At 33.8% G+C, this 72,089-nt stretch overlaps 1 protein-coding gene and 1 long non-coding RNA gene across 2 annotated transcripts; both read right to left on the reverse strand.

Moving 5' to 3' along the window:
* Nucleotides 1-32,693: 32,693 nt before the first annotated feature.
* Nucleotides 32,694-35,579, reverse strand: LOC139858753 (uncharacterized). Its single transcript, XM_071847590.1, has 10 exons — nucleotides 35,504-35,579; nucleotides 35,312-35,402; nucleotides 35,154-35,215; nucleotides 34,837-34,922; nucleotides 34,492-34,571; nucleotides 34,235-34,383; nucleotides 33,764-34,054; nucleotides 33,364-33,463; nucleotides 33,103-33,159; nucleotides 32,694-32,951 (listed from the first exon to the last, which is right to left on the reverse strand). The coding sequence occupies exons 1-10, from the start codon at nucleotides 35,518-35,520 to the stop codon at nucleotides 32,901-32,903; spliced, it is 984 nt and encodes a 327-aa protein (XP_071703691.1). The 5' UTR covers nucleotides 35,521-35,579; the 3' UTR covers nucleotides 32,694-32,900.
* A 785-nt stretch (nucleotides 35,580-36,364) lies between these two features.
* LOC139856991 (uncharacterized) lies at nucleotides 36,365-37,611 on the reverse strand. Its single transcript, XR_011762285.1, has 3 exons — nucleotides 37,353-37,611; nucleotides 36,638-36,780; nucleotides 36,365-36,494 (listed from the first exon to the last, which is right to left on the reverse strand). It is a non-coding gene; the product is annotated as an uncharacterized lncRNA (long non-coding RNA).
* Nucleotides 37,612-72,089: the final 34,478 nt, after the last annotated feature.

Raw genomic sequence — 72,089 nt, forward strand, 5'->3', positions numbered from 1 at the left:
TTGGAATTTCTAAGATCGAAGGTTGATGAAGAAAATCCTTCCACATGGATTTAGAATAAGTAGGAGCAAGATATTCGTTTAAAGGTTTCAGCAGATACTGAATCATCTGGATTCGTTAAGTGCAGGCTTAGTCTTTGTGATTTGTTCATAATCTCCTTCATGGTTTTCTTAATCCGTTTTTCAGTACCAATTTTCTATTGAGTGTTTCCAACACTCCATTCTTTATCATCAAACTTTTGGCCATTAAGACCATCTACAACTTTTGCTGCTTCATCGGCATTTTCAGAACTCAAAGATATGATTCGTAAGCTAGAGTGCTTTTCAGGAATTCAGATATTCCGAGTTGAAATTCATCGGTCCAGAAGATATACGTTATATATAGATATATAACTGTTGACGTAGGAACGCTGCGAAATTCGAGAATTAATGATTAATGTTTCTCGGTATTTGGTATGGCAATTATCGTTACAAGATGTTGATGAGTACATGATAAGACTTCAATAGATAAATATAGTGATTTGTCGGAGAGATTTAAGCCAACGAGCAACGAGGTTGCCGCTACGTCTACTGGTAATATGATGGAATATAAAAGGTTTCTCGGTAACAATAACAATGGAAAACGTATATATCAAAGTTATAATAAGGTTGATTCGAACGAAAAGTCGAAGTTGTCTTGCAGAAGCTATGATAAAACTGGCTATTTTGAGAGAAATCACTAAGTTATTTTGGGTAATAATAACTAAAATAATTTGAACAGATACGTGTTAAACGTTTACTCAGTTTCCGAGGGTTTTTCAGGTGCATAACTATATGAATCAATCTTTTCTTCTGTAGATGAAGTGCGGCTGGTTCATCCTCTCAATTGAGGTTTTTTTTCAAGAATCATGAAAGATTTGAACATGGATTGGAATCGTCAAGATTCAAATGAGGTTTAAGATGAAATCAAGTGGCAAACTTGAAGAGATGTTTAGTTTAATATGTTATAATCAATATTTTAATTCATTTTTAATTGTCCAATGTTTGTAGTCCGCAGTTGATAGTCCACAGTTAGCAGTTCAATAATTCATATATAGTTTATAATATTTGAATTAATTAATACGTATCGTAACCCGTGTACCGGTCTCAGACTCGATCACAACTCAAACTATATATATATATATATATATTTTGGAATCAACCTCAACCCTGTATAGCTAACTCCATCATTTGCATATAGAGTGCCTATGGTTGTTCCGAAATATATATATAGATGGGTCGATATGATATGTCAAAACCTTGTATACATGTCCCGATATTTGAAGTGCGTAAAATAAATAACAGAAATTAAATGACGATAAATAAAATTGCGAGAATGTAAATTGCGAGAATGTAAATTGCGATAATTAAATTGCGATAAATAAAATGTAACCAGTTAGCTAGGAACAGTTAGCTAGGAACAGTTAGCGTGGATTCTTAACAAAATTTGTCATAGTTAATTTGTCTGTTTCTAACAAATTTTATTTTGTCCAATATTTTCTTCATTATGCCACTTGTTGGATTCTGTTAGATCAAAATCCAAATATGAAATTGAATGAAAAGGGTTATTCTGCAGTGAACGGATACGTATATCGGTGGTTGTAAATAGGATAGTAAATGACTGTTGAATTAGGTTTGAAAGAATGTACAGTGTACTTATTAATGTAAAATCTAAATATTTCTCGGGTATTACCTACCCGTTAAAATATTTTCACCATTAACAGTTTGTACAAAAGAGTTTTTAATTACAATCTTTATGAAAACATATATACATATATATTTTCATCAAATGTAATCATGAATTTAGTGAGTCAATAGGATATTAAACTCATTTGATTTATCGTCAGAACAAGAATATATAATCTCTAAAACATTAGAGATTACATAATCATCATGAAGAACGAAGATAATTGATGTAAAACGATACGTAGAACGAAGATAAAGTAAATAGAACGATACGTAGAACGAAGATTATACTCGGGGTACAGAATGAGATGTTGAAGCATGTGATGTTGAAACTTGGGTTGTTGGTGGTACTGTTGATGCCGGTGATGTTGCTGAAGCTGGTAAATTTTTCACCATATTCTCCAAATTGATTACTCAAGCGCGAAGTTCGTTGACTTCTTCTATTACTCCAGGAGTGATTGTCGGTTCGGAACGAGTGGATGAATGAGGGTTAGAATTCTGAGATAGTGTATGATCGTGACGAGATACTCTGGAAATGAGAGAGAAAATGGTGTCTCGAACAGGTTCGCCGGTAAGCGCCTCCGGTTCATTGTCAAGAGGTGAATTCGGTTGGTAGAAGGGATCGCCTTCTTCGCGTCTCCATTGATTAAGTCGACTACGAATCTATCAGATGAATTGATGACGGCTGATTGATTGATTCATTCTGGTAACACCGCTTTCGGAGCTTAGGTGAATATCCATGTCGGAATAGCTGTCGGGATAACTATCGGAATAGCTATCGAAATATGAGGGAATCAAACTGGTTGAGGGATTCATCTCGTACGATCAGATGAAATAATTTCGATAAGAAATAGATTATAGGATGTAGATTAGTACCCTGCAATACATAATTTACATATGCATATATAATACTAAAATCTCATAAGTTACGGAGGAATCTACGGAAGCTGCCAGGTAAAGGTAATAATAACAGATACGCTAAGATACGAATTTATCTATACACTGTCTATGCAATAGAGGCAGCAAGACGTGTCTAGACTTTAAGGATGATAAGCAAATAATTTTTCGACACTAAATGATAAGCAAAACTTTTGACATGCAGACACGGTCGAAATCCAGACTCACTAATGCATCTAAACAACTATCAGTTAGACACTCCTATGCAAGACCTGGTTCGCTAAGACCACCGCTCTGATACCACCTGTGACATCCCAGGTAAACGTTCCCCGTAGCATGATATTGTCCGCTTTGCCCGTAGGCGCACGGATTTTTCTTGGCAACCACACACGACGAGCACTTTCCCAGGAGGTCACCCATCCTGGTAGTGCTCTCGCCCGAGCACGCTTAACTGCAGAATTCTCATGAGATCTGCTGCGTTTGTGGTCCCAAAACGCGTCATGCTAGGAAAGGTCTCCACACCCTTATAAGGCATGCTTCGTTCCCCTCTCCAACCGATGTGGGACGGATGTTACAATAGTTGTCGTTGCTGTGTTTGAATCTGTTCTCTTTTTTGTTGTAATTGGTGTTGAATCTGCTTGATGACTGCTTCCATTGTTGAAATACCTGCAGAAATATTTTGTATGCTTTTGGTGCTTTTTACTTTAAAAAGCTATTTCATGTACTCGTAAGAGTTGTTGGCTTTTCATATACTCAAAAGAGTTGTTTTCATGAATATGATCTTGCCTTCATCGAGCTTATAATTCATAATGAATATTACTTGAAGATAGATTTTGCATAGAATGTTTGCCCAAAGCAATGTGTGCTTAACAGATTACTAGCTTTGCTGAAATTTCTTTAATATTTTTTAAAGAGCTGTTAACTAATAATAGATGATAAAAGTTCTATGCCTTCAGTGTCTTTTTCTTCTTCAAGATATTTTTCATATTCTTCAATATTTTTAGTTGATTGCGAAATTCTTTCCCAGCTTTCATTTATAAGATTCTTCCAAAGTTTATTTGAAAAATTATTCATTTGAATTTTAGAATCCATGGTAAAACTTTTTTATTATGTTATGCGAAGAGGTGGTACTATTTTATGCCTTTTTCTTGAACTCGATTCTTCTTGATCTGCATAAAATTCTTCTGTATCTTCATATTTTATAGCACTTGTGCTGGCATGTTCATGATTATTGTCTTGTTTTACTATTTTTATTTTGTTTATATTTTCTAAAATTGTTTCTTTTATTTCTGGAAGTTGTCTTAACGCTAGAAAACTTAGAATTTCTATAATATTATTTAATGTGGAGTTTAATATTTCTACTTTTTCTCCTATAGGTTTTTCTGAAATATTTTCTACATCAATCTTGTAAATTGATTCATCGGGTAAATTTTTTGGTATTTCGAAAAGTGTTTGATTAAATGGTATAAATGGTTTGTTGGATGTGATTCCTTCTTTTCCAATTTTAATATTTGATAAATCCATGAGTTTTTTAACAAATCGTAAGATTTTTAGAATGATATTTTATAGTTTTAAAATTATTTTTAATACTCAAATAATTTTTATGAATCAAGTACTTTTTTCTCTTAATTTCTTTATTAAAAATTACTATCCAATTAATATGCTTACATGCTTCCTTAGGATATAGCTTTTCTTTTTCTAATCCGGCTTCTAATTCGTTTAATTCTTTCTTAAGTTGTTCTATAGTTTCATAATGCCTTTTAATAGCTTCCCATCTTCTATCCAAATATTCTTTCCAAAAAGTATTTAATTTAGAACACTTAATTTGTACTCTAGAACTCATAACTTTAATTCTAATTCTATTTGTTTTTTCCATATTCTTTTCTGAAATCTTTTTCTTGCTTCGTTGTTATAGTAATCAACTATGGATAATTCTTCATCTTTTTTAATTTTTTCAGATATTTTGGAGTATAATATTTCGAGTTTATTTTTATCGTAATTTTCAGCCTTTATATATTCTAGTTGGTAGGTTTTATGTTCGTGGTTAATTACTTCTAATTCTAATTCTAGTGTTTCACTATATATTATTTTAGGAGTTATGTTTCTGAATTTACTAAAAACTATACTACCAAGTTTATTCATTAAATTCGTTGACTTAGAGTTCGTATCATCTGTTTTAAATCTTTTATTTCATTACTTTCACTAGATGTTTCACCTGTTGTAATGGAAATTGGTTTTTCTATACGTGGTATCCAAACAGATGGTAATTCTAAAGTTGATTTCCCTTTTTCGATATATCTTTGGCTAGTAAATACTTTTGGTGTTTCTAGGCTTAATAGAGGTTCAAAAAGTTTATCTATATATATTCTATCATCAGTTTTAAAAGTAATACTGTGATGAGAATTTGTTAATGCATAATTAATTTGATATGTAACCGTAAAAGGGTGATTTCCTTTATACATAAAATTTCTTCTTAATAATTCATATCTTATTGTAATGCTTTTATTTAGATCTTTATCTTTCAGACTTAAACCTAATTGAATGTTTACATCGAACTTAATTTTTCCTTCAGCTAAATTTCCTTTTCCTTTTGCTATTATACTTTCATGTTTATCAATTATTCTATCGTCTCTTAATTCTAATTCAATAGGTGTATTACATCCCATGAAGGTACTTTTGAATATAATTTGTATGGTTGATATGTGTGCATAAGCTATTTTAGTTCTATCTTTTTCATTCATTTGTTTAATTCTATCGCTTATTTGTTTTCTGTTGATTATAGGAATTAATATATCTCCTTTTGTTTGCTCAATAGGTACATGTTCTTCTCCAATCATTTTTCCAAAATAAGTAATATTTTTTCTTGAGAAAATATCTTTAATTTTTCTATTATTATCAAAGTTATGTTTTTCAGATAATGTAAAATTTGTTCTTCTTATTGCTTTTCTGTTTATCATGATATCAGCCATGAAACCAGATTCATCTTCGATATCATTAATAGTGGTAATACCTTCTATTATTTCATTAGATACTTCCTCTTGAGTTTTAGTCATTTTGTTATTTAAGAATAAGTTTTTAAGTATACCTGAGTGTTTTTTCTTGATTGTCTTTGATGCAGAATTCTGAAGGTGCAACTGCTTCTCTAGAATCGTGCTGCTAGCTCTGATACCAGGATCTTTTACTACGTTCTTTTGTGCAGAATTATATTATGTTTATATTAATTTAGATCGTGAGGATTTGACTATAGTTTGCTTGAATGTTGAATAAGATTGTTACGTATGAATTCATGAAAGAGTAAATTGATGTGCCTAACTTTGATTGAGACATATGCCTAACTATATCCTTTTGGATAAGTAAATGGACGATTGATATGATGAAGGATTTATGTGCTTAAACGTATACTGAGGTTATGAATATATATAATGCTTGGATAGGTGTCGCTATTCAGAATCGGTTAGGACTCAACGACGGTGTCACTATTCAGAATCGGTTAGGACTCAACGACGGGGGCTCTGCTATTCAGAATCTAAAAGACTCAACAGAAAGAAACCAGTGAGGTTTATTATCAAACTTAACCTGATTACAAATGACAACAAGGCTTCCTTTTATAGGCGAGCCATAATACTATTTACAGATGGTCTAAGACCCACGCACTACGATCGATTACATTATTGATCGTTTACATTATCGATATGGCCCGCGCACTTATTTAACTTTAAACATAAACCATACACATTATCTTACATTATTGGTTCCTATGGCCCACATGGCCAGTACATTAAACACACGTATTTACATACAATAATTACAAGGACACGTCACATAATGTTACATTATTGATGAGGTACACTGGGGTCCACTTATATATCCATAATATAAATAAATATAAAATATATATACACTAACTACTGTTGGAACCACAAGTCATAAACTAGCTCCCAAATATAGATTGATTTAAGGAAATAAACAAGAACATAAAATATACCAAAACACGATTCTAGCATTCTTATTATCATTAACCGTCTATTCAGTTCTTGAAAACGAAAATCAGGATGTATTACCAACCACAACCAACTCTACTAACTGCAAGAAAACAAATAAACACGAAAACAATATTAGAATTTTAAATAAACCATTATAAACAATAAATAAGACATTAATTAAATTATAATTATTAAAACAGTAACTCATACCACAAGCTTACTGTTTTGCCCATGACCCAACCCACCCATTTGGCCACGTCTAGGCATCCAGCAATATTCAAGACAAGTACAACCAGAAGGCAAACATCTATATGAACATCGGATGATGCTGTCCGTAACTTTAATAGCATACAGTTTATATTATGCTGCAACATAATATAAACTTTGACCTATTTGACATTTTGACCCATATGACCATAAATAGCATGCAATTTTTCTTATCAAGTGTGATCTGCACATAACAAAAAAAAAACAAAAGGAATTTTTGAACACCTACTGATCTATGCATAATATAAACGAAAAAGTTTTGTGAACTTTTATTATATCAGTTTACCTGAGGAAAAGTGCCAAAAGGAATGTGCTGTCCATAAACAAAAGATGAATCAAATCAAAATAATCAGTTTCTGATTCTAGTGATCAAAAAGCGCCAAAAGGAATGTGCTGTCCATAAACGGATTCTGATTCTAGTGATCAAAAGCTTACCTGGAATCATTTTCGAAGATTTTGCCATGACCTGCAAGTAATCATAATACAATTCAGATCCTAAATTACCAGTGAGCATTAGGAACTAAACTGATTATAGAAAATAGTGAATATAACAACTAATTACTAAGTTAATCAAATATGTTAATAAGCAATATATATAACTTAATATCTATCGTATAACCTAACCATTCAATCATGTGTTCGTTGAACAATCTTTAGCCACTTCTTCATGCGATGTCCTTGAAGAGATCTGTAATACAAATGGGAATTGATATTTCCAAATGCTTATTTGATAAATCCAGCATCTTTTATGTGACATACCAAAAATACCCTTGTAAAGTAATTATTAATTAATATAGATAACTTTTCATTTACCTGTCTATTACACTTCTCATTTCTACCATTTGTCTTTATCTCTCTCATTTATTTCCATCTACCGTGATTTTGATAATATTTCTTCCTTTGTACATCTTATCTTTTCGTTTGTTTTTAACCGCAAGAGTAAATGAGATGTCCGAAGAAGGTGAAGAAATGTCAGCTAGCTGGAATACATGAAATCGGGAGATAGTCACCAAAAACAACCACCCACTGCACGACATCAAAATCGAAAAGAGAGGAGAGAGGAAGCTCCGGCCACCGGAAAGAACCACCCACAACATCATAACAACCACCCACGACCTAAATGCCGGAAAAGAGAAGAAGCTCCGGCTACCGGAATAATACAAATAAGAAGACCAAAACCTGTGACGAAAAGCCAAGAAAAAAAAGAGAAACCTTGCCTACTACCTAACGGAGGTTGCCGCCTGCGATGGAGAGGAAAAGAGAACGGATTGCTGAGATGAACATGATCAATTAGAGTTACCATTCACATTTGATGCATCACAACCAACTTAGTTGTTTGTCTCTTTGATTGTAGATAATTAATAAAAGGAAGTAAATTTGCCCAGCGTGGTGTTGGTGTAATGTAATTTACTTGGTTTACTCTTAGTGATGCAATGTATTGCCCAACACAACTTGTGTTATTGGTGTACTATTTTGACTTTATGCTTTGATTAATAAAATCACAACCAGTTTTTTTAAAGGAAGTAAATATAGGTGGGTAATCTGGGACAAAAATAAGTGAATTAATGAGGTGACGAGTAAGCCGGTTGAAGAAAATGTATATATATTTAAATACTCCGTATTAAATAAAATTAGATGTAAAGATAATATAAAGGGTATTTTGGGAAACATCTTAAAAATATTTGGATCTATCAAAAAAACTATTTGGAAATATCATCACCCAATACAAATTGATGATAGGAAACAAGATTATACAAGACATGAAATCTGAAATCATACTTAAATATTAAATACTGAAATACGAAAATTAATTATACCTGCGTTCGGGATAACTTTACATGTGGGACATCAGCATAAGAGTCTTGAAATACACTTAGGCTTAGTCGAAGTTCTCCTCTAACATCATCAACAGTTTGATGCAAACTCATGATCTGTTTCTTTTGAGACTCAAGTTGTAGTCTTTGAGATTCAAGTTGAAGCAACAGTGTACTATCGTGATTATTCATCGTAAATTTTGATCTCCTGTGAGTATCAACAGATTTTGTGTCCTTAAGATTTAGAATCCTTTTTTTCACTTCCACATTTGCCATATCCTATGATAAAGACAATCAAATGGTGCATTAATACGATTTCAGATAGCATGCGAAATTCATTAATGTTTAAAACTTACCATAAAATCCTTGGATATATCCTTAACATATGCTCCATCTTTCGATTTATGAACGATATCAAAAAACTCAAGGGGATATGGTTCTCTATTGTTTTTCATCCTCTGTAATTAAAGAGACAATTATCAGATGTCTTTTGCAACTCTTTATTATATCAGATCTGAAGCAACTTTAAGGGATATTAGTAAACTCACAAAATCACATGTATTAGCAGAAAACACATAATCATATTGAAAGCAAGTTAAGCATACTTCTAAATCACAAGTTAATAGATTAACAGTTGTTTACAACAACACCTAGATACAAACGCAACACTATTAGCCAACACATAATCATATTGAAAGCAAGCTGAGCATAATTCTAAATCACAAGTTAATAGATTAACAGTTGTTTACAACAGCTACATACAAACGCAACACTATTAGCCAACTCATAATCATATTGAAAGCATGTGTTTACAATTGAATCAAACAATTACACATATATATCAACAAATTAAATGAATCTACAATTTCTGAACGAATTACCGAAAAACTACTAATGAATGAATCGACAATTACACATAAATATATAAACAAATTAAATAAATCTACAATTACACATATCTATCAACATATTAATGAATCGACAATATATAAACGAATTATCGAAAAACTACTGATGAATGAATCGACAATCACACATATATACTTAATGAATCAATCGAGTAGCTGAATTGAAGTGATTCAAATGCGAAAATAGAGATCGAATAGCAGCGGAACTGTAGAAATGGTCGATTGGGGATGAAATTGGTAGGGAGAGAGGAGAGGTTAAAATTTAGGGTTTGTCGTTTGAGTTATAATTCAGTGAGCTTTGTTGATTTGATTGGTATTAAGAATACTAAAAATGAAGCGCAAGAACAAAGATGATAATGGAGAGAAAGAAAGAAACAATTTGTAAGTGTGAGAAATGGTGCAAATTTAATGCTTGCATTTATAGCTATTTATAGCAAAAATATCACAAGTTTAGGTAATATAATAATATTACTTTTGTGTATCAATAATTGACTATCCATTTATATATATATATTTATATATTATAACACTCCCTCTTGGATAGCAATTTTGTTTGTTGAAGATCAACTGTAAGTTACTGCCTCGTTAAAAACCTTGCTAAAGAAAACCCAGTGGGAAAAACTTTAGCTAAAGGAAAAAAAGTGCAGCATGGAGTTGACTCCCCCTCAAGTAGACATCGCTTCGGTTGTTACATCTTTTGAACATGTCTCATGCCAATGTTATGAACGTGTGTTCTGAAAAATCCTTCATCTGATCGTACAAGATGAATCCCTCAACCAGTTCGAGTCCCTCGGATTCCGAAATGGAGTCCCACTTCAGCTCCGAAAGCAGCGTCACCAGAATGAATCAATCAATCGGCCATCCCCAATTCATCTGATGAGTTCGTAACCGACTTAATCAATAAAGAATAGAAGAAGGCGATCCTTTCCACCAACCGAATTCACCTCTTGGTGAAGAACCTGAAGCACTTACCGGCGAACCTATCCGAAACACCATTTTTAGCCTCATTTCCAGGATAGCTCGTCACGAATATGTGCTATCTAAATTTCTAAACCTTAGTTATCTTCTCGTTCCAACCGACACTCATCTTAGAGTAAATAGAAGAAGGCAACACGCTTCGCGCCCGAGTAATCAATTTGGAGAATATGGTGCAAAAATTACCAGCTTCAGCAACATCACCGAGACCAGTACCACCAACATCAACAACCCAAGTCTCAACATCACAATCTATACCTCGAGCATAATCTTCGTTCTACATCGAATATCTTCGTTCTACGTATCGTTCTACATCATTATCTTCGTCCTTTCTGGCGATTATGTGATCTCTGATATTATTAATTCGCTGTTACACCTGTTCTTTTCCTTCTGATCAAACGAGACTATCACTACAATCTCTGTCTTTTTTTTTCTCCTTTAGACTGTGAACTAAAGAAGTTATAAAGATGATGATAAGTGGAATGATAAAGACGATGAATATTAAATACAACTAAAGACGTTCCTTTTCATGTTCTTTTGGCCGACAAGTAATAAAACCATGGACCCATTCCTTAATTTTAAATCGCAAGACTTTAGAAAAGTAATGGCTGCTATGTGCCATCGAAAAAAAAAAAAATTTACAAAACAAAGAATACCGTAACCCTCTTTGATACGAACTGGGTCGATTTGGATTTTAAATGGATAATTGAATTGGGCTGCCATGTTTTTCTTTTTGGGCCAAGTAATTCCTTTTCTTTTTGGGCCGTAGACTTGTGTTTCCATTTGGGGCGAGGCCCACTACTCATTTACTGGTTTCCGATATAAAAAAAAAAAGAGAAACAAATAGAGATACGGGTTATATACTGTAGTCCATGATATAATTCAGAGATGGAACAAACAGAGGGATGGTTGGAGTGTTGACGCTTAAGCGAGAGGTCTCGGGTTCGAGCCTGAGCAATGACATTTTTTTTGAGATTATTACTTTAAAGGTATAATTATTACTATAATTGTTATTATTATTCTTATTGATAATTATTATTATGATTATGATTAAATATGATTAAAGTATTAAAATTATGGTTAATATGCTTACTAATACAATAACATGATAAGTATAATACAAAATGGTTTAAGGATAAAAATTTAGAACAATATAATATGGCTATAGCTATTATAATAAAAATGACGATATAATATAATTTGATAAGATACTAGGATAAATATGATTATGGTCGTGATCATTAAAAATATTAAATATAAATATATGAAACTCTTTATTATTATTATTATTATTATTATTAACATGATTTTAAGACTAGTATTATTATTATTGTTGTTATTATTATTATTATTATTATTATTATTATTATTATTAGTAATATTATTGTTATTAGCATATTTACTTGTAGTATCATTTTTATTAAAATTCTAATAATTATTAAAAACTACCATTTTTTTTAATTAAAAATATAATTTTCATTTTTATTATATTATAACAAATAAAGATTTTTATATAAAATATATTTATATTATCTATAACTATATATTAAACATATCAACGTGTGTATATATATATATATATATATATATATATATATATATATATATATATATATATATAAATAAACATATATATAGTATATAATTTAAGACATAACATATATACAAAATGTAATACATGTTCTATATAAACTACAACACCAAATACATAAATATTATGTAATTAATAGATGTAATTATTTGATTACCATTATATGTGTTAATATATATACATGATTTAGGTTCGTGAATCCGAGGCCAAAACCCTGCATTGTTCATTGTCGTCATATGTATTTTTACTACAAAATACAATATGTGAGTTCATTTGCTCCCTTTTTACTCATTACATTTTTTAGGCTGAGAATACATGCAAATGCTTTATTAACTGTTTTACAATATTTATATGCGTGAGTTTCATTTGCTCCCTTTTACTCTTTACATTTTTGGAACTGAGAATACATGCGCTGTTTTTACAACTGCTTTATTAAATGCTTTTGAAAGATATTTTGAACTGCGAATACATGAAATGCTTTTATAAATGTTTGACGAGATAGACACAAGCAAAACATTCCTCGAATGAATTATTATGCAAACAGAAGTTCTGCGGATTATTATTGAATTATGTGAACATGATAATTGCCACCGTTGAATTATGTGGACATGATAATTGCCACCTTTGAATTATGTGGACAAGATAATTGCCACCATTGAATTATGTGGACATGATAATTGCCACCAATTGAAAAGTGAATGTTATATATCGAGAGAATGATTTTATACACAGGTTATGTGTATGTTATTTTTGTGCACGAGATATGTGTACGGTTACTAAGATTTATGAAAGATGATTTCATACACGAGAAAGGTGTACTGTATTTAAAAGATATCGCATGTACATTACAGGTGGGTATAGGATTCGGGCCCATTTGTACCATGCAGGATTTAAATTTTGTGGTCTATCAAAATGATGAATTTTATTGTTTTAAGATAAACCTATGAACTCACCAACCTTTTGGTTGACACTTTAAAGCATGTTTATTCTCAGGTATGAAAGAAATCTTCCGCTGTGCATTTGCTCATACTACATGGAGTCGTTCATGGCATATAGAGGTCAGAACCTCGCAATGGGACCAACTGTTGAAGAATTCGTCCAGATGGATTAGGACGGGTCCTTTCAGTTGGTATCAGAGCGATGGTCTTAGCGAACCAGGTCTTGCATTAGTGTGTCTAACTGATAGTTGTTTAGATGCAGTAGTGAGTCTGGACTTCGACCGTGTCTGCATGTCAAAAGTTTTGCTTATCATTTCTAGTCGGAAATCATCTTCTTATCATCCTTAGGAAATTACTTGCTTATCATTCTTAGTTTAGACATGTCTTACTGTCTCTATTGCATAGACAGTGTATAGATAAATTCATATCTTAGCGTATATGTTATTGTTACCTTCACCTGACAGCTTCCGTAGATTCCTCCGTAACATATGGGATTTTAGTATTATATATGCATATGTAAATGATGTATTACATGGTACTAATCTACATCCTATAATCTATTTCCTATCAAAAATCCTTCATCTGATCGTACAAGATGAATCCCTCAACCAGTTCGAGTCCCTCGGATTCCGATATGGAGTCCCACTTCAGCTCCGAAAGCAGCGTCACCAGAATGAATCAATCAATCGGCCATCCCCAATTCATCTGATGAGTTCGTAACCGACTTAATCAATAAAGAATAGAAGAAGGCGATCCTTTCCACCAACCGAATTCACCTCTTGGTGAAGAACCTGAAGCACTTACCGGCGAACCTATCCGAAACACCATTTTTAGCCTCATTTCCAGGATAGCTCGTCACGAATATGTGCTATCTAAATTTCTAAACCTTAGTTATCTTCTCGTTCCAACCGACACTCATCTTAGAGTAAATAGAAGAAGGCAACACGCTTCGCGCCCGAGTAATCAATTTGGAGAATATGGTGCAAAAATTACCAGCTTCAGCAACATCACCGACACCAGTACCACCAACATCAACAACCCAAGTCTCAACATCACAATCTATACCTCGAGCATAATCTTCGTTCTACATCGAATATCTTCGTTCTACGTATCGTTCTACATCATTATCTTCGTCCTTTCTGGCGATTATGTGATCTCTGATGTTTTAGGGATTATGTATTCTAGTTCTAACGGTAAATCAAATGAGCTTAATATCATATTAACTCATTAAATCCATTATTACATCTGAAGAAAATATATATGTATATATATTTTCAAAAAGACTGTAATTAAAAGTTCTTTTGTACAAACTGTTAATGGTGAAAATATTTTAACGGGTAGGTAATACCCGAGGAATATATAGATTTCACATTAATAAGTTACACTGTACATTCTTCAAATCTGATTCAACAATCATTTACTATCCTACTTACAACCACAGATATACGTATCCGTTCACCAAAGAATAACCATTTTCATTCAAATTTAATTTCATATTCGGATTTTGACCGATCAAAATTCAAGTCAAGATTTAACAGAAGACATCACTTTTAGATTCCTACATCTTTCAAAGCCATACTTTGAATTCAAAACGGTGCCAGATCCATTGGCGTGTTATTACTGAAAATAACTTTACAATACCTTTCCAAAAAAATTAGCGAATTTTGTCACAGCTCCAGCAAATCAACTTCGACTTTCATTCGGATTAACCTTATTATAACTTTGATATATATATGCGTGCTCTTTTATTGTTACCGGAGAACCTTTTATATTCCACCATATTAACATCAGCATTTAATCATCTAAAAATACAATTCTCTTGAAACCACCTTGGGTTGATAACCGACGATTCAGATATGGCTGCATTAAATGCAGAGGAAACAGTAAAATTGTAGTTGGCCTAAATGGCACAGAATTTGATGATAAAGAATGGAGTGTTGGGAACGCTCGATAGAAAATTTGGTACTGAAAAACAGGTTGAACTAACCATGAAGGAGACCAAGGACAAATACAAGGACCAAACCCTATATTCAAAGGATCCAGGTAATTCTGGATCCGATGAAACCTTTAGAGAATATCTTGCTCCGAGGTCGTGTTAAAATCTTGCGGAAAATTTTTCTTCATCAACCTTCGAACTTAGAAATTCCAAAATATCATCATAAATATCTTTGATATTTCTGAAGATATTTTCATAAATATTCTCGTTCGAAAATATATACCTCTTCGTGCGATCTGTATTCCATTATATTGGAAACTTCTGTATAGTTTAAGTATAAATTATGAATGAATTGTGGAGAAGTGTTGGGAACTGAAGCATGAGTTAGTATAATATAATGCGCTTGGCCAACGTGATTATATTACAGTAAGTCATGCTGAGTTTCTAATGAAATGTGATGATGGTTCACAGTAGATTATACCATCATCATGTGTCATGTTACATAACTATTTCATTCTACATAACCTCCGAACATATCAAGAAGAATATATTCTTGATAGTTCTATCTTCAGTAATTTTGATAAATTTGAAAATCAAATCGTGCTATCACGTTTCTTCCTGCTTAGAACATTATGATCAATCGAAACTTCATACCTACGAATTCTGGACCATTATTTGCTTGACTTAAAGTCGGGAAGAGAAAACAAGAGCATGGAGCTCCGAAATATAAAGGAAAATACAAAGCCGATCACAAACACGTAAGTTACAAACCGTGTATATCAATGCGGATAGCAACATAAATACACGGGAGAATGAAAAAAAAAAAAAACACTATAACCCCAAGGTAATAGTAGAAATTAACAGATTCCTCCGGTGGTAGATGAAAAAGGAGGAAGACAAAAGCGATTGTCAGAAGAAGGACAAGGATCAGTATTGGATTAAGCATTTTTACAATCTTTAGAAGTATATAGATTAAGGAAGAAAATATAGGAATGGTGAGAATAATAAAATGGAAGAGGTATAACGGAAGAATCCGACAGAGCAATCGAGGCAGATGACCGCATTTAATTAAAGAGATATTAATTTCCTTAATCACAGACGAATCAAATCTTTTATAGATAATGAAGATTTTCTTTTAAATCCCTTGAATTCCAGGAGTCAACCGTTACTACGTCAAAAATTAAGACGAACTTTATTTTAATCATTTCACTCTTTTGTGACAACTTCACTCGTACGCTTCATATAATCGAATCGTTTTATCCATATTACTCAATGGTGATAAAACTCTATTCTACAACTCATATTCGTCATGAAAACATTTTTATTGTTAGCTATGACGACCTCACTCAAATTTCGGGACGAAATTTCTTTAACGGGTAGGTACTGTGACGACCGGGAAAATTTTGACCAATTTTAAATCAAATTCTTAATACGATTTAATATTTTTGATACGATAAGCAAAGTCTGATAGGCTGAGTCTCAAAATTTTTGAACTGTTCATATATTCATTTAACCTTTGACTATTCCCGACGATTCATGAACAATTGTTTGAAAATAAATATGTAAATATATATGATTTCTATACATAATTAATATTATATGTATATTGTAATATATATATAAAATATATAAATATTAAATATTCAAATATGTTATTGTACAAAATAAGTATTACATAGTTAATGAAATGTAAGATTTATATATTAAATTTTATTATAAGTTAAAATATAGTTGTTATGTTAATATTAATATTAGTATTACTTTCATCATTATTATTAAAATAAATATTAATATTAATATTAGTATCAGTATTATTAATATAATTATTTTTATATATATAATATCTAGATATAAAATTTGATACATTTAATCTGTCATATTATTATTAATATTACTAATATTATTGATATCATTATTAATATCATTATTATTATAATTAGTAGTAAAATTATAATATTAATATTATTATTATCATTAAAAATTATCATTCTATTTAAAATTATTACTAATCATTATTTTTATTACTCTTCTCAATATTCTTATTATTATTGGTATGATTTTGGTATATTATTAATATTAAATAATATTATTAATATTATTATCATTAATAAATTTATCAATTATTAATATTAATTAAAAATTTAATTTAAAAGCTAGATCATTGATACGAAGCCTTTTAGATATTCCAATCAGTTAAATACAAAATATAGAGACAATTAATCAATCAATTCTGTTTGCCACTGTGACCCAACTTTATATTTTTTTATTTATTTTATTTCCTGACTTCTTTCTCTAATCGAATATTTCCTGTCTGAATATTGTTATATGTCGATATCAGTGATCACTACATTACATTTTCAATCAACTCTTGCGACAGTAGTAATCTATCTACTTCATATCTATTCTATATCTCTATATTTCTACATATATACATAAACACATATGCATCTTACATATATGAGAATCACAACCCGATACCCTAATCACCACCTTTCACCGGACCACCGGTCATCACAATCTCCGACCATTATCACCCATGAAGCACCACGACAACACATCACTATCGATCACCACCTCTCCACCATCAACAACCATGAACTACATATCTCTCTCTAGCTCGTCTTATCTCTCCCTCTCTTGATACTTGAAACCGAAAACCTGCTACAACCATTCGTCACCCTCACACACCATGTGATCAACAAATGTTCACTGTTAGAACACAATTCAAAAACCCCTGATCACCATACATCATCTTTGTTTCTATATAAATCACAAACCTTCAAGAACACCTCCTTCCACCTTCCACAACTGTCGAATTCCTTCAAACCCACCACCACGTGTTTATATTTTTCTGTTTAAACGAACAAACCACCATCCCAAAGAATCATCTACAATTCCTTGTTCTGAAAACCGTCGCCACCATCACCAAATCACTTAAATTATTCGCCGCTGCTACTACATGTTATGGTTACAACATATACACTCAACTAGATATGTTATAACCCGATGATATAATGTAAGTACATATTTATCTAGTCGGTTTTCAGTTTCAGCCGGGTACCTTTATTAAACTAAGCTGTCAACCTATTTCTTTCACAAATTAGATCTTGTTTTGCTGATACTGCAAACTTCAAATCCAACCAGGGAACTCATCTTCATTAACCCTTCACCAAACACCTAAAACAAGCTGCTACTTTAATGTTTTTGATCGTAAATCAAAACCAAACTAACCTGCAACAAAACAACAATCAACCACAATCAATATTATTAATTCGCTGTTACACCTGTTCTTTTCCTTCTGATCAAACGAGACTATCACTACAATCTCTGTCTTTTTTTTTTCTCCTTTAGACTGTGAACTAAAGAAGTTATAAAGATGATGATAAGTGGAATGATAAAGACGATGAATATTAAATACAACTAAAGACGTTCCTTTTCATGTTCTTTTGGCCGACAAGTAATAAAACCATGGACCCATTCCTTAATTTTAAATCGTAAGACTTTAGAAAAGTAATGGCTGCTATGTGCCATCGAAAAAAAAAATTACAAAACAAAGAATACCGTAACCCTCTTTGATACGAACTGGGTCGATTTGGATTTTAAATGGATAATTGAATTGGGCTGCCATGTTTTTATTTTTGGGCCAAGTAATTCCTTTTCTTTTTGGGCCGTAGACTTGTGTTTCCATTTGGGGCGAGGCCCACTACTCATTTACTGGTTTCCGATATAAAAAAAAAGAGAAACAAATAGAGATACGGGTTATATACTGTAGTCCATGATATAATTCAGAGATGGAACAAACAGAGGGATGGTTGGAGTGTTGACGCTTAAGCGAGAGGTCTCGGGTTCGAGCCTGAGCAATGACATTTTTTTTGAGATTATTACTTTAAAGGTATAATTATTACTATAATTGTTATTATTATTCTTATTGATAATTATTATTATGATTATGATTAAATATGATTAAAGTATTAAAATTATGGTTAATATGCTTACTAATACAATAACATGATAAGTATAATACAAAATGGTTTAAGGATAAAAATTTAGAACAATATAATATGGCTATAGCTATTATAATAAAAATGACGATATAATATAATTTGATAAGATACTAGGATAAATATGATTATGGTCGTGATCATTAAAAATATTAAATATAAATATATGAAACTCTTTATTATTATTATTATTATTATTAACATGATTTTAAGACTAGTATTATTATTATTGTTGTTATTATTATTATTATTATTATTATTATTATTATTATTATTATTATTATTATTATTATTATTATTATTATTAGTAATATTATTGTTATTAGCATATTTACTTGTAGTATCATTTTTATTAAAATTCTAATAATTATTAAAAACTACCATTTTTTTTAATTAAAAATATCATTTTCATTTTTATTATATTATAACAAATAAAGATTTTTATATAAAATATATTTATATTATCTTTAACTATATATTAAACATATCAACGTATATATATATATATATATATATATATATATATATATATATATATATATATATATATATATATATATATATATATATATATATATATATATATATATATAAATAAACATATATATAGTATATAATTTAAGACATAACATATATACAAAATGTAATACATGTTCTATATAAACTACAACACCAAATACATAAATATTATGTAATTAATAGATGTAATTATTTGATTACCATTATATGTGTTAATATATATACATGATTTAGGTTCGTGAATCCGAGGCCAAAACCCTGCATTGTTCATTGTCGTCATATGTATTTTTACTACAAAATACAATATGTGAGTTCATTTGCTCCCTTTTTACTCATTACATTTTTTGGGCTGAGAATACATGCAAATGCTTTATTAACTGTTTTACAATATTTATATGCGTGAGTTTCATTTGCTCCCTTTTACTCTTTACATTTTTGGGACTGAGAATACATGCGCTGTTTTTACAACTGCTTTATTAAATGCTTTTGAAAGATATTTTGAACTGCGAATACATGAAATGCTTTTATAAATGTTTGACGAGATAGACACAAGCAAAACATTCCTCGAATGAATTATTATGCAAACAGAAGTTCTGCGGATTATTATTGAATTATGTGAACATGATAATTGCCACCGTTGAATTATGTGGACATGATAATTGCCACCTTTGAATTATGTGGACAAGATAATTGCCACCATTGAATTATGTGGACATGATAATTGCCACCAATTGAAAAGTGAATGTTATATATCGAGAGAATGATTTTATACACAGGTTATGTGTATGTTATTTTTGTGCACGAGATATGTGTACGGTTACTAAGATTTATGAAAGATGATTTCATACACGAGAAAGGTGTACTGTATTTAAAAGATATCGCATGTACATTACAGGTGGGTATAGGATTAGGGCCCATTTGTACCATGCAGGATTTAAATTTTGTGGTCTATCAAAATGATGAATTTTATTGTTTTAAGATAAACCTATGAACTCACCAACCTTTTGGTTGACACTTTAAAGCATGTTTATTCTCAGGTATGAAAGAAATCTTCCGCTGTGCATTTGCTCATACTACATGGAGTCGTTCATGGCATATAGAGGTCAGAACCTTGCAATGGGACCAACTGTTGAAGAATTCGTCCAGATGGATTAGGACGGGTCCTTTCAGTTGGTATCAGAGCGATGGTCTTAGCGAACCAGGTCTTGCATTAGTGTGTCTAACTGATAGTTGTTTAGATGCAGTAGTGAGTCTGGACTTCGACCGTGTCTGCATGTCAAAAGTTTTACTTATCATTTCTAGTCGGAAATCATCTTCTTATCATCCTTAGGAAATTACTTGCTTATCATTCTTAGTTTAGACATGTCTTACTGCCTCTATTGCATAGACAGTGTATAGATAAATTCATATCTTAGCGTATATGTTATTGTTACCTTCACCTGACAGCTTCCGTAGATTCCTCCGTAACATATGGGATTTTAGTATTATATATGCATATGTAAATGATGTATTACATGGTACTAATCTACATCCTATAATCTATTTCCTATCAAAAATCCTTCATCTGATCGTACAAGATGAATCCCTCAACCAGTTCGAGTCCCTCGGATTCCGATATGGAGTCCCACTTCAGCTCCGAAAGCAGCGTCACCAGAATGAATCAATCAATCGGCCATCCCCAATTCATCTGATGAGTTCGTAACCGACTTAATCAATAAAGAATAGAAGAAGGCGATCCTTTCCACCAACCGAATTCACCTCTTGGTGAAGAACCTGAAGCACTTACCGGCGAACCTATCCGAAACACCATTTTTAGCCTCATTTCCAGGATAGCTCGTCACGAATATGTGCTATCTAAATTTCTAAACCTTAGTTATCTTCTCGTTCCAACCGACACTCATCTTAGAGTAAATAGAAGAAGGCAACACGCTTCGCGCCCGAGTAATCAATTTGGAGAATATGGTGCAAAAATTACCAGCTTCAGCAACATCACCGACACCAGTACCACCAACATCAACAACCCAAGTCTCAACATCACAATCTATACCTCGAGCATAATCTTCGTTCTACATCGAATATCTTCGTTCTACGTATCGTTCTACATCATTATCTTCGTCCTTTCTGGCGATTATGTGATCTCTGATGTTTTAGGGATTATGTATTCTAGTTCTAACGGTAAATCAAATGAGCTTAATATCATATTAACTCATTAAATCCATTATTACATCTGAAGAAAATATATATATATATATATATATATATTTTCAAAAAGACTGTAATTAAAAGTTCTTTTGTACAAACTGTTAATGGTGAAAATATTTTAACGGGTAGGTAATACCCGAGGAATATATAGATTTCACATTAATAAGTTACACTGTACATTCTTCAAATCTGATTCAACAATCATTTACTATCCTACTTACAACCACAGATATACGTATCCGTTCACCAAAGAATAACCATTTTCATTCAAATTTAATTTCATATTCGGATTTTGACCGATCAAAATTCAAGTCAAGATTTAACAGAAGACATCACTTTTAGATTCCTACATCTTTCAAAGCCATACTTTGAATTCAAAACGGTGCCAGATCCATTGGCGTGTTATTACTGAAAATAACTTTACAATACCTTTCCAAAAAAATTAGCGAATTTTGTCACAGCTCCAGCAAATCAACTTCGACTTTCATTCGGATTAACCTTATTATAACTTTGATATATATGCGTGCTCTTTTATTGTTACCGGAGAACCTTTTATATTCCACCATATTAACATCAACATTTAATCATCTAAAAATACAATTCTCTTGAAACCACCTTGGGTTGATAACCGACGATTCAGATATGGCTGCATTAAATGCAGAGGAAACAGTAAAATTGTAGCTGGCCTAAATGGCACAGAATTTGATGATAAAGAATGGAGTGTTGGGAACGCTCGATAGAAAATTTGGTACTGAAAAACAGGTTGAACTAACCATGAAGGAGACCAAGGACAAATACAAGGACCAAACCCTATATTCAAAGGATCCAGGTAATTCTGGATCCGATGAAACCTTTAGAGAATATCTTGCTCCGAGGTCGTGTTAAAATCTTGCGGAAAATTTTTCTTCATCAACCTTCGAACTTAGAAATTCCAAAATATCATCATAAATATCTTTGATATTTCTGAAGATATTTTCATAAATATTCTCGTTCGAAAATATATACCTCTTCGTGCGATCTGTATTCCATTATATTGGAAACTTCTGTATAGTTTAAGTATAAATTATGAATGAATTGTGGAGAAGTGTTGGGAACTGAAGCATGAGTTAGTATAATATAATGCGCTTGGCCAACGTGATTATATTACAGTAAGTCATGCTGAGTTTCTAATGAAATGTGATGATGGTTCACAGTAGATTATACCATCATCATGTGTCATGTTACATAACTATTTCATTCTACATAACCTCCGAACATATCAAGAAGAATATATTCTTGATAGTTCTATCTTCAGTAATTTTGATAAATTTGAAAATCAAATCGTGCTATCACGTTTCTTCCTGCTTAGAACATTATGATCAATCGAAACTTCATACCTACGAATTATGGACCATTATTCGCTTGACTTAAAGTCGGGAAGAGAAAACAAGAGCATGGAGCTCCGAAATATAAAGGAAAATACAAAGCCGATCACAAACACGTAAGTTACAAACCGTGTATATCAATGCGGATAGCAACATAAATACACGGGAGAATGAAAAAAAAAACACTATAACCCCAAGGTAATAGTAGAAATTAACAGATTCCTCCGGTGGTAGATGAAAAAGGAGGAAGACAAAAGCGATTGTCAGAAGAAGGACAAAGATCAGTATTGGATTAAGCATTTTTACAATCTTTAGAAGTATATAGATTAAGGAAGAAAATATAGGAATGGTGAGAATAATAAAATGGAAGAGGTATAACGGAAGCATCCGACAGAGCAATCGAGGCAGATGACCGCATTTAATTAAAGAGATATTAATTTCCTTAATCACAGACGAATCAAATCTTTTATAGATAATGAAGATTTTCTTTTAAATCCCTTGAATTCCAGGAGTCAACCGTTACTACGTCAAAAATTAAGACGAACTTTATTTTAATCATTTCACTCTTTTGTGACAACTTCACTCGTGGGCTTCATATAATCGAATCGTTTTATCCATATTACTCAATGGTGATAAAACTATATTCTACAACTCATATTCGTCATGAAAACATTTTTATTGTTAGCTATAACGACCTCACTCAAATTTCGGGACAAAATTTCTTTAACGGGTAGGTACTGTGACGACCGGGAAAATTTTGACCAATTTTAAATCAAATTCTTAATACGATTTAATATTTTTGATACGATAAGCAAAGTCTGATAGGCTGAGTCTCAAAATTTTTGAACTGTTCATATATTCATTTAACCTTTGACTATTCCCGACGATTCATGAACAATTGTTTGAAAATAAATATGTAAATATATATGATTTCTATACATAATTAATATTATATGTATATTGTAATATATATATATAAAATATATAAATATTAAATATTCAAATATGTTATTGTACAAAATAAGTATTACATAGTTAATGAAATGTAAGATTTATATATTAAATTTTATTATAAGTTAAAATATAGTTGTTATGTTAATATTAATATTAGTATTACTTTCATCATTATTATTAAAATAAATATTAATATTAATATTAGTATCAGTATTATTAATATAATTATTTTTATATATATAATATCTAGATATAAAATTTGATACATTTAATCTGTCATATTATTATTAATATTACTAATATTATTGATATCATTATTAATATCATTATTATTATAATTAGTAGTAAAATTATAATATTAATATTATTATTATCATTAAAAATTATCATTCTATTTAAAATTATTACTAATCATTATTTTTATTACTCTTCTCAATATTCTTATTATTATTGGTATGATTTTATTATATTATTAATATTAAATAATATTATTAATATTATTATCATTAATAAATTTATCAATTATTAATATTAATTAAAAATTTAATTTAAAAGCTAGATCATTGATACGAAGCCTTTTAGATATTCCAATCAGTTAAATACAAAATATAGAGACAATTAATCAATCAATTCTGTTTGCCACTGTGACCCAACTTTATATTTTTTTATTTATTTTATTTCCTGACTTCTTTCTCTAATCGAATATTTCCTGTCTGAATATTGTTATATGTCGATATCAGTGATCACTACATTACATTTTCAATCAACTCTTGCGACAGTAGTAATCTATCTACTTCATATCTATTCTATATCTCTATATTTCTACATATATACATAAACACATATGCATCTTACATATATGAGAATCACAACCCGATACCCTAATCACCACCTTTCACCGGACCACCGGTCATCACAATCTCCGACCATTATCACCCATGAAGCACCACGACAACACATCACTATCGATCACCACCTCTCCACCATCAACAACCATGAACTACATATCTCTCTCTCTAGCTCGTCTTATCTTTCCCTCTCTTGATACTTGAAACCGAAAACCTGCTACAACCATTCGTCACCCTCACACACCATGTGATCAACAAATGTTCACTGCTAGAACACAATTCAAAAACCCCTGATCACCATACATCATCTTTGTTTCTATATAAATCACAAACCTTCAAGAACACCTCCTTCCACCTTCCACAACTGTCGAATTCCTTCAAACCCACCACCACGTGTTTATATTTTTCTGTTTAAACGAACAAACCACCATCCCAAAGAATCATCTACAATTCCTTGTTCTGAAAACCGTCGCCACCATCACCAAATCACTTAAATTATTCGCCGCTGCTACTACATGTTATGGTTACAACATATACACTCAACTAGATATGTTATAACCCGATGATATAATGTAAGTACATATTTATCTAGTCGGTTTTCAGTTTCAGCCGGGTACCTTTATTAAACTAAGCTGTCAACCTATTTCTTTCACAAATTAGATCTTGTTTTGCTGATACTGCAAACTTCAAATCCAACCAGGGAACTCATCTTCATTAACCCTTCACCAAACACCTAAAACAAGCTGCTACTTTAATGTTTTTGATCGTAAATCAAAACCAAACTAACCTGCAACAAAACAACAATCAACCACAATCAATATTATTAATTCGCTGTTACACCTGTTCTTTTCCTTCTGATCAAACGAGACTATCACTACAATCTCTGTCTTTTTTTTTCTCCTTTAGACTGTGAACTAAAGAAGTTATAAAGATGATGATAAGTGGAATGATAAAGACGATGAATATTAAATACAACTAAAGACGTTCCTTTTCATGTTCTTTTGGCCGACAAGTAATAAAACCATGGACCCATTCCTTAATTTTAAATCGCAAGACTTTAGAAAAGTAATGGCTGCTATGTGCCATCGAAAAAAAAAATTACAAAACCAAGAATACCGTAACCCTCTTTGATACGAACTGGGTCGATTTGGATTTTAAATGGATAATTGAATTGGGCTGCCATGTTTTTATTTTTGGGCCAAGTAATTCCTTTTCTTTTTGGGCCGTAGACTTGTGTTTCCATTTGGGGCGAGGCCCACTACTCATTTACTGGTTTCCGATATAAAAAAAAAGAGAAACAAATAGAGATACGGGTTATATACTGTAGTCCATGATATAATTCAGAGATGGAACAAACAGAGGGATGGTTGGAGTGTTGACGCTTAAGCGAGAGGTCTCGGGTTCGAGCCTGAGCAATGACATTTTTTTTGAGATTATTACTTTAAAGGTATAATTATTACTATAATTGTTATTATTATTCTTATTGATAATTATTATTATGATTATGATTAAATATGATTAAAGTATTAAAATTATGGTTAATATGCTTACTAATACAATAACATGATAAGTATAATACAAAATGGTTTAAGGATAAAAATTTAGAACAATATAATATGGCTATAGCTATTATAATAAAAATGACGATATAATATAATTTGATAAGATACTAGGATAAATATGATTATGGTCGTGATCATTAAAAATATTAAATATAAATATATGAAACTCTTTATTATTATTATTATTAACATGATTTTAAGACTAGTATTATTATTATTGTTATTATTATTATTATTATTATTATTATTATTATTATTATTATTATTATTATTATTATTATTATTATTATTATTAGTAATATTATTATTATTAGCATATTTACTTGTAGTATCATTTTTATTAAAATTCTAATAATTATTAAAAACTACCATTTTTTTAATTAAAAATATCATTTTCATTTTTATTATATTATAACAAATAAAGATTTTTATATAAAATATATTTATATTATCTATAACTATATATTAAACATATCAACGTATATATATATAATAAACATATATATAGTAACTGTTTTACAATATTTATATGCGTGAGTTTCATTTGCTCCCTTTTACTCTTTACATTTTTGGGACTGAGAATACATGCGCTGTTTTTACAACTGCTTTATTAAATGCTTTTGAAAGATATTTTGAACTGCGAATACATGAAATGCTTTTATAAATGTTTGACGATATAGACACAAGCAAAACATTCCTCGAATGAATTATTATGCAGACAGAAGTTCTGCGGATTATTATTGAATTATGTGAACATGATAATTGCCACCGTTGAATTATGTGGACATGATAATTGCCACCTTTGAATTATGTGGACAAGATAATTGCCACCATTGAATTATGTGGACATGATAATTGCCACCAATTGAAAAGTGAATGTTATATATCGAGAGAATGATTTTATACACAGGTTATGTGTATGTTATTTTTGTGCACGAGATATGTGTACGGTTACTAAGATTTATGAAAGATGATTTCGTACACGAGAAAGGTGTACTGTATTTAAAAGATATCGCATGTACATTACAGGTGGGTATAGGATTAGGGCCCATTTGTACCATGCAGGATTTAAATTTTGTGGTCTATCAAAATGATGAATTTTATTGTTTTAAGATAAACCTATGAACTCACCAACCTTTTGGTTGACACTTTAAAGCATGTTTATTCTCAGGTATGAAAGAAATCTTCCGCTGTGCATTTGCTCATACTACATGGAGTCGTTCATGGCATATAGAGGTCAGAACCTCGCAATGGGACCAACTGTTGAAGAATTCGTCCAGATGGATTAGGACGGGTCCTTTCATATATTCCCAACCTCCTTTGAGGACCCATTTTTGTACGTTGTGGTGTCGCAATTGGAACATACACTGCACAACCAAATGTTCTAAGATGGGAAATATTTGGCTCTTGACCAAAAGCAAGTTGTAGGGGGAATATTTATGACTTGCACTTGGTTTGATGCGAATCAATGCAGCAGCATGTAAAATTGCATGACCCCATATAGATACAGGGAGTTTTGTTCTCATTATCAATGGTCTAGCGATTAACTGTAAACGTTTAATCAATGACTCGGCTAAACCATTTTGTGTATGCACATGAGCAACAGAATGTTCAACAACAATTCCTATAGACATGCAATAGTCATTAAATGCTTGAGATGTAAATTCACCAGCATTATCAAGTCTCACCCTTTTAATGGTGTAATAGGAAAATGAGCTCTCAATTTAATAATTTGGGCAAGAAATTTTGCAAATGCCACATTAAGGCTTGATAACAGACAAACATGAGACCATCTGCTAGATGCGTCTATTAGAACCATGAAATATCCAAAAGGTCCACATGGTGGATGAATTGGTTCACATATATCACCTTGAATTCTTTCAAGAAACATTGGTGATTCTTTCTCAACCTTAAGTGGTGAGGGTCTAGTTATCAATTTTCCAAGAGAGCAAGATGTACATGGAACCATTGTATCATGATGGATTTTTCTATCCTTTAGTGGATGTCCATGAGTACATTCAATAATCCTTTTCATCATTGTTGATCCTGGATGGCCTAATCTGTTATGCCATAAACTGAATACACCAGGATCAATATATTTTTCGTTAACTACCATATGTATTTTTGGTACATTTATATGTGTATAATGTAATCCAGAACTAAGTCTTGGCAGTTTTTCAACCACATGACTCTTGTCAGTGATACTTAAATATTTCTCATTTTCTGTTGTCACTGACTGATAATCATACCCGTTAAGGTATATGTCGGAGAAACTCAATAAATTTCTGCTTGACTTGGGAGAAAATAAGGCATCATTTATTAAAAATTTTGTACCATTTGGTAGTATGAAATTTGCCTTTCCTATCCCTTTTATCAAGTTAGCAGGTCCTGATATTGTATGTATAGTTCCTTCCGTTGGTTTTAGATCAATAAAATATTTCTCGGATTTAAGTATAGTGTGTGTAGTTCTACTGTCTGCTATACAGAGATCTCCACCACTTGATTGATGTTGTATTCCAGCAAAATTCATATTGAACTTCATATATAAGAAATAAATAGTGAGTACATTAATATTACACAATATTTTACACGCAAATAGATAGTACTGAAACATTTAGCAAACATAATGACAAAGACAGACGATATTAAATCGTTTATTTTTCGAAAGACACACAACTTAAACATTCAAGAAATCTTCATATAAATCAGATGGTTTCTCAGTGACTGTTGGATCGACGTTATCCACAAAGTTTACTTCCTTTTCTTTATCTTTCAGCGAATCCTGATACATCTTAACAAGATGTTTAGATGTTCGGCAAGTATTAGCCCAGTGGCCCATTCTACCACATCTGTAGCAAGATTCTTCAGAATTTTTAGAAGAATTTTCTTCAACATCTTGTTTAGTGGGCTTGTTTTGTGGTTGATATTTATATTTTCGTGGATTATTATTTCTTTGACCACCACGGCCACGACCACGACCACGTCCTCGCCCATTACCATTACCATAAGGATGGTTTCTACCATAGTTATGGCTTTTGGCATGATGATGGTGATGGTTATTATAACCACGACCTTGCCCGCGTCCTTGTCCCTGTTTATAATTATTTGCAGTATTTGCTTCAGGGATTGCAAGTGTACTAGTAGGACGGGATTGCTGATTTTTCATTAATAGCTCATCATTTTGCTCTGCAACTAAGAGATATGAATTAAGTTCAGGATATGTTTTGAACTTTAGCATTCTCAAATTTCTTTGCACTGTGATGTTTGCAGCATTCATTGTGGAGAAAGTTTTCTCCATCATGTCTGCATCACTTATTTCATGTCCACAGAATTTAAGTTGTGAACATGTATTATACAGAGCTGAACTATATTCATTTACTTTCTTAAAGTCTTGGAACCTTAATGTTCTCCATTGTTCCATAGCAGCTGGAAGTAAAATTTCTCTTTGATTATCGAATCTGCTTTTGAGACCTTCCCATAAAACATGGGGATCTTCTACAGTCACATAATTATTTTGTAAGCATTCATCAATATGTTGATGAATAAAGCAACATGCCGTTGCTTGTTCTTTTTCAGAACAAGTGTTGTTTTCATTTATGGCTTCAAGAATGCCCATTGATTTAAGATACATTTTTACTTTTATAACCCATGGCATGTAGTTGTTTCCAGTTGATTCTAAAGGAGTAAATTTAAGCTTTTCCAGATTCGACATTTTCTATTAAAACAAACAACATGATAAATTATAGTCACTTTATATTCATAAGTATATAAACATTAAACATAAATTTAATATAACATAAATGATAAGTAGGTGACAGTGTCGACCATATGTAAGTAATCATTAATAAATGTTATATAACATAAATATAAATATTAGTAAACATAAATGATAATTAGGCGACAGTGTCGGCCATATAAATGTTAGATAATAGAAATATAAATGTTAGTAACATAAATGAAAATTAGGCGACAGTGTCGGCCATATAAATGTTAGATAATTGAAATATAAATGTTAGTAACATAAATGATAATTAGACGACAGTGTCGACCATATATTATTCAGGTGGTATAACCGACCATATATCATTTAGGTGGCAGAGCCAACCATAATTAGTATTAAGATTATCGTGCTGATAGCGTGTTATAATTCAGTAGGCTTATAACTACCTTTAGTGGTTTGATTCTTGATGTTATAATTCAGTAGGCTTATAACTACCTTTAGTGATTTGATTCTTGATTAAGAATACTAATAATGAAGTGTAAGAACAAAGATGATAATGGAGAGAAAGAAAGAAACACTTTGTAAGTGTGAGAAATGGTGCAAGTTTAATGCTTGCATTCATGGCTATTTATAGCAAAAATATCACAAGTTTAGGTAATACAATAATATTACTTTTGTGTATCAATAATTGACTATCCATTTATATATATATATTTATATATTATAACAGTTTGTATATTTTGCTTATAATGGCCTGGTACTATATAAGGACACCAAATGGGATTAAGGATAACCCATTTATAAACTGGTAAATGGGAAATAACCCATTTACAAATACAAAGACTTAGTATAACGTGAACTGGGGGAAGATATGACAAAGTGAGATATATGAGATATGTAATAAATTTGGGATGAAAGTCGTCGAGTGCTTCTGGCCGAATTGAGTTTGATAAAATTAATTCAATATCAATAGGAAACTCACGCTTTTACACGTGTACTTAGCTTCAATTTTTTCACGCTTTTAAATGTGCACTCACTTATGTACAAGAGAAGACGTGGTATTATTCATTTAAAAGCGTGTATAATTTTACCACGTTTATAGGCATGACCAAAGGTAATAGAATTTGAACGGTTCTAATTGTGTAATTATTTTTACTCACTTGTATATGTGAAAATTTATTTCTAAATGTTCAAAAGCGTGACAATAAATTGTTACAATTATAGGAGTGAGCAAAGTTAGAAAATGTCACACGCTCGCCATATGTGTGAAGAAATTTGCGTGAAGAATCGGCTAATTTGTTGTAGTGAACTATAAAGGATACAAACTGTGGTCTGGTGTATGCAAATTGTTAATTATGTGTTCGTAATTGGAACAAAATGTCAAACGGTTCAACCATTGGGCCAACAAAACGTTATGCTTACTAAATTCATTATATGGTTTTGATTTGTATAAAAACTTGAAATGAATCTCACTATGAATTAGTGAGTATGATTAATCGTAGTAAGATCATGACTTTTGATCCAATGATTACAAGTTACAACTTTTGTCAACATACCGTTTTGTACCAATTTTGATCCAACATGTGATTTTTTTTTTTTTTTTTTTGTAAACTGAAAGGTATCATGGGTTATAACCACAACCTTTTTGTCATAGTATGATATTCTCATCATTTTCTGTAAGGTACATTATATCATCCACATTTTGAATATTATTAGTTTTTGTTGTTGTGAAGGTGTAACGTCATTCGGTTTTTCCGTATTCTCTTCAATTTCATTAACGGCTTGCCACGAAAACTCAGCGGACTTCACATGAAAAATATCTTCTCCTACCTCTTTCAGAACTCTGGATTTACAGTTTTATCAGCAAATCCGAAGTTTCAAACTCCGGTTAGGGTTCGGTTGGCAGTTTAGAGCAAAATCTGGAGTTTCAAACTTCGGATACATCAAAGCTGAAGTTTCAAACTCCGGTTTTTCTATTTTTGTAATTTCTTTTTTTAGATTTATGTTTTTGTAATTTCAACACCAAATTCTCCTATTTCAAAAATAAAAATCCAAAAAACAACATAATTTCATGTTTTCACCTTGCAATCACATATTCATGTGTTTTGTGTCATGTATGCATGTCACATTTTATCATTTTGATTCTTCATATGTTTGAGTAATATAATATAATAATATGGCTAAGTATTTATTCTTTTTTGAAATTGTGATGTGGTCAAACGGTTGGTGACATACCTCCTTTAGGGGAGGTCAGGAGTTCGACCCTCATTGGCTACATATTAAAAAACACAATTTCACAAGACAGCTCTTGTTTGTGCCATTGTTTTCGATCGATCAGTAGGCGTACAACATTGATATTGTGCAAGATACTCATCACGAAAGAAAAAAGAACGAAAAACTAGTCATATATGAATTTAACACATGGAAACCGAAAAGTTAAAACATCAAATCTGATATTTAATGCATAGTGGTAATATGGATCTGCTCGTGTAGTAACACCTGAACCCAATAATATAATGAATTCACATTTGTTGGTCTAAGTCTAAATAGGAGTATCTAAAGTGGGCGGTGAAACTATCTTCTTCTAAAACCAAAATAAATACCTGATATGCCTATACTATTAACAAAATGATAAGGATGTTGGTTTAGAGGTCATAGGCAAAACAAAATACAGTTAACTCGGTTATATCGACGTGAGTTGAATAAAAATGACAATCAGTCATGTTTGTAAGCTATCGTAAGCAGCAGGTATAGCATCGGCCGGTGGATCCTGAAAAAAATAAAAATAATAAGTACCATTATTAGAATACATAATAATAATTAATGCAACAACCGTTACAAGTATCCAAAACCGTTACATATTCATTATGTATGTTTTGACTTGTATATCATTTAACATTTAATCTAATATATGAGATTACCTTGAACAAATCATCTAACTTCGATTGAGCAAACACAAATTGTTCCTTGAGTGGTAACTGACAAAGAAATAATTAACATTAAACATACAGTTTTGCCCAAGGCATTCAAAAACTTAAAAAACTATCCTTTTTATGTACACACACACACACACAATTCTGTAACCAAAAAAGTTGTTGCCCAAATTTCCAAAGGTCGAGTTTGCCCCGGCCTCCAGTAGCCGAGACATTTATTGAAAAAAACAATGAAACAAATATGGTTACCTTTTTGAAGGACTCCTCGTCATCGTCACAAAAGACAGGCGCTAAGGTAAGAAGAATTTTAGAACCAAGCTCTTGTAGCTCGTTTTTTTCTGAAGTTAGCCTGTTTAAAGACATAGTTAACAAGTCAGATACTTCATGTAATTACTGGATTGAGGTTACTATCTTGTTCGGATTTGCATAAATGAATGATTTATGCACTAATTGGTGTAAGTTTTAGTTTAATATTAGTTGATTTGAATCGCATCGGTCTACATATGGTTATTAGGCCGGTTCCAAAACCGGTGTTAATATGATGCATGTTTATCAAGTAGACATGTTACATCATCTAGACGTGTTTAAAAAAAGAAAAGAAAAAAAACACGTCTAATTTGGCCTTTTCAACACGCTTAGTTAACTTTACCATTTAATCTCATCTTTCAGTTGTGTAATCTCTGGGGAATCATCTTCGTTAACACCCTGTATCCAATAGTGGTACATCTGGCCACCTGGAATCGATTCTAGCCTGAAGCGGAACTCTCCGCCTGGTGCGATCATGTTATCTATAAATCTTGATAGCAAGGTGTTTCTAAGGCCAGTATTGCCTATATACGGTTTTGCTTCTTGATCAAGTTCAGTCCTCAGAATTGGGTTGCAAGGTCGTGCGTTGTATTTCTTCATTATGTTGAGAATATGGGAAGCTCCATTCATGATCCTGCATGCATGCAGTAAATTCAATTCTTAATGATTTTACACATTATTATTTTTTATATATATACATATATATATATATATATATATATATATATATATATATATATATATATATATATATATATATAAAATTAAAATATAATTAAAAAAAAAAAAAGGCAATTTAAGTTGTGTATTTTACTGAGCCTTTGTGAACCCATTCTTCATGTTGTCTTTAACAACCTTCACTTGATTACACTTCTTTCTTTTTCTCGAATTTTTCCTCCATTCCTCTTCTTTATCCTCATCTTCAGGTGCAGGTGCAGTCTCAGTTCCAACATCATGAACCAGCTATAAACAAAATCGAAGGGTACAATTACCAAATATTTATTTAGACCAAATGTATTGTATTATATAAAAATTAAAAGAATAAAATTTAAAAAAAAAAGGTACAATTACCTTTTTTGAACATTCAATAGCTTGATCAGTCTCATCCATCATTTGATGACCATTGTCCATTAGTTGCTGATTTGTCATAGCTGAAAAATACTCTCAAATTTTACTCTCCTTTTGAAGTTAATTATTATTATTATTATATTAAATTAAATTATTAATAATATAGTATATAGTATATGTAGCCTTGTAAAAAATAGTAATATGCATTTTGAGTTAGAAAATATAAAATCTAAGTCCACAAAGTTATTGTGTGTGTGTGTGTGTGTGTGTGTGTGTGTATATATATATATATATATATATATATATATATATATATATATATATATATATATATATATATTCTCTTACAGGACGAGACTAGCCAGCCATTATCTTCCTCAAATCCTTCAGCGGGCCCACCAGAAAGATCAACTCGAATAATGTTGCTAGGATATCTAAATGGTCACCAAACAAAAATTCATAAATTCTAAGATAATTAATTAAAACTAAGGAAAAGATAATATGTGTTAACGTGAGACTAGAAAATGGAAATTAGATAATGAGGAAATTAGATAATGAAACAAGGAACAAGATAAACTTATAAACTTAGATCAAACCTATCACTAGTGTCTAACACTTGCAACTAAACGAAACAGAAATGGCAAAATTGAATATTAATGACTTACTGTTTTTTCTGTAGAGCAAGGTAGTCATTAAAGTTCCCAACGTAGTAATTAAACTCCTCGACCTGAATAAAAAGGGCATATTTATTTTTCATCAGATGAAAGACATGTGATAAAAAACAATGTGTATACTACAAAAAAGAATTGAGATGAGACATCACCATTGATTGTTCTCTCTCGTTTAGTATCTTGCTGGTATCAGGATCTGTATGTTCTAATTCTTTGACCTCTCTATCGAACTCTGCGATAAGCCTGCGAATTTAAAACGCCATATTTGGAATATATTAATTAATCAGGGAATCAAATACAAATCGTCAAGTTAAAATATTAAACTGTAAACAGTCAAAATTTACCTTTTACATTGGTCCATCTTTCGACGTAGCTCTTCAAACAGCTGTCTATCTTGGATTTTTTCAAACTTTTGAAATCCATTTCTGCCGCAAAAAGAAAAATTTTAAACAAATAAATAACAGTTCCATGTTATAACAGACAACAATTTCACACAGTGAAAATTGCATAATATATTAGTATATAGGAGTCCATCTTTTTCAGTATCTGCATGACATACATACAAATTACCAAAACACTAATCCAATAGTTGATAAATATCGCATTCACATATTATAAGCATTAAATTACTACATTATTTGTTTCACTGAATAGCAATTAAGTTATTCAGCAAGCTATCTTAACTACAACTAATAAACATTTATATAAACAGCACTATATTTTTTGATTTTCCCTAACCTCTATATACTAATATAATTAAGCCCTGCATTCTTCAACTTATAGCTTATGCAACTACATTTCATACATAAAACCTACAAGAAATAAAAACCGAAATTATATATATATATATATATATATATATATATATATAGACAGATCAATCAATCAGTATTATAGCCAATATAGTAAGCAATTATACAACACTCACCGAAGTGCTAGAAAGATATCCGAAATTTGTCCTTCGATATCGCCAACCTCCTCGGTAACTGCCGAATTCGAATACGCCATTCCTTCTTCTACTACAACTACTTCTTCTTCTTCCTCTTCTACCTCTTCATCTTCTTCTTCATCATCTTCTTCCTCTTCTTCTTGTACCTCTTGTACCTCTTCTTCCTCTCCCTCTTCTTCATCATCTTCTTCCTCTTCTACTGCTGCTGCTTCTTCTTCTTCTTCTTCTTCTTCTTCTTCTTCTTCTTCTAATGCTGCTGCTGCTTCTTCTTCAAATGAAATTCTGCATAGTACTCTCTTTGCCAGCAGATTACCCATCAAATATAACTTCCGACCTCCATTGGTCATATACTCAATTCCAACAGTATCAACCGTCTTCTCAGTAACCTGAGAAAACATCATCAAATCAAAGGATTTGGCTCTATTATTATATTTACATACATACATACATACAAAACAAAGAAAGTCAAAAACGAACCTAGCTTATTTCACTATCAGATCAATACTAAAATACAAATTATTGTGATTACCTTGGCAACTTTTAAAGACTTTAGCTGTTGAGGAGTCCTTTCTGGCAAATTTTTCGTATTCAATTTGTAAAAAGAGCCTACTTTAATATTTTCAAGAGGGACTGCCTCATATGTTTCCTTTCCCATTTCCACTTGAAGTCAACCTGGGAAATTTATAAACACAATATCAATCAATCCATCCATCCATAATATAAATAAATATAAAATATAAAATATATATACACTAACTATTGTTGGAACCACAAGTCATAAACTAGCTCCCAAATATAGATTGATTTAAGGAAATAAACAAGAACATAAAATGACACCCTAATCGAATCAAATATAACTACTACAGTATAATCAACACAAACTTCAATACTTCAAATTAAATCACATAAATCCTAAACAATAAAAAAAATATTTTTTTTTTAGGGTTTGTAATTATTAAAAGAAAAAAATGAAAAATAAAGTAAAAAAATATCATTTTTTTTTTTTTGTTAAAAATCATATTTTTTCAACTACCCAAGAGCAAAAACACCTTTTTTTTTTTTTTTTTTTTTTTTTAACATTAACACAAAACACATGCCAAAAATGATTTACAGTATATAATCAATCAATCGCATACAGTATTAGTATTTAGTATTATTTACATACGAGTAATAAATTACTAAATCACTTACCTCCAACAAAAATTTGAAATGAAAAAAATAGGTAAAATTTGCAAATACTACACCTGGGTTGGGTTTGAGAGACTTTTGTTTCCTGGGATTGAGACTTTCCCTTCCTGGGTTGGCTTGAGAGACTTTTGAGTAGCAGCAAGTGAAATATGTGCTGCCATCCATCTCAATACGACAAGATTAACCTCTGTTTGTGCAAAGACAAATCAGATCTGCAAAAGGAAAATGTTCTCCGATCCTATTGGCTATAACACTGTTGCAATCCGATTTCTTTTTACCCGGACATTCTCTCCTTTTGGGATCCGACGAAGCTAACTTAAGTTTAAGGTACTAGTATTACCTTATAATAAAATAAAACATTGTTATATACATCCCCATCCGTGTTAACTTAATCTTTTGATTACTATTAAATCTAATTTATTTATTTATTAAGTAATGATTTCATAGAATTTATTTTTATATTTTATAATATATATGATATTACTTTTAATTTAACTTCTTTTTTTTTTTACTTTTATAATAATTACATAATCTTTTTAAATTTTTAAACGACGACCCTAAGACTATATGTATCGGTAAAAGCTCACGGTCTATGTAGCACAAGCAACGCTCCTTAATATGGGGTAACGGTGCGTGAGTGCAAGGCGTGGGGAGGTAGTCCGTTGGAATCCAACACCAAAACAAACGCGCGTGAGTTCAAGTTGAAAATGCGAATCGAAAACGCGGATCGAAAACGTGTACCGACAAAGTGAAAATAATAATAAAAAAAGTGAAACAATAATGCGAATCGAAAACGCGAAATGAAATCGAAGATTCGCGTATAAAAATGCGAATCGGAAACACAAAATGAAAACGCGAACCAGAAAAGTGAACCGAAAACGTGAAACGAAAACATGAAATGAGTAGCTAGCAGATTTGAATCAGATAATGAAGTTAAAATGGATAATAACTGGGATGTAAACCATATTGGAAAAAAAAAATACTAGTAATACTCTTGGAGATGGAGATAGTATACTCAAGATAGATATGAAAATAGAACTCGAGACGGAGATGAAAATCGATGTGATGATGGACGGGGAGCTCATAGTGATAGTCAACTGTCTTCTTGAGGGTGTTGATACGGCTATTGGTGACGATTTGACGATGTAACATTCAGAAAGTGAAAATGATCTAACTCGAGAGCTAGGTAAAAACACCTTCAAGGACAAAGAAGAACCAGTTTGGTGTATTGTAATGTTTCTTGTTTTGTTACTATTAGCTCAATAGCCCGTGCGTTGCACGGTTGAATTAAAAATGTAATCAAAAAGTTTCACAATCTTAAAAAAAAAAGTATGCTTTATTGATGTTTTCCGAAATACAGTAATTCAAATACAAGTACATTTCAAATTCGTCAATGTTTTCATGACCTGCACATAAGAAAATGAAAGTACATATTATGAAAATAGTATTTGTATATGTTATAAACTGAATTGTATAATTATTAAACTGGAATAATAATCTATAAGCATGTTAATTCGAACATGTTTCTATATTTGTTGTAGTACGTCCTTATAGACTACATTTTTAGTAGTCTTTGAAATCTCATTCTCTTTGTTTAGAATGAGGACCTTTAGTCCTTTTTTCGATGTAACTCTTGATAGTGTGACATAAAGTTGACCGTGACTAAAGACTGGTTTAGGAAGGAATAAACCAACATGCGCGAGAGACTGGGAATTGATATTTCCACAAATATTATCCCCTATACAAACAATATTATTTACACGAAAAAGGAATTATTATTTCCACAAATATTACCCCATATACAATATAATCATATATTTAATCCACTAAATACTAAATGTAAGCTTTTAATTTTGACTACGATATTTCATAAGAAATTTTATGAAACATGTAGAATTCAACCTCTGCATAATCTAACATAAGAGTGAAAGTCGCCACTCACTATAATTCTAAGGACACAAAGTACAAATCGAAACTTGCAATTAACACGTATGGTTACATCATCAGATACATCGCTAGTACATCGCTCACAAAAATAATTAGCCTCAAACACTGTAACAACCCAACCCGTATTAAAACCGGCCCATAAATTTTTTCCCTTTTTAATACGCGTTAAATAATACTTTATGTCCCATTACACAAATTCCAAAACATATTTGTTGCCAAAGTAAGTTCAACGAACTTAAAACATACATTAATAATTTAAACTCCTTAATACAATGGTTCATTAATTAAATCGTAAACCGATTATAATCATTATGACCCGACTAGTTACGTTTACACAAAACCGAGCATGGTGATTTGGGACTACGCTACCCAAATCCTAATCGAATACAAAAGCAAGATCTTCTAAAGCAACCTAGCCAAGATCTCTAATCCCCAAGCTCACCCGAGCCGCCAAGCATGCGAACCTATAAAAATATCAACAACGAGAGGGTAAGCTAACGCTTAGTGAGTGAAAATATACTACATACATATATATGCATAAAATGGACACGCCAAATAAATAAACAAATACCGCATACCGAAGCATCCAAGCATAAAGGCAAGCTAATCTAAGCATACCGTACGATCACTAAGCAACAAGCTGACAACATCAACAATGAGTAAGTTCACCAACGACAATGTGAACAAATGCCAATAAGCTACACCCGGAGAGTTAGCTACATCACGACAATACAACATTATACGTATACAATATTTAACATGCTAAACAATCACAAACACAATATGGTTAACCATAACGCTATGGTGCTACCGGCCCGTGGTTCACACCATACATATTTGAGTCATACTCTTTTATAGTGCTACCTGCTCGTGGTTCACACTTCGACGCTACCGGCTCGTGGTTCACGCCTCGTTTTATAGTGCTACCGGCTCGTGGTTCACACTCGATGCTACCGGCTCGTGGTTCACATCTATTTTTATAGTGCTACCGGCTCGTGGTTCACACTCAATGCTACCGGCTCGTGGTTCACATCTTATCGCACGCATGTTATGGCACTACCGGCTCAATGGTTCATACCATAACACCCACAAATAAATACGCCATATACACGTACGTATAAATACTCCACTCACAATATTAACCCTTCGCCATTGGGGTTATATAATCCACATCACACTCCCATGTGATAACGTACACACAAAGTGTGCACCTCGTCAACGGTGGTCAACCAAAACGCATAACCGTGCCAATTGGACCTATACACAAAGTCCATCAATCCACCTATATTTAAAGTGAGCTCTATGACCGAGAACCACTTCACCCGACCCGCACCCATCCTACACATACATATGCACATAGGATATTAACACTCACCTAGTCGTCTTGATGAATGCTTCCAAGTAAATCGTAACGCGCCAAATGGAAAGTACCTATTCCATTATCACAACACAACAACACAATTAGGGTTGACTTACAAACCAACCCAATTGACACCTAGTGCAAATTCGACCCATTTGCACTTTCAAGCACGAAACGCGCCCAAACTAACCAATAATCACCAACACGAGTGAAAATGGTCCTAACACGCCAATTAAACCCGAACACAAGTGTTAAACACGTGTCATACCCATTTTGACACCAAAACCCTAATTTTGACCCATTTCAAAATTAGTTAGCCAAACTCACCCAAAAGAGTTTCAACACTTCCATAATCACTAAACCTAGTGATTAAACTCAAGATCAAACCCTAATCAAGGCTAAAACGTCAACCAACCCAAAACCCGCCAAGTGACAAGATTAACAAGTCACCATGAACCTACTTCATCATCTAAAAGGGTTTCACAACAAACTAGCTCAAAACCCTAACTTGAACATCAAATCTAACAAATGAAATTCGGAGTTTGAGCTTACCAATACCACCACAACATAGCTAGGAGCGAGATGAACAACTTTAGAACCCGAGCTTTTGCAAGAATCCGACTCCTTCTTCTCCAAATCCACCTCTCTCTCTCTAGAACTTCTCCTCTCTCTCTAAATAATGTTGGGAGTGTTTGTGAAGATGAAATATGATCCACAAATGACCAAGGAACCAGCCTTGAAGGCTCCAAACCGGCATCTAAGTGATTTTACCATTTTATCCCTTTTAAAATAATTAAAACAGCTGGCTCAACAGACCATTTGGACGGCGTCCCAAAATTTGGACGGCGTCCCACCTTTTGTTGCTGGACAGCGTCCCCCCTATCGGGACGGCGTCCCACCTTTTGTTGCTGGACGGCGTCCCTCCTATCTGGACGGCGTCCCGACCTACTGCAAAATCAGAAACAAAAACAGGGTGTTACAACTCTCCCCCACTTAGAATCGATCACGTCCTCGTGATCCTCGTCACTTAACCAAACGGACCACACTCCACGGTCCTCAACATAAGTCCCAATCCGACTTTCCTAGTCAACTCTTCCCAAGGAATCACCTTTAACAACTAGAATCGTCTCCCGCAATTTATCAAACCCACTATCCGAGCACTAAAACCATGCTCACTCCCTATCATCGGGAAAACTCAACCAATCTCGGACCGAGATATCAACCCTTCAGCGTACCATTACAGGTACAATGCTAGAAGTAACCAAGTCAACCTAAGTTCAACAACACGAAACGATGGAGACCGAACCAAACGAATCCTTACGGATAACACCAATCACTAAACATCCCTTGTAGTGCGCAATACGACCCATACGCAACTACCGTAACATCATAACAAACGGTTAAAATCGATAGCGCCCAAAACGACTATGGCAATGCTAATCCAAAGGTGTACCAAAATCGACAATTCGTCACACCTGTAACAACATGTGAGCGAAGCACGGCTATCGCATCACTAATCCTACAACATGGTTCTCACGACCCCACCATCGGTGTATAAAACAACCGATAGATCACAACTCAACATGGCCGAAACAACCCGAGCCTGAACACATATGGAGGATGGTCGAAACAACCCGAACCCTAGTGAATACGCACAACCCGAAATTCACCTACCCAATCCATATATCTCACAACGAAATGACCGCACAACCCGAGTCATCGTGAATACGCACAACCCGATATTCACCACCAACGCCACATAGTATAACCGAGGATGGCCGTACAACCCGAGCCTTAGTGAATCCGAACTACCCGACATTCACTACCTCAAACTATGAGTCCAACCAACAGGGACAATCGTACTACCCGAAATATTGTGAATACGAACAACCTGATATTCACGTCCCACAACACAACTCAGGAATGGTACTCGCATTTCCCACAAGTACTCGCATTTCCCGATAATGTTACACCATACCGACATAACACTACTCCCTTGACGAAGTCAGCGGACCCGAAGATCATGCTTCACCAATCAACAACCATGATGAAGTCAGCGGACCCTAAAGGTCATGCTTCACCAATCACGTACTACCATGATGAAGTCAGCGGACCTCGAAGGTCATGCTTCATCAATCAACGCCCTTTTGGCCTCGAACAACGAGTAGCGTAACATCGCGCTCTGCTACGCCATAGTGAATCCTAACGGATACCACTAACCATTCACACACTCGAGCAAGAACCACCTATATCAAACATAGGCACAAAACAATAATTCTCTAGAAGAGAATCCGACACACACCTCCCTTAACCGAAGGATTTCACCTTGCTCACCAAACACGTCCATTATCTCTCAACGAGATTTACCACATTACCACCTTGGTGATAATTCAAATCCAAACCATAAGTACAATTTATCCGAAATTGCACTCTACCACAAACCGACCAAATTTCCGGATCTACCAAAAGCATCATCCGAAATCTCACACTACAACTTCCTCGTGCGGGAGTGTAACTCCCCCACTTGGAACTACGTTCCAATGTCACAACTCGAACAACCGTACAATGCTACCAAAGTTAGACTTTACCAACAATTGGGTTCACACGACCCATCACCATTCCTTGCTCCAACCTTGAGCATACGAAGGATTTTAACCTATCCTTAAACACTTCAAACGAAAAGTGTACCACAAATTACACAACTACACTCTCGCAATCATCCAATTGCTATAGCTTGTCAACTTCACCTAGTCACTCATGTACTTAAGGGTTTCATCTCGGTACCCTAAGTACAATGTAACCACACACAATCGGAGTCGAACAACACGCTAGTGGGTATGAAAGAGGCACCTAATTTCGCGTCACGTAGACTCCTTTACCAACATACATCGAGATTCAAAACACTCGATCTCAAGGGTTCCAACCACCCGACGAACCTCACGGTTCACCAATCTCAACACAAAAGCGTACATGCGCTTATCAACCGAACACCAAAACCCATTTCCATGGTTTGGTAGAAACATTTCCCAAATACTAAGGAATGCTTGGTTACACCAAGTCTTACGCCCTTCGTCCGACAATCAAAACGTCACCATAGGGTACTTCCATTAGGAACGTCACCCATAACAACAATATACACAACACAAGGCATTTAACAACTCAAACTCATCGCCACAAAATAAATAATCAAAGGACGTATCTATTAAAACGAAACGTACCTCAACGTCTCCTTGCGGCATTCGCCGCCGCCAACTCGGGACAATCCGGCTTGCGATGCCCCTCCTTATGACAATAGTAGCACATCCCGTCATCACTTCTCGGCATTGTGCACTCTCACAACTTGTGGCCCCTAATACCATAATTGAAACATCAAGGTGCACGAGAATCCACCGTGCCTTTTCCCACATTACCCGTACTCGCACTTGCACCCTTATTTTTCTTACCCGGGGCGCCGTACGAATCAACCCTCCTCTTACTTGAAGGTTCACACATCTTTGATCGCGTATACGACTCGAAACCTCTAGCCAAGTTGAATAATTCCGCAAACGATTTCGCTTGACCGCGACTAATTTTACTTTTCAAGTCATCATTCATGGTCCGATAGAAATCCCCCATTAACAAACGATCATTCCCAAATACTCCGGGCAAAAACGAGCCTTCGCCATAAAGGTCGTCTTGAGAGTATTCAAATCCATAGATCCTTGCCGCAAATTTCTCAACTCACTACGCAATTCCCACAAATCGGCCGAAGTCCGGAACTCCTCAAAGAATTCCTCCTTAAACTCGTTCCACGATAAGGCCATAAACGTTTCGCCACCAACAAGATCGATCTTACCATCCAACCAATCCCTTGCCCTGCCCCGCAACAGACTAGTAGCGAGTCTCGTCTTTTTCTCGGGAGGGCAATCAATAGTACGAAAACACCCTTCGACATCCGAAATCCAAGTTGTGCTTACCAAAGGATCCGATTTCCCGTCATACATCGGGGGTTTAGTCCTCATGAAGCTCTTAAGACAACGCTCCATTTCACTACTACCCCAAAATTCGGAATACTTCCTATCCATTTCTTCTCGAAATGCACTCATTTGCTCCGCAACGGCGGCTGCAACTCTAGAGTTAAACTCCTCGTCATTCGTCTCGATCTCGTTTCACGTCGTCATTCTAAGGAATGCAAAACGATTAGTCCACGAACGTATAAAACAACACGCATAACACCACCCCATCTTGCTCAACACTCGTCGTACATCACTTGTTAAACACGATTTGCACCCGTAATAAGGTTTGCAAGTCCTTATTACGCACACACATCGTATCCCCTCGTTAGTACAACGACCATCTTGCTCGATGATATTCGCAACGCAACATAAACATAAACATAACACAATCGTATATTAATAATATCCACGTATTAATATACACGTTAGTCCACCTATCAATTAAGGCACTAACCAAATTCCCATTCCGACCCGTAATCCTACAAGTCCCGCAACAAATAAGCACACACAAAAGTCTAAGTCTAGGCACCTATCTCAAGTCACCTAAATCCCTTAGACCATGCTCTGATACCACTTGTAACAACCCAACCCGTATTAAAACCGGCCCATAAATTTTTTTCCTTTTTAATACGCGTTAAATAATACTTTAGGTCCCATTACACAAATTCCAAAACATATTTGTTGCCAAAGTAAGTTCAACGAACTTAAAACATACATTAATAATTTAAACTCCTTAATACAATGGTTCATTAATTAAATCGTAAACCGGTTATAATCATTATGACCCAACTAGTTACGTTTACACAAAACCGAGCATGGTGATTTGGGACTACGCTACCCAAATCCTAATCGAATACAAAAGCAAGATCTTCTAAAGCAACCTAGCCAAGATCTCTAATCCCCAAGCTCACCCGAGCCGCCAAGCATGCGAACCTATAAAAATATCAACAACGAGAGGGTAAGCTAACGCTTAGTGAGTGAAAATATACTACATACATATATATGCATAAAATGGACACGCCAAATAAATAAACAAATACCGTATACCGAAGCATCCAAGCATAAAGGCAAGCTAATCTAAGCATACCGTACGATCACTAAGCAACAAGCTGACAACATCAACAATGAGTAAGTTCACCAACGACAATGTGAACAAATGCCAATAAGCTACACCCGGAGAGTTAGCTACATCATGACAATACAACATTATACGTATACAATATTTAACATGCTAAACAATCACAAACACAATATGGTTAACCATAACGCTATGGTGCTACCGGCTCGTGGTTCACACCATACATATTTGAGTCATACTCTTTTATAGTGCTACCTGCTCGTGGTTCACACTTCGACGCTACCGGCTCGTGGTTCACGCCTCATTTTATAGTGCTACCGGCTCGTGGTTCACACTCGATGCTACCGGCTCGTGGTTCACATCTATTTTTATAGTGCTACCGGCTCGTGGTTCACACTCGATGCTACCGGCTCGTGGTTCACATCTTATCGCACGCATGTTATGGCACTACCGGCTCAATGGTTCATACCATAACACCCACAAATAAATACGCCATATACACGTACGTATAAATACTCCACTCACAATATTAACCCTTCGCCATTGGGGTTATATAATCCACATCACACTCCCATGTGATAACGTACACACAAAGTGTGCACCTCGTCAAAGGTGGTCAACCAAAACGCATAACCGTGCCAATTGGACCTATACACAAAGTCCATCAATCCACCTATATTTAAAGTGAGCTCTATGACCGAGAACCACTTCACCCGACCCGCACCCATCCTACACATACATATGTACATAGGATATTAACACTCACCTAGTCGTCTTGATGAATGCTTCCAAGTAAACCGCAACGCGCCAAATGGAAAGTACCTATTCCATTATCACAACACAACAACACAATTAGGGTTGACTTACAAACCAACCCAATTGACACCTAGTGCAAATTCGACCCATTTTCACTTTCAAGCACGAAACGCGCCCAAACTAACTAATAATCACCAACACGAGTGAAAATGGTCCTAACACGCCAATTAAACCCGAACACAAGTGTTAAACACGTGTCATACCCATTTTGACACCAAAACCCTAATTTTGACCCATTTCAAAATTAGTTAGCCAAACTCACCCAAAAGAGTTTCAACACTTCCATAATCACTAAACCTAGTGATTAAACTCAAGATCAAACCCTAATCAAGGCTAAAACATCAACCAACCCAAAACCCGCCAAGTGACAAGATTAACAAGTCACCATGAACCTACTTCATCATCTAAAAGGGTTTCACAACAAACTAGCTCAAAACCCTAACTTGAACATCAAATCTAACAAATGAAATTCGGAGTTTGAGCTTACCAATACCACCACAACGTAGCTAGGAGCGAGATGAACAACTTTAGAACCCGAGCTTTTGCAAGAATCCAACTCCTTCTTCTCCAAATCCACCTCTCTCTCTCTAGAACTTCTCCTCTCTCTCTAAATAATGTTGGGAGTGTTTGTGAAGATGAAATATGATCCACAAATGACCAAGGAACCAGCCTTGAAGGCTCCAAACTGGCATCTAAGTAATTTGACCATTTTACCCCTTTTAAAATAATTAAAACAGCTGGCTCGACAGACCGTTTGGACGGCGTCCCACCTTTTGTTGCTGGACAGCGTCCCACCTTTTGTTGCTGGACGGCGTCCCTCCTATCTGGACGGCGTCCCGACCTACTGCAAAATCAGAAACAAAAACAGGGTGTTACAAACACCAATGCTCAAAATATAGGCACACAAATATGGACAGAGCAAAAAACATTGCAAATTCTATTCAATTTTAAATAACTACTTTATAAAATTAAAAAAGGAACAAATGGTTAATTAGACTAATAAAACGGAACAATAAAAACATGCTAGTACTGATACATATATCATTTGTTCGAAGAATTCATCGTCTTTATATGTTAGACAAATTATCTCCATTCTAACATATTGATAAATTAAAAGATGATTGCTCAGGTTATTCATTATTGTTCGAAGCCCTTATAAAAACATCTAATACATTATAAAAATGCGTATGCATATTGAGACCCACATATATGTACTAACGTTACTTTAAACAACGATCATAGAAAACTATACTCACATAAAATTGATGCCAATTATACGGGAGGTACGTGTTTAGGTGTATGCAAACACATACATTACAAGAAAAATTGGTATTGTGAAATGAGTATAAAATTATTGTTTTCTTGCTTAAATGTTAAGGTATGAAGGTTTGGTTGTTAACTTGGCATACATTGCCCAGTTTTATACTAAGTTGATGTGTCGTATAAGAGAAGGAAATTCAGTGTAAACAAAACTTACTCGTGTACAAGAAAATGCCATATATTGGGGTACATGTTGGTTATTTTGAGTTTTGTTACTCATTCGACATCTCTACTATTTAATTTGTCATCACAATAATCCCAACTTGAAGTATGAAATCACAAGAGTATTTGTTTTTCTGAAAATAACTTGAGAGCAACTAACCTTTTGCGCAAAGTGACATCACATTAAATATGATACTATTAGACCACCCCCTATGGTTAGTTACCCGTCCGTTACCCGCTTATTACCCGTCATTACCCGTAATGAACCATAGGCACGAGCTAGTTACCCGCTTTAGTTACCCGCTTCCACCATGGATTTAACGGAAGTATGAAGGTTGGTTATAGTAATTGTGGGTCCCAATGGCTTTTTATTGTTTGGACTTGATGTTTTATTGCTTGTAAATTGTATATTAAGAGAGTCTTTTTTAGCCATTATAGGGAGTGTTTAGTTATGGGTTAGTTATAGAATATTGGTGTTGATGTGGCGCTGATGTGGAAGGTTAAAAGATGAATAGTTTAGTTACGATAGGGAGTGACCTTAGAATATTAGGATCGGCTCAAATCAATTGTATAGATGGGCTTGGTCTATTAGGGTTTAGCTAGGTCATTTGTATGTATCTATAAATAATTGATCAATGAAACATAACACCTTACGGGAAATTCTATTATTCTACATGGTATCAGATGCTCAGGTTTTCAACCATTCTCTTCCTTCTTCTTGCCGCCGCCACCGAACGGTCTGCCGCCGCTGCTACCGAAACGGTCTGCCGCCGCTGCTACCGAAACGCCGCCGCCGCTGCTACCGAAACAGTCTGCCGCCGCTTTTTCTTACTCTTTTTTCTTTCGCGTTCCCCGTCCGCGAGTTTTCTTACCTTTTTTCCTTATATATAATTTATATTATTCTCTTTCTCATGCATATATTTTTGCTTGCTGTTGGCATGCCACTGTCGAAGCGCACCCACTCTTCTATATCCTATTTTTTCTACTAGTTATATCATCTCCTTTCATAACCATCTCCTTTAATGTTATCGTTAGCTTTTGATTCTTTATTCACTAGAAATATCTCTACAATACGTACCTCTAATTTTCTTAGTTGATTGTTTCTTGAAAGAAAAAAAAAATAGCAACGATTCTCACTTTCCTTCTTATTTCAATCTTCCCAAATCTTTTTATTTATTTTCTTTTCTCCAAAATTCCCTTTTCTAACTTCTTAATTATTTGATCCTTTATTTCCATAAAATAAATAAATAAATAAATAAATAATCTCTCCGTATCTTCTCTAGTTATTGCTCTTTTAACCTTTTTTTATATTTTTACGGTCCTCATTTCATCTAAAGAATTTTTCAAGAACAACTTCTTCATTTCTTCAGTTCAATTCATCTAAAATAATACCAAAAAGAAGCAAAGAGATTAAGAAATTCAATAAATTACTGCTTTGTAAGGACTTTGTTTTCATGATAAAGTCTTGACTACTAAACTCGAATACTTCTTCATTTATTTTGGATATATTTTGGATACAATTATAAATAACTTACTTTGCATCCTCATGAATTGTGCTAGATCATGTGAATACTTTGTCAAAATATTGTTCTCCTGCATCATTCGATATGATATTTTTGTGATGTACTCAATAGTATTTTAGTATTTTTTTAAAAGGGAGAACTACCAAATAAAAGAAATCTCAAAACTAAAAAGTGTTACATATTGTACGCACATACCACGACCGCAAATCAACAAAAATTTATTCAGCCCGAAACATAATCTTCGGTAACTAAGAAAACTTTTGAAAAACTAAAATCTATAAGAACCTCAACTAATATTAAGTGTTTACGTTGAATTTCAAATGTATGGAACAAATTAATCTTAACACTAACATGTCAATTCCTTTATAAACAGTAGAACCAACAACCAAAAATAACTGAAAAGCGAAATGAAATACCAATGTGATGATGAAGATCCGCCGTTGACACACGAACCACCCATCGAATAGCGAGCATCTGTATAAATCATCATCATCATACAATTTGTAAATTGTATGCACATCCAAAATGGATAGACAGAAGCCATATAATTTAATCGGTTTCGTCCATCATGATGTAATTATGATCATAAAAATAACCGTACCTCAAAAATATAACTAAAACTCATGGATTACCATAGTCCATATACATCACCATAGTTAAAAATCAATGATGTATATATAATGTTCCCTCGTTTCAATAAACGATTACGGTTGACCGTTAACAACCGGATTACATGATCATATTATGCATACATCGATTATCATTACTCCAAATACAGAAATCTTTTGGGAAAATATTATTCCATACATCGCACGGAACGAACAATTATTTATTATATACCCATTGATATCCAATTACAGACTATAAAATACCATGCCATATATCTGACTTCCATGCATGTGTCTTGTATAAAAACATACAATTTCTATTTATATTCAAAATTCAATGGAATTCGTAGACGCCATTCCAAAATGTCCTTGATACATTTCAATTAAATATGTCAAGCATGCATATTTTATATAATTAGTTATCCGTTCCAATTCATGAATGACATACACGTCATTCATGAGGTTAGCCACATCATTACTATTATTTGCATAAATATTCGCTAACCGATGCATACATAAATATATGTTTTACTCCGTATCCAAGAAATCGTTTATGCAGGTATTAATCACCAAGGCATAAATTTAGTCACCATGTTTATTTGTTATATAAGTTTCGTGCATGCATTCTTATCAATCATGTCATAAAAACCAAACAAGATGAATAGAGATTGCGTACTCGTGTGTTGGTTGTTCCACATTTTAGATTTTCATCAAGCCTTGAATGCCTTGCACAATCAAATTACTCTAAGTTCCATAAGATGCTTTTATTCCCATCCACACGAACTCATCATATTGGACAATTCATCTGATTTTATTGCTTAAGATATGCAACAATTATCCGTACTCCTTTTCAAAACACTCCGTAAGAAAACTTGTTCTCATATTCATCACCGATTCCAATCAATGGTTATCAACAAAATACTTTATAGATTTGTAAGAAAATGGGTATAAATTGACTGCCGGATTGATTCTTGAATCGTGTGTCCACTTTCTCTATAAAGTATTTCGACCCAACGATTTACTCGGTTTCACGAAATCTTTACAGGGATAAGAAAGAATCCAATTAGTGTTTTTGGCAATGAAATCACTAATCAAATTATCAGAGAGAATGTGTGTTTTCTGTTCGTTAGAATGAAAGCAAAGTCCTCTATATATAAGAGGTGAAAAGGTGCGACGAAAGGATGTAACCCTTCAATGTAAATATGCAACCTTTCAACGAAAAGATGCAACTCTTCACTTACATCTTTTAGAAATAACATCACTATTCATGAAGAGATGTTACCTTCCCATGAAAAGATGTAATTTCCAATAACTTATTGAATTAACTCGAACGAGCGTGCACTCTACACTCTCCAAACTCGTCATTGAGTTTAACTCAATAAACATTTGCTTTCTAGTAAATCCCAATTAACTAAAATGATTATTGATAACCCTACAATCACCAACAAAAGATGAAAAACAAAAAATTTCAATTTTCTTCCAAAGTTCAACTCTTCCAAAACCTAATTCAATTGTTCATCCACCATCGTCACTCACATTATCACCACCACCTCTTCCACCATCATCGCTACTCACCACCGCCACCTCTTCCACCATCGTCACTACTCACCACCGTTTCAGCACACTTGCTTCAGCATCATTCTTGCTCGATTTCACACTTGTTTCAGCATCATTCTTGCTCAATTAACACTGTAATTTTGTTTTACCAATTTGTAAAATTGTGTACAGAATTTGTTGAACTCTGGATAATTTGTTGTTATTTATGCTATTAACATGATTCATGTGTTAAAGAATTTTGTTTGTAATTGCTTACTGTTTCTGCTACTGTTAAATTGTGAATTGGGAAAATGAACATTGCTTTAACTGTGGTGGCATATCTCTTATGGTGTTTGTAATATGTATGTATCTTTTAAAATTTTTTTAGTCTGCACCTTGCTGGCTTTTTCCTTGCTATATGCCTGAATTTGGGCCTTGGAGTTTTAATAAAAACAACATTTCAAAAAAAAAAAAAAATGTATGTTATTATTATGATTGAAGGGTTAACAAATTATATGTTGTGATGTAGATATATATCATTGAATGGAGAAGCTGTTATAAGTGTCTTATTGTGTCAAGTATGAGTAAATCCATCATACTCAATCTCCTAAAGCCAAGGTGCGTATTCTTATTATGTTAATATGTTATATGTTATGGTATGAATAATATGTAGTAGTACAAGTGTGAAAATGTTGTTGATGTGGGTTAAATAATTAAATAGATGATGATTAAATGGTGTTGCAATAGGTTTATATTGATTATCATATCAGCAAGATTACTATCAGAAGTTGTGTTGAATGGAAGACTTAATTCAAACAGTGTCAAAATATTCTAAAAGGCCAAGGTGAATACTATAATGATAAGGGCCAATGATAGGAATTTCTTGTATATACATTGTTCTACACGATGATGTTTATATATACATACAACATTAACTCCCTTTCAATGATACAGGGAGGATGTTACTGGACTACCAAATATACATAGAATAAATTCTAAATATGGACTTAAAAAATAGCTGTGAAATATATGATATTAAATGTGTAGTTGACCACCCACCTATAATTGTTGCTTTATGTGTGGTAGTAATACGCCCCCACAAGATGGAGGATCCATTGGTAAATCCAATCTTGGTTCGAAAGTGAAGGAATGGCTGTCGGGATAAAGCTTTGGTGAGTGTGTCGACAAGTTGGTCCTCGTTGCTTATGTGTTGTACAGTTAGAGTGCCATCTTGTATGTGTTCACGAAAAAAGTGGTAGTCGAGAGCAATATGCTTCATACGGCTATGAAAAACTGGATTTGCACATAAATATATTGCCCCGACGTTGTCACAATATAGTGTGGGATGTAGTGACCCGAACTTTTCCATGTTTATATATATTAATTGAGATTGATATTTACATGATTAAATATTTCCAACATGATTAAGCAATCAAACTTGTTAAGACTTGATTAATTGAAATATGTTTCATATAGACAATTGACCACCCAAGTTGACCGGTGATTCACGAACGTTAAAACTTGTAAAAACTATATGATGACATATATATGGATATATATATATATAGTTAACATGATACTATGATAAGTAAACATATCATTAAGTATATTAACAATGAACTACATATGTAAAAACAAGACTACTAACTTAATGATTTTTAAACGAGACATATATGTAACGATTATCGTTGTAATGACATTTAATGTATATATATCATATTAAGAGATATTCATACATGATAATATCATGATAATATAATAATTTAAAATCTCATTTGATATTATAAACATTGGGTTAACAACATTTAACAAGATCGTTAACCTAAAGGTTTCAAAACAACACTAACATGTAACGACTAACGATGACTTAACGACTCAGTTAAAATGTATATACATGTAGTGTTTTAATATGTATTTATACACTTTTGAAAGACTTCAATACACTTATCAAAATACTTCTACTTAACAAAAATACTTACAATTACATCCTCGTTCAGTTTCATCAACAATTCTACTAGTATGCACCCGTATTCGTACTCGTACAATACACAGCTTTTAGATGTATATACTATTGGTATATACACTCCAATGATCAGCTCTTAGCAGCCCATGTGAGTCACCTAACACATGTGGGAACCATCATTTGGAAACTAGCATGAAATATCTCATAAAATTACAAAAATATGAGTAATCATTCATGACTTATTTACATGAAAACAAAATTACATATCCTTTATATCTAATCCATACACCAACGACCAAAAACACCTACAAACACTTTCATTCTTCAATTTTCTTCATCTAATTGATCTCTCTCAAGTTCTATCTTCAAGTTCTAAGTGTTCTTCATAAATTCTACAAGTTCTAGTTACATAAAATCAAGAATACTTTCAAGTTTGCTAGCTCACTTCCAATCTTGTAAGGTGATCATCCAACCTCAAGAAATCTTTGTTTATTACAGTAGGTTATCATTCTAATACAAGGTAATAATCATATTCAAACTTTGGTTCAATTTCTATAACTATAACAATCTTATTTCAAGTGATGATCTTACTTGAACTTGTTTTCGTGTCATGATTCTGCTTCAAGAACTTCGAGCCATCCAAGGATCCGTTGAAGCTAGATCCATTTTTTTCTTTTCCAGTAGGTTTATCCAAGGAACTTAAGGTAGTAATGATGTTCATAACATCATTCGATTTATACATATAAAGCTATCTTATTCGAAGGTTTAAACTTGTAATAACTAGAACATAGTTTAGTTAATTCTAAACTTGTTCGCAAACAAAAGTTAAACCTTCTAACTTGACTTTTAAAATCAACTAAACACATGTTCTATATCTATATGATATGCTAACTTAATGATTTAAAACCTGGAAACACGAAAAACACCGTAAAACCGGATTTACGCCGTCGTAGTAACACCGCGGGTTGTTTTGGGTTAGTTAATTAAAAACTTTGATAAATTTTGATTTAAAAGTTGTTATTATGAGAAAATGATTTTTATTATGAACATGAAACTATATCCAAAAATTATGGTTAAACTCAAAGTGGAAGTATGTTTTCTAAAATGGTCATCTATACGTCGTTCTTTCGACTGAAATGACTACCTTTACAAAAATGACTTGTAACTTATTTTTCCGACTATAAACCTATACTTTTTCTATTTAGATTCATAAAATAGAGTTCAATATGAAACCATAGCAATTTGATTCACTCAAAACGGATTTAAAATGAAGAAGTTATGGGTAAAACAAGATTGGATAATTTTTCTCATTTTAGCTACGTGAAAATTGGTAACAAATCTATTCCAACCATAACTTAATCAACTTGTATTGTATATTATATAATCTTGAGATACCATAGACACGTATACAATGTTTTGACCTATCATGTCGACACATCTATATATATTTCGGAACAACCATAGACACTCTATATGTGAATGTTGGAGTTAGCTATACAGGGTTGAGGTTGATTCCAAAATATATATAGTTTGAGTTGTGATCAATACTGAGATACGTATACACTGGGTCGTGGATTGATTCAAGATAATATATATCGATTTATTTCTGTACATCTAACTGTGGACAACTAGTTGTAGGTTACTAAAGAGGACAGCTGACTTAATAAACTTAAAACATCAAAATGTATTAAAAGTGTTGTAAATATATTTTGAACATACTTTGATATATATGTACATATTTGTTATAGGTTCGTGAATCGACCAGTGGCCAAGTCTTACTTCCCGACGAAGTAAAAATCTGTGAAAGTGAGTTATAGTCCCACTTTTAAAATCTAATATTTTTGGGATGAGAATACATGCAGGTTTTATAAATGATTTACAAAATAGACACAAGTACGTGAAACTACATTCTATGGTTGAATTATCGAAATTGAATATGCCCCTTTTATAAAGTCTGGTAATCTAAGAATTAGGGAACAGACACCCTAATTGACGCGAATCTTAAAGATAGATCTATTGGGCCTAACAAACCCCATCCAAAGTACCAGATGCTTTAGTACTTCGAAATTTATATCATATCCGAAGGGTGTCCCAGAATGATGGGGATATTCTTATATATGCATCTTGTTAATGTTGGTTACCAGGTGTTCACCATATGAATGATTTTTATCTCTATGTATGGGATGTGTATTGAAATATGAAATCTTGTGGTCTATTGTTACGGTACATATTCTTATATATGAGGTTTTTAGATTGTTACGGGACTGTTAGACATTACGTAACCCTCGTCCCTTTGACGACGTTACAACACGCTGTCTTATCAACGGCCATAACGGTTATGTTCCACAAGACCAAGGATGGGAAGTAATCCTAGTAAAACCAGAATGCATGACTTGTTTCTGGACGTATGAATTACGTGTCTTTATTGCCTTTGCTGAACGACTTGTGTACTAGCTAGAATTATCTTCACAACCATCTTGTATCAAATTTATTGTGTGCTATATTTCATGCTATATGTAAAATAAGCGGTATTGTAAGTTTGTAAAATATTGTGTAAAAGTTTGAACGCGAAATATTATTATAATCAGTTTTTCATATAGAATTGTAGTAGTTGAATTGTATATTAGCTACTAAGTATGAACTTAACGGGTAGGTACTACCCGAATTTAAACTTATAAAACGCTAATATGAAGAAAAGCTTTTATAAATGAGTTCATATTATGCTACGAAATACTATTAACTACTCTTAATATTCTGTATGATTAACTTGTTCCATTTGACTATTTTGAAGGAAATGGCACCGACTACTCGACACACCGTGAATATGAATGAAGAGGAATTCCGTACTTTTCTAGCTTCAAACATAGCCGCAGTACAGGCTGCGCTACATACCAACAATAACCTTGGATCTAGCAGTACAGGAAATCGTGTAGGATGCACCTACAAAGAATTCACTACCTGCAAACCTTTGGAATTTGATGGAACCGAAGGACCGATTGGATTGAAACGGTGGATCGAGAAGGTCGAATCGGTGTTTGCCATAAGTAAGTGTACTGAAGAGGACAAAGTGAAGTACGCTACGCATACCTTCACAGGTTCTGCGTTAACATGGTGGAATACCTATCTAGAGCAAGTGGGACAAGATGATGCTTACGCACTACCGTGGTCAGCATTCAAGCACTTGATGAACGAGAAGTACCGTCCCAGAATCGAGGTCAATAAGCTCAAGACAGAACTTAGAGGGTTACGAACCCAAGGATTTGATATTACCACGTACGAAAGACGATTCACAGAATTATGCCTATTGTGTCCGGGAGCGTTCGAAGATGAGGAAGAGAAGATCGACGCGTTTGTGAAAGGATTACCGGAAAGAATCCAAGAAGATATAAGTTCACACGAGCCCGCCTCCATACAACAGGCATGTAGAATGTGTCACAAACTAGTGAACCAGATTGAAGAAAGAATTTAAGAACAGACTGTTGAAGAGGCCAATGTGAAGCAAGTCAAAAGAAAGTGGGAGGAAAACGGTGATAAGAATCACCAATACAACAACAACAGCAATTACAACAATAATCGCAACAATTATCCCAACAATCGCAACATCAATCGCAACTACAACAAACGGCCCAACAACAACAACAACAACAACAACAGCAACTACAACAATCATCCCAATAACAATAATAACCGCAACAACAACAACAATCAGAAGCAGCTATACCAAAGGTGTGAAAAGTATCACTCGGGGTTCTGCACCAAATTTTGCAACAAGTGTAAAAGAAATGGTCATAGCGCGGCGAAGTGTGAGGTCTACGGACCAGGGGTTAACAGAACGAAAGGAACAAATGGTGTCGGAACGAGTAATGGCAGAGTAAGTAGTGTCGGAGCAAGTTATGCCAATGTAGTTTGTTATAAATGTGGAAAACCGGGCCACATTATTAGAAATTTCCCGAACCAGGAGAACAAGAATGGACAAGGCCGCGGAAGAGTTTTCAATATTAATGCGGCAGAGGCACAGGAAGACCCGGAGCTTGTTACGGGTACGTTTCTTATTGACAATAAATCTGCTTATGTTTTATTTGATTCGGGTGCGGATAGAAGCTATATGAGTAGAGATTTTTGTGCTAAATTAAGTTGTCCATTGACGCCTTTGGATAGTAAATTTTTACTCGAATTAGCAAATGGTAAATTAATTTCAGCAGATAATATATGTCGGAATCGAGAAATTAAACTGGTTAGCGAAACATTTAAGATTGATTTGATACCAGTAGAGTTAGGGAGTTTTGATGTGATAATCGGTATGGACTGGTTGAAAGAAGTGAAAGCAGAGATCGTTTGTTACAAAAATGAAATTCGCATTATACGAGAAAAAGGAAAACCCTTAATGGTGTACGGAGAAAAGGGCAACCCGAAGCTACATCTTATTAGTAATTTGAAGGCACAAAAACTAATAAGAAAAGGTTGCTATGCTGTTCTAGCACACGTCGAGAAAGTACAAACTGAAGAAAAGAGCATCAATGATGTTCCCATTGCAAAAGAATTTCCCGATGTATTTCCGAAAGAATTACCGGGATTACCCCCACATCGATCCGTTGAATTTCGAATAGATCTTGTACCAGGAGCTGCACCAATAACTCGTGCTCCTTACAGACTCGTACCCAGCAAGATGAAAGAACTGCAAAGCCAATTACAAGAACTTTTAGAGCGTGGTTTCATTCGACCAAGCACATCACCGTGGGGAGCTCCTGTTTTGTTTGTCAAGAAGAAAGATGGTACATTCAGGTTGTGTATCGACTACCGAGAGTTGAACAAACTTACCATCAAGAACCGCTACCCACTACCGAGAGTCGACGACTTATTTGATCAACTACAAGGCTCGTCTGTTTATTCAAAGATTGACTTACATTCCGGGTATCATCAAATGCGGGTGAAAGAAGATGATATTCCAAAGACTACTTTCAGAACACGTTATGGTCATTACGAGTTTATGGTCATGCTGTTTGGTTTAACTAATGCACCAGCTGTGTTCATGGACCTTATGAACTGAGTGTGTGGACCATACCTTGACAAGTTTGTCATTGTTTTCATTGATGACATACTTATTTACTCAAAGAATGACCAAGAACACGGTGAACATTTGAGAAAGGTGTTAGAAGTATTGAGGAAGGAAGAATTGTATGCTAAGTTTTCAAAGTGTGCATTTTGGTTGGAAGAAGTTCAATTCCTCGGTCACATAGTGAACAAAGAAGGTATTAAGGTAGATCCGACAAAGATAGAAACTGTTGAAAAGTGGGAAACCCCGAAAACTCCGAAACACATACGCCAGTTTTTAGGACTAGCTGGTTACTACAGAAGGTTCATCCAAGACTTTTCCAGAATAGCAAAACCCTTGACTTCATTAACGCATAAAGGGAAGAAATTTGAATGGAATGATGAACAAGAGAAAGCGTTTCAGTTATTGAAGAAAAAGCTAACTACGGCACCTATATTGTCATTGCCTGAAGGGAATGATGATTTTGGGATTTATTGTGACGCATCAAAGCAAGGTCTCGGTTGTGTATTAATGCAACGAACGAAGGTGATTGCTTATGTGTCTAGACAATTGAAGATTCACGAACAAAATTATACGACGCATGATTTGGAATTAGGCGCGGTTGTCTTTGCAGTAAAGACTTGGAGGCACTACTTATATGGGGTCAAAAGTATTATATATACCGACCACAAAAGTCTTCAACACATATTTAATCAGAAACAACTGAATATGAGGCAGCGTAGGTGGATTGAATTGTTGAATGATTACGACTTTGAGATTCGTTACCACCCGGGGAAGGCAAATATGGTAGCCGATGCCTTGAGCAGGAAGGACAGAGAACCCATTCGAGTAAAATCTATGAATATAATGATTCATAATAACCTTACTACTCAAATAAAGGAGGCGCAACAAGGAGTTTTAAAAGAGGGAAATTTAAAGGATGAAATACCCAAAGAATCGGAGAAGCATCTTAATATTCGGGAAGACGGAACCCGGTATAGGGCTGAAAGGATTTGGGTACCAAAATTTGGAGATATGAGAGAAATGGTACTTAGAGAAGCTTATAAAACCAGATACTCAATACATCCTGGAACGAGGAAGATGTACAAGGATCTCAAGAAACATTTTTGGTGGCCGAGTATGAAAGCCGATGTTGCTAAATACGTAGGAGAATGTTTGACGTGTTCTAAGGTCAAAGCTGAGCATCAGAAACCATCAGGTCTACTTCAACAACCCGAAATCCCGGAATGGAAATGGGAAAACGTTACCATGGATTTCATCACTAAATTGCAAAGGACTGCAAGTGGTTTTGATACTATTTGGGTAATAGTTGATCGTCTTACCAAATCAGCACACTTCCTGCCAATAAGAGAAGAAGACAAGATGGAGAAGTTAGCACGACTGTATTTGAAGGAAGTCGTCTCCAGACATGGAATACCAATCTCTATTATCTCTGATAGGGATGGCAGATTTATTTCAAGATTCTGGCAGACATTACAGCAAGCATTAGGAACTCGTCTAGACATGAGTACTGCCTATCATCCACAAACTGATGGGCAGAGCGAAAGGACGATACAAACGCTTGAAGACATGCTACGAGCATGTGTTATTGATTTCGGAAACAGTTGGGATCGACATCTACCGTTAGCAGAATTTTCCTACAACAATAGCTACCATTCAAGCATTGAGATGGCGCCGTTTGAAGCACTTTATGGTAGAAAGTGCAGGTCTCCGATTTGTTGGAGTGAAGTGGGGGATAGACAGATTACGGGTCCGGAGATTATACAAGAAACTACCGAGAAGATCATCCAAATTCAACAACGGTTGAAAACCGCCCAAAGTCGACAAAAGAGCTACGCTGACATTAAAAGAAAAGATATAGAATTTGAAATTGGAGAGATGGTCATGCTTAAAGTTGCACCTTGGAAAGGCGTTGTTCGATTTGGTAAACGAGGGAAATTAAATCCAAGGTATATTGGACCATTCAAGATTATTGATCGTGTCGGACCAGTAGCTTACCGACTTGAGTTACCTCAACAACTCGCGGCTGTACATAACACTTTCCACGTCTCGAATTTGAAGAAATGTTTTGCTAAAGAAGATCTCACTATTCCGTTAGATGAAATCCAAATCAACGAAAAACTTCAATTCATCGAAGAACCCGTCGAAATAATGGATCGTGAGGTTAAAAGACTTAAGCAAAACAAGATACCAATTGTTAAGGTTCGATGGAATGCTCGTAGAGGACCCGAGTTCACTTGGGAGCGTGAAGATCAGATGAAGAAGAAATACCCGCATCTATTTCCAGAAGATTCGTCAACACCTTCAACAGCTTAAAATTTCGGGACGAAATTTATTTAACGGGTAGGTACTGTAGTGACCCGAACTTTTCCAAGTTTATATAAATTAATTAAGATTGATATTTACATGATTAAATGTTTCCAACATGTTAAGCAATCAAACTTGTTAAGACTTGATTAATTGAAATATGTTTCATATAGACAATTGACCACCCAAGTTGACCGGTGATTCACGAACGTTAAAACTTATAAAAACTATACGATGACATATATATGGTTATATATATAGTTAACATGTTTTTATTATAAGTATGTATCTCATTAGGTATTTTAACAATGAGTTATATACATAAAAATGAGACTATTAATTTAAGAAACTCGAAAACGATATATATAACGATTATCGTTATAACAACGTCTTACTAGGTACATATGAATCATATTAAGATATTGATACACTTGGTTAATTATGTTAAATGATAAGTAAATATATTATTAAGTGTATTAATAATGAAATACATATGTAAAAATAAGGCTACTAACTTAATGATTTCGAAACGAGACATATATGTAACGATTATCGTTGTAACGACATTTAACTGTATATACATCATACTAAGATATATTATATATCATAATATAATGATAATATAATAATTTAACATCTCATTAGTTATAATAAACAATGGGTTAACAACATTCAACAAGATCGTTAACCTAAAGGTTTCAAAACAACATTTACATGTAACGACTAACGATGACTTAACGACTCAGTTAAAATGTATATACATGTAGTGTTTTAATATGTATTCATACACTTTTGAAAGACTTCAAGACACTTATCAAAATACTTCTACTTAACAAAAATGCTTACAATTACATCCTCGTTCAGTTTCATCAACAATTCTACTCGTATGCACCCGTATTCGTACTCGTACAATACACAGCTTTTAGATGTATGTACTATTGGTATATACACTCCAATGATCAGATCTTAGAAGCCCATGTGAGTCACCTAACACATGTGGGAACCATCATTTGGCAACTAGCATGAAATATCTCATAAAATTACAAAAATATGAGTAATCATTCATGACTTATTTACATGAAAACAAAATTACATATCCTTTATATCTAATCCATACACCAACGACCAAAAACACCTACAAACACTTTCATTCTTCAATTTTCTTCATCTAATTGATCTCTCTCAAGTTCTATCTTCAAGTTCTAAGTGTTCTTCATAAATTTCAAAAGTTCTAGTTTCATAAAATCAAGAATACTTTCAAGTTTGCTAGCTCACTTCCAATCTTGTAAGGTGATCATCCAACCTCAAGAAATCTTTGTTTCTTACAGTAGGTTATCATTCTAATACAAGGTAATAATCATATTCAAACTTTGGTTCAATTTCTATAACTATAACAATCTTATTTCAAGTGATGATCTTACTTGAACTTGTTTTCGTGTCATGATTCTGCTTCAAGAACTTCGAGCCATCCAAGGATCCGTTGAAGCTAGATCCATTTTTCTCTTTTCCAGTAGGTTTATCCAAGGAACTTAAGGTAGTAATGATGTTCATAACATCATTCGATTCATACATATAAAGCTATCTTATTCGAAGGTTTAAACTTGTAATCACTAGAACATAGTTTAGTTAATTCTAAACTTGTTCGCAAACAAAAGTTAATCCTTCTAACTTGACTTTTAAAATCAACTAAACACATGTTCTATATCTATATGATATGCTAACTTAATGATTTAAAACCTGGAAACACAAAAAACACCGTAAAACCGGATTTACGCCGTCGTAGTAACACCGCGGGCTGTTTTGGGTTAGTTAATTAAAAACTATGATAAACTTTGATTTAAAAGTTGCTATTCTGAGAAAATGATTTTTATTATGAACATGAAACTATATCCAAAAATTATGGTTAAACTCAAAGTGGAAGTATGTTTTCTAAAATGGTCATCTAGACGTCGTTCTTTCGACTGAAATGACTACCTTTACAAAAACGACTTGTAACTTATTTTTCCGACTATAAACCTATACTTTTTCTGTTTAGATTCATAAAATAGAGTTCAATATGAAACCATAGCAATTTGATTCACTCAAAACGGATTTAAAATGAAGGAGTTATGGGTAAAACAAGATTGGATAATTTTCCTCATTTTAGCTACGTGAAAATTGGTAACAAATCTATTCCAACCAAAACTTAATCAACTTGTATTGTATATTATGTAATCTTGAGATACCATAGACACGTATACAATGTTTCGACCTATCATGTCGACACATCTATATATATTTCGGAACAACCATAGACACTCTATATGTGAATGTTGGAGTTAGCTATACAGGGTTGAGGTTGATTCCAAAATATATATAGTTTGAGTTGTGATCAATACTGAGATACGTATACACTGGGTCGTGGATTGATTCAAGATAATATTTATCGATTTATTTCTGTACATCTAACTGTGGACAACTAGTTGTAGGTTACTAACGAGGACAGCTGACTTAATAAACTTAAAACATCAAAATATATTAAAAGTGTTGTAAATATATTTTGAACATACTTTGATATATATGTATATATTGTTATAGGTTCGTGAATCAACCAGTGGCCAAGTCTTACTTCCCGACGAAGTAAAAATCTGTGAAAGTGAGTTATAGTCCCACTTTTAAAATCTAATATTTTTGGGATGAGAATACATGCAGGTTTTATAAATGATTTACAAAATAGACACAAGTACGTGAAACTACATTCTATGGTTGAATTATCAAAATCGAATATGCCCCTTTTTATTAAAGTCTGGTAATCTAAGAATTAGGGAACAGACACCCTAATTGACGCGAATCCTAAAGATAGATCTATTGGGCCTAACAAACCCCATCCAAAGTACCGGATGCTTTAGTACTTCGAAATTTATATCATATCCGAAGGGTGTCCCGGAATGATGGGGATATTCTTATATATGCATCTTGTTAATGTCGGTTACCAGGTGTTCACCATATGAATGATTTTTATCTCTATGTATGGGATGTGTATTGAAATATGAAATCTTGTGGTCTATTATTATGATTTGATATATATAGGTTAAACCTATAACTCACCAACATTTTTGTTGACGTTTTAAGCATGTTTATTCTCAGGTGATTATTAAGAGCTTCCGCTGTCGCATACTTAAATAAGGACGAGATTTGGAGTCCATACTTGTATGTTATTGTGTAAAAACTGCATTCAAGAAACTTATTTTGTTGTAACATATTTGTATTGTAAACCATTATGTAATGGTCGTGTGTAAACAGGATATTTTAGATTATCATTATTTGATAATCTACGTAAAGCTTTTTAAAACCTTTATCTATGAAATAAAGGTTATGGTTTGTTTTAAAAATGAATGCAGTCTTTGAAAAATGTCTCATATAGAGGTCAAAACCTCGCAACGAAATCAATTAATATGGAACGTTTTTAATCAATAAGAACGGGACATTTCACATCCAACCTCAAGAAATCTTTGTTTCTTATAGTAGGTTATCATTCTAATACAAGGTAATAATCATATTCAAACTTTGGCTCAATTTCTATAACTATAACAATCTTATTTCAAGTGATGATCTTACTTGAACTTGTTTTCGTGTCATGATTCTGCTTCAAGAACTTCGAGCTATCCAAGGATCCGTTGAAGCTAGATTCATTTTTCTCTTTTCCAGTAGGTTTATCCAAGGAACTTAAGGTAGTAATGATGTTCATAACATCATTCGATTCATACATATAAAGCTATCTTATTCGAAGGTTTAAACTTGTAATCACTAGAACATAGTTTAGTTAATTCTAAACTTGTTTGCAAACAAAAGTTAATCCTTCTAACTTGACTTTTAAAATCAACTAAACACATGATCTATATCTATATTATATGCTAACTTAATGATTTAAAACCCGGAAACACGAAAAACACCGTAAAACCGGATTTACGCCGTCGTAGTAACACCGCGGGCTGTTTTGGGTTAGTTAATTAAAAACTATGATAAATTTTGATTTAAAAGTTGTTATTCTGAGAAAATGATTTTTATTATGAACATGAAACTATATCCAAAAATTATGGTTAAACTCAAAGTGGAAGTATGTTTTCTAAAATGGTCATCTAGACGTCGTTCTTTCGACTAAAATGACTACCTTTACAAAAATGACTTGTAACTTATTTTTCCGACTATAAACCTATACTTTTTCTATTTAGATTCATAAAATAGAGTTCAATATGAAACCATAGCAATTTGATTCACTCAAAACGGATTTAAAATGAAGAAGTTATGGGTAAAACAAGATTGGATAATTTTTCTCATTTTAGCTACGTGAAAATTGGTAACAAATCTATTCCAACCATAAATTAATCAACTTGTATTGTATATTATGTAATCTTGAGATACCATAGACACGTATACAATGTTTCGACCTATCATGTCAACACATCTATATATATTTCGGAACAACCATAGACACTCTATATGTGAATGTTGGAGTTAGCTATACAGGGTTGAGGTTGATTTCAAAATATATATAGTTTGAGTTGTGATCAATACTGAGATACGTATACACTGGGTCGTGGATTGATTCAAGATAATATATATCGATTTATTTCTGTACATCTAACTGTGGACAACTAGTTGTAGGTTACTAACGAGGACAGCTGACTTAATAAACTTAAAACATCAAAATGTATTAAAAGTGTTGTAAATATATTTTGAACATACTTTGATATATATGTACATATTTGTTATAGGTTCGTGAATCGACCAGTGGCCAAGTCTTACTTCCCGACGAAGTAAAAATCTGTGAAAGTGAGTTATAGTCCTACTTTTAAAATCTAATATTTTTGGGATGAGAATACATGCAGGTTTTATAAATGATTTACAAAATAGACACAAGTACGTGAAACTACATTCTATGGTTGAATTATCGAAATTGAATATGCCCCTTTTATAAAGTCTGGTAATCTAAGAATTAGGGAACAGACACCCTAATTGACGCGAATCCTAAAGATAGATCTATTGGGCCTAACAAACCCCATCCAAAGTACCGGATACTTTAGTACTTCAAAATTTATATCATATCCGAAGGGTGTCCCGGAAGGATGGGGATATTCTTATATATGCATCTTGTTAATGTCGGTTACCAGGTGTTCACCATATGAATGATTTTTATCTCTATGTATGGGATGTGTATTGAAATATGAAATCTTGTGGTCTATTGTTACGATTTGATATATATAGGTTAAACCTATAACTCACCAACATTTTTGTTGACGTTTAAAGCATGTTTATTCTCAGGTGAATACTAAGAGCTTCCGCTGTTGCATACTAAAATAAGGACAAGATTTGGAGTCCATGTTTGTATGATATTGTGTAAAAACTGCATTCAAGAAACTGATTTCGATGTAACATATTTGTATTGTAAACCATTATGTAATGGTCGTGTGTAAACAGGATATTTTAGATTATCATTATTTGATAATCTACATAAAGCTTTTTAAACCTCTATTTATGAAATAAAGGTTATGGTTTGTTTTAAAATGAATGCAGTCTTTGAAAAACGTCTCATATAGAGGTCAAAACCTCACAACGAAATCAATTAATATGGAACGTTTTTAATCAATAAGAACGGGACATTTCATGGGAGGACTGGAACGCATTATGAATATTAAGTTGTCGAATGGTCCAGTTGCGTGCTAGAGCAAGGCATATAATAACCCGAATGGTCACGGGGTTTGTGATTGGGCTGAATGTGTCCTTGTAATCGATTCCTGGACGTTGGTAGAATCCCTTAGCTACCAATCTGGCTTTATATTTCTGAATGGTTCCATTAGGAAAACGCTTAACACGAAATATCCATTTGTTACCTACTAAGTTCAATGAGTTATGTGGAACAAGTTCCCATGTGTTGTTGCTAATGAGGGCATTGAACTCGTTAAACATTGGTTTATCCATTCGGTTTGTTTAATGGCTTGAGTAAAGCATGTAGGTTCGGTTTTAAAATGAATGCAGTCTTTGAAAAACGTCTCATATAGAGGTCAAAACCTCGCAACGAAATCAATTAATATGGAACGTTTTTAATCAATAAGAACGAGACATTTCAGTTGGTATCCGAGCGTTGGTCTTAGAGAACCAGAATTTTGCATTAGTGTGTCTTATCGAGTTTGTTAGGATGTATTAGTAAGTCTGGACTTCGACCGTGTTTACTTGAAAAATGATTGCTTAACAAATTTTGTTGGAAACTATATATTTTTAACATGTGAATATTATGTGATATATTAATCTCTTAACGCGTTTGATATTATGTGATAGATGTCTACCTCTAGAACAAGTCCCATTGACTCACCTAATAATAATGAAGAGTCAAATGTAAATTGGAATGATTCGTGGACTGATTCACAAGTTCCCGAAGAGGAACCGGAAGAAGAGTCGGAACCGGAAGAAGAATCGGAACCGGAAGAAGAATCGGAACCGGATGAAGAAGTAAAACTGGTGGGGGAAATAATAAAACGGTTAAGTAAAAGAAAATACTCAACCAACCGACCAAGGTTAATTATGGTCAATGGTGTTTCCGCCAAGGAAGCAAAATATTGGGAGGATTACCAATTCTCCGATGAATCGGATTCTGACGAGAATTCCGATGATGTTATAGAAATTACCCCAACTGAATTTAAAAAGGCAAAAGAAAATAATAAGGGAAAGGGCATAAAAATAGAGAAATCTAATTCCAACCCCGATGAACTTTATATGTATCGTCAACCCCCGAAGTCCTTAAGTTGTAACAATGACCCGGGAACCTCTAAACCACCAGGTTTTTCTAAACCAATGTGGATAACGACGGCTCGTATTAGGGGAACATCATATATCCCTAGAAACTTGTCAAAACGAACCAAAACCGAAGAAGAAGAAACAAGCAAGTCGGAATAAGATAGTTGTATTCGTGTGGTGTAATATATGTAATATAGTGTGCTTATGCTTTATGATATATGTAAAAATTGCTTGTATTAATAAGTATTTTTTTTTTATGAATCTAACTCTTGTCTATTTTACAGTATAAAAACACAAAATGGATAGACAACCCAATATTTTAAGAGACCTACCCGGAGACATGATTGATGAAATCTTGTCTAAAGTCGGTCAGAATTCTTCGGCACAACTATTTAAGGCGAGATCAGTTTGTAAGACATTCGAAGAACGTTCCAAGAATGTCTTGGTTTATAAGAGACTTTCATTTGAAAGATGGGGGATATCACATTGGGAAACCCATAAGTTATGATGTGTTTACTTTGACGCATATATTGCGGGGAACCCAAATGCTATTTTACGCAACGGGTTAAGAAATTATTTTGACTCAATATATCCGAATATTGGACTTCGTGATTTAGAAAAAGCGGCTAACATGCAACATAAAGAAGCATGTTATGGTTACGGATTAGTAATGTTCGCTTCTCACCAAAGTGAGAACAAGAACATCGGGCTACAACTATTAAACAAAACGTTTCCACAAGTGACGGAGTCGGTAATTGGGGTAAGAAATGAGGTTTTTAGATTGTTACGGGACTGTTGGACATTACGTAACCCTCGTCCCTTTGACGACGTTACAACACGCTGTCTTATCAACGGCCATAACGGTTATGTTCCACAAGACCAAGGATGGGAAGTAGTCCTAGTAAAACCAGAATGCATGACTTGTTTCTGGACGTATGAATTACGTGTCTTTATTGCCTTTGCTGAATGACTTGTGTACTAGCTAGAATTATCTTCACAACTATCTTGTATCAAAGTTATTGTGTGCTATATTTCATGCTTTATGTAAAATAAGCGGTATTGTAAGTTTGTAAAATATTGTATAAAAGTTTGAACGCGAAATATTATTATAATCAGTTTTTCATATAGAATTGTAGTAGTTGAATTGTATATTAGCTACTAAGTATGAACTTAACGGGTAGGTACTACCCGAATTTAAACTTATAAAACGCTAATATGAAGAAAAAGCTTTTATAAATGTGTTCATATTATGCTACGAAATACTATTAACTACTCTTAATATTCTGTATGATTAACTTGTTCCATTTAACTATTTTGAAGGAAATGGCACCGACTACTCGACACACCATGAATATGAATGAAGAGGAATTCCGTACTTTTCTAGCTTCAAACATAGCCGCAGTACAGGCTGCGCTACATACCAACAATAACCTTGGATCTAGCAGTACAGGAAATCGTGTAGGATGCACCTATAAAGAATTCACTGCCTGCAAACCTTTTGAATTTGATGGAACCGAAGGACCGATCGGATTAAAACGGTGGACCGAGAAGGTTGAATCGGTGTTTGCCATAAGTAAGTGTACTGAAGAGGACAAAGTGAAGTACGCTACGCATACCTTCACAGGTTCTGCGTTAACATGGTGGAATACCTATCTAGAGCAAGTGGGACAAGACGATGCGTACGCACTACCGTGGTCAGCATTCAAGCACTTGATGAACGAGAAGTACCGTCCCAGAACCGCGGTCAATAAGCTCAAGACAGAACTTAGAGGGTTACGAACCCAAGGATTTGATATTACCACGTACGAAAGACGATTCACATAATTGTGCCTATTGTGTCTGGGAGCATTCGAAGATGAGGAAGAGAAGATCGACGCATTTGTGAAAGGATTACCGGAAAGAATCCAAGAAGATATAAGTTCACACGAGCCCGCCTCCATACAACAGGCATGTAGAATGGCTCACAAACTAGTGAACCAGATTGAAGAAAGAATTAAAGAACAGACTGCTGAAGAGGCCAATGTGAAGCAAGTCAAAAGAAAGTGGGAGGAAAACGGTGATAAGAATCACCAATATAACAACAACAGTAATTACAACAATAATCGCAACAATTATCCCAACAATCGCAACATCAATCGCAACTACAACAAACGGCCCAACAACAACAACAACAACAACAACAGCAGCTACAACAATCATCCCAACAATAATAATAACCGCAACAACAACAACAATCAGAAGCAGCTATGCCAAAGGTGTGAAAAGCATCACTCGGGGTTCTGCACCAAATTTTGCAACAAGTGTAAAAGAAATGGTCATAGCGCGGCGAAGTGTGATGTCTACGGACCAGGGGTTAACAGAACGAAAGGAACAAATGGTGCCGGAACGAGTAATGGCAGAGCAAGTAGTGTCGGAGCAAGTTATGCCAATGTAGTTTGTTATAAATGTGAAAAACCGGGCCACATTATTAGAAATTGCCCGAACCAGGAGAACACGAATGGACAAGGCCGCGGAAGAGTTTTCAATATTAATGCGACAGAGGCACAGGAAGACCCGGAGCTTGTTACGGGTACGTTTCTTATTGACAATAAATCTGCTTACGTTTTATTTGATTCGGGTGCGGATAGAAGCTATATGAGTAGAGATTTTTGTGCTAAATTAAGTTGTCCATTGACGCCTTTGGATAGTAAATTTTTACTCGAATTAGCAAATGGTAAATTAATTTCAGCAGATAATATATGTCGGAATCGAGAAATTAAACTAGTTAGCGAAACATTTAAGATTGATTTGATACCAGTAGAGTTAGGGAGTTTTGATGTGATAATCGGTATGGACTGGTTGAAAGAAGTGAAAGCAGAGATCGTTTGTTACAAAAATGCAATTCGCATTATACGAGAAAAAGGAAAACCCTTAATGGTGTACGGAGAAAAGGGCAACACGAAGCTACATCTTATTAGTAATTTGAAGGCACAAAAACTAATAAGAAAAGGTTGCTATGCTGTTCTAGCACACGTCGAGAAAGTACAAACTGAAGAAAAGAGCATCAATGATGTTCCCATTGCAAAAGAATTTCCCGATGTATTTCCGAAAGAATTACCGGGATTACCCCCACATCGATCCGTTGAATTTCAAATAGATCTTGTACCAGGAGCTGCACCAATAGCTCGTGCTCCTTACAGACTCGCACCCAGCGAGATGAAAGAACTACAAAGCCAATTACAAGAACTTTTAGAGCGTGGTTTCATTCGACCAAGCACATCACCGTGGGGAGCTCCTGTTTTGTTTGTCAAGAAGAAAGATGGTACATTCAGGTTGTGTATCGACTACCGAGAGTTGAACAAACTTACCATCAAGAACCGCTACCCACTACCGAGAATCGACGACTTATTTGATCAACTACAAGGCTCGTCTGTTTATTCAAAGATTGACTTACGTTCCGGGTATCATCAAATGCGGGTGAAAGAAGATGATATTCCAAAGACTGCTTTCAGAAAACGTTACGGTCATTACGAGTTTATGGTCATGCCGTTTGGTTTAACTAATGCACCAGCTGTGTTCATGGACCTTATGAACCGAGTGTGTGGACCATACCTTGACAAGTTTGTCATTGTTTTCATTGATGACATACTTATTTACTCAAAGAATGACCAAGAACACGGTGAACATTTGAGAAAGGTGTTAGAAGTATTGAGGAAGGAAGAATTGTACGCTAAGTTTTCAAAGTGTGCATTTTGGTTGGAAGAAGTTCAATTCCTCGGTCACATAGTGAACAAAGAAGGTATTAAGGTGGATCCGGCAAAGATAGAAACTGTTGAAAAGTGGGAAACCCCGAAAACTCCGAAACACATACGCCAGTTTTTAGGACTAGCTGGTTACTACAGAAGGTTCATCCAAGACTTTTCCAGAATAGCAAAACCCTTGACTGCATTAACGCATAAAGGGAAGAAATTTGAATGGAAGGATGAACAAGAGAAAGCGTTTCAGTTATTGAAGAAAAAGCTAACTACGGCACCTATATTGTCATTGCTTGAAGGGAATGATGATTTTGTGATTTATTGTGACGCATCAAAGCAAGGTCTCGGTTGTGTATTAATGCAACGAACGAAGGTGATTGCTTATGCATCTAGACAATTGAAGATTCACGAGCAAAATTATACGACGCATGATTTGGAATTAGGCGCGGTTGTTTTTGCATTAAAGACTTGGAGGCACTACTTATATGGGGTCAAAAGTATTATATATACTGACCACAAAAGTCTTCAACACATATTTAATCAGAAACAACTGAATATGAGGCAGCGTAGGTGGATTGAATTGTTGAATGATTACGACTTTGAGATTCGTTACCACCCGG

This window comes from Rutidosis leptorrhynchoides, chromosome 7, assembly GCF_046630445.1.
Source record: "Rutidosis leptorrhynchoides isolate AG116_Rl617_1_P2 chromosome 7, CSIRO_AGI_Rlap_v1, whole genome shotgun sequence".
Classification (NCBI taxonomy): domain Eukaryota; kingdom Viridiplantae; phylum Streptophyta; class Magnoliopsida; order Asterales; family Asteraceae; genus Rutidosis; species Rutidosis leptorrhynchoides.

Excerpts from the sequence above, each read along its gene's own strand:
- LOC139858753 (XM_071847590.1), bottom strand. Across the intron at positions 35,216-35,311 it reads ACGAGAGAGAACAATCAATG|GTCGAGGAGTTTAATTACTA; the intron begins GTGATGTCTCAT and ends CTTTTTATTCAG. Across the intron at positions 34,923-35,153 it reads CTTGCTCTACAGAAAAAACA|ATATCCTAGCAACATTATTC; the intron begins GTAAGTCATTAA and ends GTGACCATTTAG.